This window comes from Uloborus diversus, chromosome 7 (genome assembly GCF_026930045.1).
Source record: "Uloborus diversus isolate 005 chromosome 7, Udiv.v.3.1, whole genome shotgun sequence".
Lineage (NCBI taxonomy): Eukaryota > Metazoa > Arthropoda > Arachnida > Araneae > Uloboridae > Uloborus > Uloborus diversus.
The window spans coordinates 74,763,321-74,835,409 of NC_072737.1; the positions used below are offsets into that span (position 1 = coordinate 74,763,321).

At 33.4% G+C, this 72,089-nt stretch overlaps 1 protein-coding gene across 1 annotated transcript; it reads left to right on the top strand.

Annotated features, from left to right (window-relative positions):
- The first annotated feature begins 37,889 nt into the window (after positions 1 to 37,889).
- LOC129226743 (protein FAM166B-like) lies at positions 37,890 to 38,636 on the top strand. The gene has a single exon (XM_054861373.1). The coding sequence runs from the start codon at positions 37,890 to 37,892 to the stop codon at positions 38,634 to 38,636; it is 747 nt and encodes a 248-aa protein (XP_054717348.1).
- Positions 38,637 to 72,089: the final 33,453 nt, after the last annotated feature.

Consider the following 72,089-nt stretch of genomic DNA (forward strand, 5'->3'; position numbering starts at 1 on the left):
TGTGTTTATCAATCTATGTATGTATGTCCGTTTCTATGTGGCGTTCTAGGGGCTAAACGCCTTGGCCAATTTTGGTAATTCTTACGTCAATCGATTTGTCTTAACCTTGGGAGTGTCACTAAACACATGACAGTAATCAAAATTCACCATATCAACAACCAGTTGCCATATTTTGTCAGTTTGGGATCGGCGCACGTTGGGCGTTGCACACTGTGTCGCACGCTACTTGCGTGCGACAAATGTAGGTAGTTTTCGCTGCCTGAAAATTTTTTTTTTACTAAGTCTACTAAATTGGGGTCTCATTGGCCGAGTGGTCTAAGCGATTGCTTCTCCCACTTGAGGTGGTGGGTCAAGACACCCTCGCTCCGGATTGTACTTTCCCCTCTTTCTGATGTGAATTCTTTCATGTGTTCTTTTTTTGTATTCTGTACTGTATTAGAAAATATATGATGCGTAACGAAGGCAAGACACTCAGATTGTAGTCCTCTTCAAAATAAACCCGTGCAATAAGCACCAAAAGAAAGAAAGTCTACTAATTCGATTTTCATCTCTAATATGTTGCATTTGTTTTTGCCTTGATTCAAGGGACTAAGTTTCGCGACGTATACTTTCTCGATAGGCTTTTTTAGTTTTGCGAGAAAGATTTGACTGACGGGAAGGGGGGGGGGGGTGACGTTTCCGATTTCGCGTCATCATAAGTTATACATTCTGTTTATATAGCTGTGCTGTGGTTGACTTAAGTTCGCGCATTTTTGCCGAAGGTCAAGCACATGAAGCTTTAAACGGAGTTAGGTCCCTAAAGGGACTAATTATCAGTAGTTTAGACCACCGCAAGTTACTTAATAGATCTCACGATACAAACGAACTCTCTCAATGAAATGACAAGATTGCGAAATGTACCGTATCATAATCGTAATAACTAAGTCAATGAAAATTAACTAAAAAGTGTCAAATAAAAATTTATTAAATAAAAACAAAAAACCCGACTGCGTAAAAACCAAAAGAAATAAAAAGAAAAATGTATACGCCCAGTAGTTTAGAATGTTATTAAGTACTACTGAATAACTACACCGTTGAAATAGTTTTATAACCGTACACAGATAAGACCAATCATAAGTTCAAAAGCAGAATAGAAGGATCAACAGTCGGGACACATTCAAATTTTACGTGTTTCTTTGAATCAGAAAGGAATGGACCTCGACTGTTGATCCTTCTATTCTGCTTTTGAACTTATGATTTGTCTTATCTATGTACGGTTATAAAACTATTTCAACGGTGTAGTTATTCAGTAGTACTTAATAACCTTCTAAACTACTGGGTTTATAGAATTTTGCTTTTAGTTTAGGTTTTTACGCAGTCGGGGTTTTTTGTTTTTATTTAATAAATTTTTATTTGTTCTGTGTTTTGTGTCTCTTCCCTTTTTTGTGGTGATGACGTTAGAACGTTTGACGAAGTAGGTTTCCTTCTTCTGCCTTCCATTTTTATGCAAACACTCTCAGAAATGGACTTTCAAAATCGACGAAATTTTCTTCGTTTCTGACGAAGTCGCTTCCAGGGATATGCTCCGAGCGAACATTTCGTCAAACTGAGGAAACTGCTTTCGTCTCTGGTTTGAAGATGCGAATTTCGTCAAATGTAACGAAATATTTCTTCATTCTAGTTTCGTCAAATCGACGATCATTTTCGTAGTTTTGAGAGCATTAATTTCGTCAAATTAATTTCGTCATATTTGAGCATGTTAATTTCGTAATTTTTTGAGTTTATTTATTTCTTTTATTTTTATTTTTTCTTTTTTGAGCTGATTAGTTTTCCTTCTTTTTTTTTTGAGAATACAGACGAACCTCGTTAATTCGAACACGCTTAAAAAGAATTACTTTTAAAGCGGAGTTTTTTGTAATCCCTGTCCCGTTGTTGTTTTTTGGATAAAACGAATTCTGTTAAGAATAATCGATTTTAATGATCCATTAAAGTTCGTTTTAACGAGGTTCGACTATATTTCATAAGATTTAGTCAAATCTTAACTTCAGAATCTTACCACCATAATTTCCCACTTTGATGCGCATAGTTACACTCACAGGCCCGTCATTTACGGAGGGGGGGGGTGTCATTCATGGGAGATGATCTCCCCTCCCCCCCCCTTGATTTTTGAACATTTATGTCTTTACGTACGAAAGGCCGTGGTTTTAGTTGGTTTTCTATAAAATTTTTGAAGATAATACACCTTTTTCCACAATTGGAAAAAAAATCGAAATGACTGGCCTGCACCCCCCTCCCTCAAGTATTTGTTGAAGAAAGAGGCACATAAAAGATGTTTAAAAAAATTTTATTAATGCAAAATTACAAGCAGACAATTTCTTTAAAATGTAAAATTAATTATTGCAAATTCAAGTTAAAGAACAATGTGAAATGACATCTGGGAATCAGGGCTTTACGATGCACCGATACATCGTAAAATACCGACGTACAGTACACCCTTCATCATTACACCGGTTTAAAATAAAAACCTCTAAACCGATAGATCGGTGTGCTCCACAAGTTTGCTTACATCCAAGCATTTTTTTTTTATCCAAGCAAAAAAAAAAAAAAAAAAAAGAAGAAGAACGGAAACCCGCATGTTAGTCCGGCCCCATAAACTCCCCATGGTATCTAACTAAACCCCCATATGGGGAGTTTTCCTGCAAAAAATCTATTTTTTGCCAGATCTTTTCCAAATTTGGCACAGAGGTTCATTCTTGATGCTCAGGAATACTCATTGAGCAGTTTTTGTCCCGCTATGGAGGGGGGGGGGGAACAACCCTCATGGGGGTTCTCCTTATAAAAGCCAAGTCTTTGTCGGATTTTTTCCAAATTTGGCACAGAGGTCCTTTGATGCTCGGGAATGCACACACAATGGTTTTAGTCCCTCCGGGGGGTGGGGGGGGGGGCAACGCCCATGGAAGTTCTCCTTACAAAAATCAAGTTTCTGTTGGTTTTCTTCTAAATTTGGCACAGAGGTCGTTTGATGCTCGGGAATTCTAAGGGTGGTTATTGTCCCTCGATTGTGGGGGGGGGGGGGGGAGAGGGAACCCCATGGGGGTGCTTCTTATAAAAACCACGTTTTTGTCGAATCTTTTCCAAATTTTGCACAGAGGTCTTTTAATGCTCGGGAATTCAAGCAGGATAATTTTTGTTCTTCTATAGGGGGGGGGCAACCCCCCATTGGGGTTATTCTTATAAAAACCAAGTTTCTGTCGGATTTCTTCTAAATTTGGCACAGAGGTCGTTTGATGCTTGGGAATTCAAAGGGTAGTTATTGTTCCTCTATTGTGGGGGGGGGGGGAGAGAATCCCATGGGGGTGCTTCTTATAAAAACCACGTTTTTGTCGAATCTTTTCAAATTTTATACAGACGTCTTTTAATGCTCGGGAATTCAAGCAGGATAATTTTTGTTCTTCTATGGGAGAGGGGGGCAACCCTCCATTAGGGTTATTCTTATAAAAATCAAGTTTCTGTCGGATTTCTTCTAAATTTGGCACAGAGGTCGTTTGATGCTTGGAAATTCAAAGGGTAGTTATCGTTCCTCTATTGTGGGGGGGGGGGGAGAGGGAACCCCATGGGGTGCTTCTTATAAAAACCACGTTTTTGTCGAATCTTTTCCAAATTTTGCACAGAGGTCTTTTAATGCTCGGGAATTCAAGCAGGATAATTTTTGTTCTTCTATGGGGGGGGGGTCCCCCATTGGGGTTATTCTTATAAAAACCAAGTTTCTGTCGGATTTCTTCTAAATTTGGCAGAGAGGTCGTTTGATGCTTGGGAATTCAAAGGGTAGTTATCGTTCCTCTATTGTGGGGGGGGGGAGAGGGAACCCCATGGGGGTGCTTCTTATAAAAACCACGTTTTTGTCGAATCTTTTCAAATTTTACACAGACTTCTTTTAATGCTCGGGAATTCAAGCAGGATAATTTTCGTTCTTCTATGGGAGAGGGGGGCAACCCCCCATTAGGGTTATTCTTATAAAAACCAAGTTTCTGTCGGATTTCTTCTAAATTTGGCACAGAGGTCGTTTGATGCTTGGGAAATCAAAGGGTAGTTATCGTTCCTCTATTGTGGGGGGGGGGAGAGGGAACCCCATGGGGTGCTTCTTATAAAAACCACGTTTTTGTCGAATCTTTTCCAAATTTTACACAGACGTCTTTTAATGCTCGGGAATTCAAGCAGGATAATTTTCGTTCTTCTATGGGAGGGGGGGGGGCAACCCCCATTGGGGTTATTCTTATAAAAACCAAGTTTTTTGTGGGATCTTTTCCAAATTTTACACAGAGGTCTTTTGTTGCTCGGGAATTCAAGAAGGGTAATTTTCCTTCTTCTATGGGGGGGGAGGGGACAACCCCCATTGGGGTTCTCCTTATAAAAAGTTTTTGTGGGATATTTTCTGAATTTAGCACAGAACTTCTTTGATGCTCAGGAGTTCTCATTGGGTAGTTTTCGTCCAGCTATTGGGGTCTTTTTTTTTTTTTTTTTCAAAAACCAGTTTTTATAAGATCTTTTCTCAATTTGGCACAGAATTCCTTTGATGCTCGAGAATTCCCCCGTTTTAGTCCTGCTATGCATGGGAAATGCCCCGCGTGGGTTTTTGTCGGATCTATTCCAAGTTTGGTACATTTGTCCTTTGATGTTTGTGAATTCCCATAGGATAGTTTTCGTGCCAAATTTGGGAAAATTCTGACAAAAGCTTGGATTTTTGCAAGGAAAACTCCCCTAATCGGGGGTTTGCCGCCTATAGCGGGAAGAATAATTCAATCTGCTTCAACTACTCGCAATGTAAGTTTGGCGTTGCATCACGATGTAAAAATTCCTACATCGTCCAGCCCTACTGGGAATATAGAAATGCTACTTCCTCAGGAGACATTGGGTTCTAGAAGAATAAGACATAGGTTACTTTTATGCAGAGTTACATCAATATTTGCTCATGAGAAAATTGCTGGGGATTTACTTCTTTATTGCATCGCATAAAAAAATTCCAAAGAAAAAAAAAAGATTTTTATCAAACTAATACCATAAATTTTAAAGAAATAGTGCAATAAAATAGACAGCTTTAAGTTTGTATATCTTTGTTCGAAAATTAGACATAGAAAATGAAAATTAGATAATCTTGAGAAAAAGCTTACCTTTTTCTTTTTTCAATCGATTATTTGTCTTATTAATTTTGCTTCTATGTAGAATGCTTGTTTGGCAAAATTTATGTTTAATGCAGGAGGTGTATTATTGCATGCAGTACATACTTCATACTTTGAAGTACTTTGGTACATACTTCATACTTACCTCTCTGGAACTTCAAGGGAAATTAGGTACTTTATTTAACATAATTGATTAGAACCTTACTGATTTACTAAGATAGCTCCATAAGCATTAATGCAACCATGGCCAACGCTAAGACAGAATTGCAAGTAAGAGATTCAAATGTATGTAATGAAAATAGTGACTAGCGTATCGAGCGAAGTTTGCTAGTTTTTATCATATACTTTTTATTTTCCTTTCAGTTTTTCATTTGAAATTTTACATAGACATTTTACTTTGTCTACAGCAAAAACCATTACTTTAACTTAAATTTGGACTTACTAGTAGTTCCTCTATGAAATGCTTCTGAAGGGAATTCCCTTTTTTTTTGCTGATAATCCCTTGAGGCAGCAAATATGGCAATAAAATTAATGCTGCATTTATTTCAGCTGTAAAAACTATGTATAATGGAAAAATTCATAATTATCACAAATCAGGTAAAGCAAATTAACATAGAATTTAGCGTACTAAATGTGAAAATAAACAACAAAAAACGCTTTATAATTGTTATTATTTTCAAACATGCTGCTAACTTACCTTATTTTTTAAATCAAGGTTATCTTCAATAACTTATTTTAAATTTGGGAAAATTTGAAAAAAAAATTGAAAATATTTAGCTGCAAAGCACAAAGATCTAGTTCTTTATGGAAATTAATATTTTCTTTGTAACTCAAAATGCATTGTATTAAATTAATACTTACTTTACTTCATGTTTTATTTTGCAAGTAAAACCATTCAAAAGAAAAAAGAAAGAAACAGACTCAACAAATAATGAAGTATTGATACAACATAAACAGAAGACAGCTGCGGAAGGAAATGACATTACATAAACAACATGGGGTGCGACTTTAATAAGTCCGGTCAACGAGCCTAACAAAAAAAGGGGGGGGGGGGTATCATTTCCGAACCATAAGCTGAGAGCCAGTTTGCATTTATTTTTAATTGCATTAAGCACTTTTTTTCCTCGATTTTTATGGGCTTGTTTAAAAGGTTGCTAAGCAATTATTAAAAAATATTTTTTATGAACACTTTTGTGAGATAAAGTTCTTAATACTTTTTGATTATTAATTTCTTCAAAATCATATTTTATTTTTCTATTAAAATATTTCATGTGGTTTTGTTAAGAATTAACTATAGAATATTTATTGTTTACCCATTCGAAAATATTAATCTTACCTAATGGGTAGAGCAATATTTCATTGAAAATGATAAGTGTTACGTACAGTTTTGGGAGAGAGCTACTGTATAAATTATTATTGCATTGAATAAAATATTACATGTAGAGTAGAAGAAAAAAATACCAATACTTAGAGAGGGGGTGGGGGGCGGTATATTTGTTTTAGAAAATAAAAATGCAGAGTAAAAAAATTTTGAATTATTAAACAAAAACACTTCGTTCACCAGAATTATATTAGTAAAATTCATGAAGAAGAATGAAAACACATAACCATGTAACATATTCAACGTTGAAATTAAAATTTTCAAAGTTCTATGCTATTTATCAAGGCGCTGTATTTATTATCTGCGTTGCTGTAGCTACGGTGGAATTTTTTATGTAAGTTTAAATTCGTAAAAATGCTTTGGTCATCTTTGTCAATTTTCTAACGAAATAAAGGAAGTACGTTTTTGGGAACAAATGTCAACAAACAAACATTTTCATTTGCAAATAAAAAATAACGCTAGTTAAGCCTAACGTGGAGGTGATTCAAAGTTAGTTTATACAGAATTCCAAACCAAATCGAACAGATCGTTTTCAATTTTAATGTGTTTTAAATACAACAATAAACACAACACTAAACAAAAATATAACAATACATAAAAGAAGGCACATTGCACATACAAATTTTAATAAATACTAACCTTTTTTTATAAATCCTTTAGAATAACTGCCGTAAAATAATTTAACGAGCAAGTATAAGACTGAAACGAAAACTCCCAGAATGCACTGCAATATGACGAAATCGGGACGAAATTATTTCGTGAAAAATTTGAGATTTCTGGTTTCGTCAAATATCACGTGATTCAGTGACGAAAGGATCGTAGAAAATAACGAAATAGTGCTCGAGGATTGCTGAATCGTCAAAATTGAGCGTTTCATTTTTGACAGTGAAGGTAATATGTGTGACCTTAACAAAATCATCAATAGAACCGACGATCGTAACTTGACTATTATTAATCAGATTCCTCGGAACTTGTGCTAATTTTATCCGTACATTGTTCTTGTGCATCTTGAACAGCTGACACCAAACATGTAGCATGTTTACTTCGATATTCTCATCTGGACAACAAACTTCTGACTCGGTTGCTGCAAAGTCGCTGTCATTGAACACAATTATACTAACTTCCTGTTCTAGAGAATCCATTCACAAAATATTGGCCACGCTTGCAGCTTGTTCGTAAGAGTCACCTAACAGTTCTCCTATTTTATATTGGGTAATGGACTTCATTGGATGTTCTCGAATCCACGTATCACAGGTTTGATTGAAATATGTGGACATAGGCTTGAAAAAGGCTACGTCAAAGGGCTGTAAACGATGCTCATTGTGTGCTGGAAGAGGAAGCATTCGCTAATCACGTTTATAGCATAGCCCCATATCATCATTCCTACAAACAGCTGAGGCCCTTTCCATTATTTTTCCCGCCTATGAACCACATTTCCATTTTTAGACATCTTCTAAAACCAAGAATGATAGAAATTAGCGTAGCTTGTAATTAATAAAGAAATTAGCTTAAAAAAGGTTAACGAGCACGAATTTTAGTCATTTTTTTAAACAATAAGGAATTTTATGTAATAAAACTGGAATTGAAGCTTTTGGCTAAGAAAAAAATAAGGAAAAAATATTTTATGAAGTTGAAGCTTCTAAGCAACTTATTAAATAAAAGCCAGTGTGAATGCTTTAATAAGCCTTATAATTTATATTTTAAGTAATTCTAAATGCGCCTTTAAATGCCACCACTAAATTATTTTCTATTGAAAAAAAAATTAAAGTTTGTTTAAATTTCATAATCTTAAACAGAACTACCGGTCCCTGTAATTAATAAAATAACCAGTCAACAAGTTACGTGAACAAGCACAAATTTCAGTCAAATTGAAAAACTATATTAAAAAAAAATGAAATTGAATCTTATTGGATAAACACCTAGTCTTATGGGTGGCGGTTTCTAGAAAGTGTGCTTTAGTGCCAAAATATGCTCAAAGTAATTCTAACTACGTTATTAAGTTACACTAATCACTTATTTTATAACGCGATTACTAAAAAGGCTTGCTTAATTGCATATTCCCAAATTGGACCACTGGTCCGATAAAGGAAATTTTTTTCTGTCCAAAAAAGGAAAACACGCCATTTTTTATTCTTTTATTTATTCCTTGTCAACAAGTTTCCCAGTCTTGCATGCAAATACATTCCTGTAATACCTTCATGTAAACCATTCCTGTAATATATTTTCTCAATTCATAAGTTTTAGTATTATTCTACTAGATACAAGTTCTCAAAATAAGATCGAACACGTTTTCAACACAAATCACGTCGTAACTCAAGCTATGCAGACACAGCCAAAAGTGAAGAAACTTCATCCTCAAAGGTTTCAGACACAAGTTTTTGTATTTCCACCAGCAGAGTGTAGCACAGAACTCTATGCTAGATTTTAAGCCCCCGGTCCAATTTAAGCAGTGATCCAATATAAGCGGTCTTCCCCCTATGTGTGTTACCGGGATTTGTGGCTGCTGTAGCGCAAAAACTACTGCATTTTAATGCAGTATTCGAATGAAATTGGAGCTTATATATATATATATATATATATATATATATATATATATATAAAACTCCATAAAAGTTGGTACCCTTTAGTTTTTACCACCAATTCCTCCAAGGAAGGAGTAGGCGGGGGAGGGGGATGCGTACCTGCTATATCTGAGGAAGTAACGTGATTTTCAAAAAAAAAAAAAGGCCCATATGTTAGTTAACCTTAGTAAGTATAAGGGTCATTCTCCAGAAAACGTAACTTTTGAACGCAAATATTTTTCAATTTCGAAACTTTTTTTTTTTTCATTTTTACATGAAAGTGTTACCTACTAGAAGTTACCGTAATCCAGCTACCGCCCAGCTAAGTTCCAATTATTTTACTCGTAAATAAAAAAAGAAAAAAAGAAAAAAAAGGACTTGTTCATGGAAATAAAAAGAAAGTAATAAGCTTTTAATATTTAAAAATCGAATCCAATTTAATATCAAGGTAGTAATTTTGTTAATTGTGCAAACACTCATCTGTTTTAATTATTAGTAGGAATATAGTATTTAGCTCTCTTAATTAAAGTACAATTTAATTAGTAGTTTCAAATGTATAGTAAAAAATAGTATTTAGTAAATTTGGGGATATACTGGCAATTTATAATTTTGGTAGAATGCCTTTTCTTGATGTATTTCCCCTCCATCATTTATTTTCACCTGAGAAGTAATGACATTGATAAGGTCTGTCACGGAGGTGAGGAATTTTCCATTAATATAGGCCTTATAGATACATTTTTCAGGGAAATGTTTTTTCTTCGTTACTACAATCTGCACATGTTAAGCAAATGAGAGCATGTTCACCTCTTTTTTTACATTAATTTACATCCCTGAAATTCAAGTTCACGGAGATGAGAAGTCAGAATAAACACACTAAGTTTTAAAACCAAATCTATCTTCTTGTTCTTCGACAAAAATCTAACAACTTCAACTATGGCTGAAAATAAACAAGGGGGTTTCCTTGTATCATGGATAATAAAATTTGATGTCATTACTACCACGTGTTAATGAGGAATGGCGATTTGTGTTTAGGTAACGGGAGTGAGAATTTATTGTGTGACATGACTCCTTGCCCTACTAAAACGAACTAAAACACAATATTAAAAATGTAAATATACTTAAACAATTAGTATTTGAGGCACTTGTGAAAGGAATAATAGATAAGTATATACTTTTAATTAAAAAAAATATCAAACAACATAAACAGTCACACAAGGTGTATGACATGCCACGGAGGTGAGAATTCAAATGTTAAGAACCAAAAATATACTAAAATTAAAATTATTATTAAAAAATTGTTGGCAGGTTTAAATAGATATATTTTTGATGAAAATTAAAAATAATTGTTAAAATATTAACGTTTTTACAGTAAAAGGTATGTGACAGAAAAGTTACACTTTTTGAAGAATGACCCATAAGTATTGATCCAATTTCGCTGACAAAGCTCTAAATGTTTTTGAGAAACGAAACTTTTTTTTCGTTACTTTCTACGCAAAAACGGACTGCATTTTATTTTTCCTTCATTTGTATATTACTTCTCAAATTATTCAAATAGGAAAACGGGCATGATAACAAAAATTCACATTGCTTCAATGAGGAATTATTGTCTACGCATAATTCAATAAGGCATCTTTTTGGTGTGTGATAATCGCCAGCTTTCTAGTACCAATAATGATATCAAGGCTATATGTGTGTTCAAAACCAGAAAAAACAACGAAAACGTTGGAAAAAGTACATTTAAGACGTAAGAAAATTCTTCCTTTGTTCCTAATGGCACTTTGAAGTGATCAGGAAATTACAGAGCACGATAACGAAAGGTGATATAAATAGATCCAGTAGGAAAAAAAACAGTGAAATTAGATTAGGTTTGTCTTATAGCGCAGGAAATGGAACGGTATAAAGGTTTGAGTGGAAGCACAATTGGATTAAATGTGCTCTTCTCATTAAGTTGCTTTGTTTTACTCCTTTTAAAGTTACACTAAATGGAAAAAAATGTCGGTGCTTTTGTCTGTGCAAGAATTAGACGGTGTAGCTAAAATAATCTTGTTACTCGGGAACATTTGAACCTAAATAAAATGAGGTAGGCAGTTATGAAGTACAACGTACACATACGTATATTTCAAAAATCTTTGAAAATGTTAAACACCATGTTTTGTTGGTTGATAACCAATTTAGTAAACTGGCTGAATTCGTTCAAGTATTAGTTGCTGAAAAAAATTAGCAGAATCCGGTTTTCTAGGAAACTTCTTTTGATGCTGCAAGTTGTTATAGTGAGCTACAAACTCTGAAGCATTGAATTATACTCATAGAATTTGATACAGTCAAACGTTTGACATATTCTCAAAACAGCATTTCCCCAGGAAAGTACAAATAGCAATCAAAACTAGTCATTTCATTACCTTTTAAGCCAGATAGTAACTAATAATATTTCAGTTTAAGATCTGGGGGAATCTTATCTTTTAATTTGAAACAACATTCAAATTGGCGTATTTTCAAATAATGAGCAAAGTGTGATGTCTTGTCCGTTTTGAATCTTCCCCATAACTTTAGTTTGGTGTTCAGTTGGATGGGAAGCTTAAAAATTTAGAGCATAAATTTAAAAATAGTATTAGTACCAAGGGCTTAACAAGCACATTGGTTGCAAAAAAAGTATTAGTTCCCGTTGCTTTTACCATTTTTTTTAAATTTCCCCCCTTTTTTCTAAATATAAGTGGTGAAGTGGGGTTTATGAATTCACAACACTACCTTTCTTGTTCACTCCACATCTTTTTTCCCGAGAACCAGCTCTAATATGCAACACATGCAATGACAATCAGTCAGCGTTTCACATTCTTTGCAATTGTTCAATTTTCAAACACTCATTTGAAAATTTTTTTATGAGTTTTATCCATGTTTCAAGGCGGGGGGGGGGACACTTCTCATCCCTAATTGTTCTCCTTCCTTCAAGAGATTCGCTTTTGTCGTTAATTTAGTTTTTATCCTTATGTTATTGTTTGTGTCTGGTTTTAGTTTTGTTATTATATGTTATTTTTGCTGTTCGAAATTCTTTTATATTTGTTTTTTTCGGTTTCATTTTCAAAATTTAAAACTTCATTATGGTTTCTTTCGGAAATCTTTTTCTAAATTCCAGATGTTTTGTGTCCAAGTTCAAGCAATTTTCCATTTTTGGCTTATTTTTTTTTCACTTTTTTAAATCTTCAAAACTATTGTTTAGCACCGTATAGGCTATTAAGGCTCTTGCACCATTAAAAGTAATCCAAACAACTAACCACTCAATTGAGCAAATAAATATAGACAAATGGCATACAGTTTTATTTGATATGTCTACAGGGTGTTCCGTTTTAACCTGCAAGACCTCTATTTCTGCAACCGTTAGTCCTAGATGATTACTTCTAATTGCAAAAAAATGTTCAAAATCAGATGCAGGATTAAGATATTGGAAGTTTGAAGCAAAAATAAAAATGATTAAAAAAATGCAAAATTTAACTTTTTAAACGGACCCTACATCCCCTATATTTTATTCAGGGAAATAATCTCCATTGAAAAATAAATCCAACAAAATGAGTTTGACACTAATACTAAAAAACGACTATATAATACTAAGTACGACCAATATTTACCAATATATGAAAGGCAGCGTTTTGTGACTTACACCACTTTACACTCGCCCTCAATAACACCTTTTGGGGGGGAATATAGCAGCTAACAATTGTTTAAAATTATATGTGTGCATAGAGTGTGGTTTTTAAAATGGATTCAGGTTTTGAAAGTTGTCTTTGCGTATCATGGCATAACATTTGCGTTTGGTTTTGAATAGCAATGAAAAATATAAATGCTTAGTTTTATTACTTCGACAACCTCTCATTCCTCTGAAAAGGGCGATAAGTTTCAATGTCATCTTCTATAATGTTCCTTAGAACTTTGAACTCGAATATGTTCTTAAGTTTTAGTCGCACAAGAGTCAAGTTTTTTGTGTTAGTAATATCTTTCAGTGGAGATTATTTCTCTAAATATAAATTAGAGGACGCAGGGTCCGTATAAAATGTTAAATTTTGTATTTTTTGACTCATTTTTGTTTTTGCTTCTAACTTCTAATATCCTAACTCTGCATCCGATATTAAACATTTTCGCATCTGGGACTAACGGTTGTCAAAATAGAGGTCTTTGCCAGTTAAAATGGAACACCCTGTATCCCTGCATAAAACAACTGAATTAGTACAGTAACTGACATATAAGTAATACGGAAACCGATGAAAAAATCATGGTCCTTTCCCATCAAGAAGCAAAACACTTGTGTCAACTAGCAATCATGTCTTCATCATAGTGATGAAGGGTAAGGCGTGTCAGTCATTCAACTTCAGCCATTGGAGTTGCATAAGCTTACAAAACCCTAATAATGACTGAAAATGTCCATATTTTTGGAATGCAATCCGCTGGTTACTCGGTAACGGAATCAGCTAATTGAATGGGTGGTGGAGAAAAAAAAAGTTGCATGATGAAAACAAGGACTTTCCACTAAAGCCAAAAAACAAATCTGCTTAGTGAAATGCATTAAAAAAGCCACGGAGAGCAACATACAACATAACATCCATTTCATTTGATTACCTACTAATGTTCCTAATGTACCTACGTTTTTCCATTTAATTACCTACTAATTCCTATTGCAAGGAAGCCCCGAGGCAGGTTTGCAGCACACAACATTCTTCCATAAAGTTTGAACACTTTATTTACAAGGCCAATGCCAACTAGTACATTCTCCGAGCGTGTAAATGAACTAAAAACACAGATGTTTCATTGTCTGAACTATATTCATCATTTTTACTCTGAAAAAAAAATGTTGAAAACCAACTAACAACGTTTTTCTCGTCACCCATTCAATTATTTGAGGCGTTAAAATAATATTGAGTCAAGGCACACAACATCATACACAAAATGTACTAATATGCTGCGAACGAAAACAAAGAAAGATGAAAGAGCAATGACCTAAAATCTAAGGGTGGTCAAGTTCCTTATAAATAAAGCTTTCTCTTATTTTATAGATATTCGTGTTATTTTGTCACCCAAATATTTAAATACACATAAAGCCATACATTAAAAAACTTTTGAATGAAAAATTAGTTCTTTTGGGGTGCAAACTACCCTACCTCGCCAGTTATGGGTAAAATGAGACGCATCCCGAAGTATATCCGCAGTTCTTCGTTGTTAATCAGCAGAGCGAGTTTTTATCTACCTCATTAGCGCAAATAAAAAATGATTTGTAAAATAACTAATACAATACCATACAATAAAAACACTCAAATACATCACGTAAACCACATCTAATTAATCTTAGTTTCAAAAACAACAATTTTTTTTGGCTTATCTTATTTTAATTTAGCATTATTATTATTTTTTCGTACTTCAGTTTTCTGCTAAAAAAATATCTTAAAACGATAAATAATTTGCGAAATAAAAACCACTAGTTAAAAGAATACTTATGCTGAATAAATAGACATATATCATAATTTTGCTGAAAACAATCTGCAATAATATTTTCGTTTTTATCAATTCTGATAATGGAAAATGTGACATTATTTTCTGGGGTTAATTTGCTTGATAACATCACATTAGCTTTTCGCGTTGGAATTGGCTGATTTTTTTCTTCTAAAAAAAAATCTTTCATTAGTTCAGAGGTCTCATTAATTTTCCTCTTACGAATGAAACTTCAATTTTTTTTTGCATAATTGATTCTCTTGTTTACAAAAGTAGCTTCTATATTTCAATTTTTACTCTCAAAAGTTAAAAAGTCGCGGTGATGAAAGGTATAATTAGACAGCAGTAAATTTAAACTATATTTTGAAATTCCAACCACATGCAGAATAATTTAAAAAGAGATGTCGCAAGTTGCAAGTATTCATTACTTTAAAATTCTTTATTAAAATGAAAGTATATGGGACATTTTGGAAATAGGAGCTGATTACCATTTTTTACGGAAACAAAATTTACTAATTACTATTGCCCCACGAAACTATTTAAAACGCAGAGTTTCTTTTCAAAAGACTTTTTTGTTGCTGGTAAAACTATGTACATTTCTAAATTTAGCTATTTTATTAAAAACAAGTATACGGCAAAAAAAAGTTTAATTTTTTTTTTAAAGAAAAAAGAAAACATTGAATTTGTTTCTATCACATAAAGGTTTTTGTAATAAAGAATTTCAGACACGTGCTTCTAAAAGTAAAAAATATACATACATTTCAGTTTACTTTTTCAGAATTTTTTAATTAACTGTTACCATATAAAAGGAACAACAATGGTCAGGGGTGTAGAATCGCCTGATTTACTCACAAGTGAGAGTGGGATTACATGTTGACGTGGCGAGTGCATTTTAAATTATTCATGTTGAAATATCAGGTTAATTTATATGCAATTCACAACGGCAAATAAATCGCAACCGCTACCTTTGGCAGCATAAAACAAAAATGACAGAATTCAGCCCATGATCTTACATTATTTCTCAATGGTGTTTTTTGTAACAACGATATAACTTTTTCAATGCTTTATCAAACTTCATAAGCAATACAGTGGACTCTATCTGAATACTCTCTAATTTGAACATCCCAACACTCTGAACACATTTGAACGGTCCCGCCGAAACTCAATAAACTTATTATAGGCTCTTCTCTCTGTACTCTGAACGACCTATTATATGAACATCCCAGTATTATGAACGCCCCAGTATTATGAACGCTATTTTTAACCCCCGTTCAATTATTACCTCTTTCCTGTACCTTTGAACAAGTTTTGAATCGGTACTCGGGAATTTCTATGAATCAAATTGGAAAGCTTGAAATACATTCACAATTTTATCACCGTGATCAAAGGGCATTAAGGGGAAGAATACAAATTCTTTTCCTGCATATTATTGCATTACAAAAATCATTCATCTGAGCAATATGAGCGTAATTTTTCTAGCACTGAACTATATTTCAAAAACATGACCTTTGTATCAAATAGTATTAAAGACCTTTAAAGTTCGATTACCTTCAAGCAATATTTGTTTGAGAATGACTGAGAAAATTTTTTTATTAAAAAATTGGATGACAGCACGTACTTTGCTTGGAATGCACAATGCAAAAACAGATTAAAAACTATTTTTTTTCCAGGTATTGTATCGGAAGCTATAGCATAATATTTTATTATTGAGTGTTACGGAAAACTTTTTAAATTAATAGATAAATTCAAGAGATTAGGTCCTACTGAGAAGAATTAGCCAAAGCACTAGCCACAAATCTAAAATTAAGCACCTCTATCTCAGTAACTGGTATAGTTCACTAGGCAAAGTACTGAACATAGTCCTTTGACGCAATAGAATATCTATACATAAATATATCCATACCCCTGTTATCGTTAAAGTATAAAATCCGTTATTTTATAGAATACCTAGTTATTTCATGGAATAACTGATCGTGCCCGTTAAAGTGTAACATTCTCTTGTATTTCAGGGTTTAACTAGTTATTTCATAGAATAACGATCTGCAGCCCATTAAAGTGTAAAATAATCTACGTCATACATCTTGCACGACAGATACATTTACCTTCCACTCATACTGCATTTATGAACTATTCCAGGCCATAAGTGTCAATCCAGTGTGTTAACAAAAAATGTTTCTGTTTTAGAAATAATGTTCTTTGTAATTCCAAGTGTCATTTCAGTTATCCTTGTTGTAACAAATGATTTTATGGTACGTTTCCATAAAAACCATTTATACGCTGCATAAATTAGATCAATTGCTTCTTTTTCATTTTAATTGTCTATCATTAGCTTATTTATATAATACTTAGTTATTTCATTTTAAATAAATTGTTTATTTTACACTTTAACTGTCTCTCATTAGGTAATTTATAGAATACCTAGTTATTTCATAGAATAATTAGTTAAAGTGCCAAATTGATAACTTATTACACACTTTAACGGACACGATCAATTATTTCATGGAATAACTAGGTATTCTATGAAATAACTGCATTATATACTTTAATGGTAACACCCCCATAATCTGAACACTTTTATTTGCTCCCATGAGTGTTCAGATTAGACACTCCACTGTGCATAATTTTATAGAATATTTTCACCGCTTTCGGAGAATAGTATAGGGAAACTGCACATATTAGTAGTTTTATTTGTAGAATCCCGAACCAATCACAGTGTTCTCTCCATGCTATATTCAATCCAATGCACTTATTCAATGACCAAAGTTAATGCAGCAACAAGGATGGGTATTCTCAATGCAAATTATATCGGATACAGCAATACTCAAATCACGTCGACATCAATGTTGTTGTGAGATTCCGGGCTGCTGTGCCGTGGTCTGAGTGTTGTTTCCCCAAACGTTTTGACCGCATCTGCGGCGGCCATTTTCAGTGTTTACGTGGTCAAAGCTTCCGAGGAAGCGACTTCTTAGCAACTGATGCAGATTTCAAAGTGTTGTCATTATTTATGTGGGAAGAGCTAGCTCTCCCTTCGTTTTGGGCCAGGAATGGCTGATGGACGTTCGTCCTTGTTTCTGGTTGGCTGAAACTTCAGCCCTCTTCATTCTGGTTGGGGATTGGCTTCTGGACGTCCGCGGCTGTTTTTGGGTGGCTAAAAGTATCTCTCGGGACAATCCGTCTAAGTGCAGCATGCCAGAGTTTGTTTATCTGAATTCCTTCTTCCCGTTTGTTGAAATTGTGGGGAGGTTTGAAAATTTCGGTCGCTTCTCTGTTTAAGCTGGCGCAATAGTGGGAAGTCCTTGAAAGTATTTTGGTTTATTTGAATTGATATGTGACTTTGCAATACTATACAAATGGTGTGCGGAATTCAAGAAGAGTACTAATTCAAGTAACAAAAAACTGTTTTCCTAAAAAATACACCTTTTTCTATTTGACTCTAAAATTTAACTTTTAGAAGTTTAAAGTCAATTCCGTTGGACTGACTCGTTCCAATTCCGAAATTCCATGGGACTGAATTCGGCACGGGATTAGAAACCTTAGTTCGAATTACCATGGCTCGATAAATACCGTTTTGATGACTTACTTTCTTCAGCAGAATTCTAATCCAAATTTCCATGAATGTATAATCCCAACTGATTACAGGGTTCTAAGTTACAGTTCTGCTGTTGTTAAAATCAGGAAAAGAAGCATTAGTTTCAGCATGTTAAACCGCAATATAATTTTTTAAGATACTTTAACAAAATAGAGGCGTCGATATCAATTTATTTTGTTGCTTTATTGCGCACTGCTTTAGTGTATAGCAACCCGAGATAGATACATATTACCTCATTCACGTGAAGGTCATTAAATTGATCATAGGGCAGAAAATGTAGTTTTTGATGGACTAATTTTCCATACCTGAAAATCGGTTTTAGTGTCTATGAATGTATAATTTTTATCCATTGGTGGCATGATTCTAAGCCACAGTTGTGCTTCATTGAAATCAGGAAGGAAAAACGTTTATTTACAATCGGAAATCCCAGAATTATGTATAATATTTCTCAAAGGTCCTTTTCTTTGCGGTGGGGAGGGGGGAGGAGACTATAGCTTTCTTACAACTTCATCCAACTTCAAAAGTGAAAGATCATTTGAAAGATTTTTTCACCTTTATCAGTAAAAACTTTTCTGCTATTATATTCAAAATGAAAAATCGGGATTTTGAGTTCCTTCTGTCGAGTGCGAATTGTCCATACGGATCAGCTAATATATATTAATAAGAGAAAATATTTATGAAGAATTCACAAAAGAGGAAAGAAAAATCAACATTGTGGTTTATGATTAAAAACTGATGAGAACAACAGCTTAACTTATTTTAAGAAACCAGTACTAATTATTGTAAATATTTGTTGTTTTCTGCATAAATTATTTTTAATGGTAATTTTTTTTAATGTTTCTGTTGTCAATTTAACAAGAATCGTTGTGGGTAAATTATAAAAATATTAGTATTTTTTTTTAAATAACTTTTTTTCCCTCAATTTATAACTCTTTTATCAAATATTGTTTCGTGTTTTTTTTTTTTTTTGCTAACGACGTAATAAATGAGACACATATTTTTTAACAATTTAAAAAAAATCGTCGCCCTGTTAATGGGCCATCATACTATTAAACGTCCATGTTGGTAATTATCATTAAATTGATACATTTAAAATCCTCAATAAATGAAAAGGGTTTTAAACAAGTTATTAAGTTAAAATACTCAATAATTGCAATTTGCATCAAAGCTTTCATACACACATATTTCAGTACTGCTTTTAATCATTAAACCTACCCAACAAAAATCAAGCAAATTGTCAATTAATTTTAATGAGATACGAAAGTAAAAATGCATACTAGTTTTCCCCATTTAAATTTGCTTGTAAACGTTAGCGCACAAGACATTAAATGATGACGTTGAGGTTTTTGTAATTAATATTATAATTAGGACTATATTTTAGAAATTCTGTAAACACTTCAAAATGTTAAGAAACTATTCCAAATGAACTACTATTAAACTTCATAAGATGCCGGTATTTTACGAATCGTTGATTCTGTTTTACTTTTTTATGCACTTTAAAAAGTTCGCAAATTTTGGCCTAAATTTAAGAGTCATTCATTCCCGAATGAATTTTGTGTAGTCTTTTCTCTTCGTTTATGGAACTTATGTACGTACCTCTAAACACATTAACAGTCAGTGTGAATTTTGAATGAAACTCGCGCCACGGCATGATAATTTGATAATAACGTTTTGCTAATGTTTGACATGCAGGGAAAGGCTTTATTGCGACAAGGCTGAACTGGATCCGGTCACTTAAATGTTTTACTGGTAGAATCGTCATTTTAGGAGAGTTAAGAAACGAAAAAGTGGTTGGCAATGTGCGCTACCTACTGGAGTTTAGGGTTAATCCAATAGAGTTTGATGATATTTTGATAGTTGAAATTTTAATCCAAACAGGTAAGTGCATCGTTAAAATGTAGAAGAGTAGTAGCGATTTTCACCCGTCATACCTTGACGGGTGACTTTCTAGTTCCTGTGTAAATAATCACGATTTTTCTCGTGACGTCTGTATGCGTGGGCGAACGTATGCCTGTACGTGCAGTTAGGTATGTCGTACGCACATTTGTGTGCACACAACGGTGGAATGAAAGTTTTGATGCAGGTATAGTGTTCAACAATGACCGCAGTTTCTAATTGAAGGCTCACCTACATTTAAGTCTGAAATTAGTTTCAAACAATTGAACAAATGAAATTCATCTTTAAGTTACAGTGGAAAATTTTAACATTCTTTTTTAATGCAAGAGCATAAACACGTCTTCTCTTGATGCGATGTAAATAGTGCAAAAAAAGTATGACTTTTTTTTCTGTGCATAAGGAATTTATGCGAAAATGTTGCTTAAAATTAAATTATACTAACGAAATTAATTAACGCTGAATGGCGTGACTTTGCGGCAGCATGGAGTTATACGTTGCCACATCATATCTAACAATACCAATACAAAGATTGTAAATTTACTTACGCAAAAGAAAAAGCAGAGTGCAGAACATTTCATACTTTGCATCTGTTATACACACACATATTCCGACCTCTTATAACTATGTCTCAAATTAAGTAATACAATATAACCTCAGCTGTCAAAAAGTCACCACATCGGATGGTTATTTAATTACAGAATATTGCACTGTCACCAGGTATAAGATCGCGTATCATATTTCAAATGAATTCGAGCACTGGAAGTGAGTGAAAATTTAGATAAAAGTTTCAGTTACATGCATATATAGAGTGTTAGATTCTCTTTTAAAATTACTATAAAAGCTATGCGCTACATAAGCTTGAGCACTCATAAGCGATGAAAAAATAATTTCATTTTGCTATCAAACAGCACCAGCTTTAGGCAGAATAAATGCATTATTAAATATAAAAAAAGAACATCGACAACTCTTAAGTCTCGTACTATTTTTCAGACATTGGTTGCTTTTAAATAGTAGTATCATGTTCCTGCAAAGAAAAAGACACTACTCGAAGAACCAGCAGTGGAGAAAAACCAAGGTTTTATGTAATAATAGTTTTAACCGATTTAGTCTCAAATACATTTCAATGAGAGCAAAAAAATTATATTGCAATAAGTACCGGTCAGTATTTGTTGTATAAATCAATAATGCATATACCTTAGGTTAAAAAAATACATCTTCTGAAATATGAAATTTTAATGATGCGTCACTATTGATTATGTCGATTTCACACCCCTATTCACTAGTCATATAAGCTAACTATAGTTAGTGCGTTTTCCCCACATTTTGAGTTGTGTCACTTTCTTTTCCGGGCTTCGATATGCGTTTAATGCTGACGAAACATTCAAAATGGGGCTGTTTCCATCAGTAAAAAGCACTACTTTTAGTCAATGAAGTTGAAATAAGCAAAATGAATGAAGAATGAGCAAAAAAAAAAAAAAAAGATAAATTAAATTGAACTATGGCATTTTTAATTCAAATTATGTTTTTCGCAATCACAAGTGTGTGTGTATGTAGGCGTGTGTGTTTGTGTCTGTATGCATCCATGAGTGTGTGTATGTGTGTGTGTATTTGTGTATGTGTGTGTGTGTATTTGTGTATGTATGTGTGTGTATCGTGGATTTGGAGGTAACTTGGACGCGGTTTTCACTAGAGGAACAGCATCGTGAGGCCGGTCGACGGTGGTGCAGCAGAGGGAGGCGGTGGGAAAATAAAATCATAGGAACATCAGAACGGTCAAATGAGAACAATAAGCAGTCGTGATTGCTCAAAAAACTTAGAGCGAGAAAAATCTTGAATTTTCAAAACGTTTAATTTTAATTATTCTTTTAAAATGTCTGATTTTTAAAACAAGGCATGGTCTTTATGACGTCACAAATGATGAGCTTTGGCGTATACTCCACTGGCGAAAAATGCTTACGCTTGCTGTCTATTGCCTTTCCACGATATGATTATTCTGAAGCGAATTAAATATTGTGCTCTACGCTTGCTATCAACTATGTCGTTGCTAGTCCATATGAGTAGAGCTGCGAATTAAATATTGCGCTCTGCGCTAATGGCATCAGTGAATGGTATATCATCACTTGTGATGTCTTGGCAGAAGCGTAAAAATTGAATTTGAATCTTCGCAGTAATTAAAACATTTTTTAAAAATATTTAACTTTGTGAAATTACTTAAAAAATGGTCAATTCCTATGTTTTTTAAGCATGCTCTTTCAAAAAAAAAAAAAAAAAATACTTTAGAAATTTTGGAAACCACCCCGTTATAGATTTTAAATAAATAGTTAGATCGTTTTCAACAAATTTAGAGTTGTATCACTTTCTTTGCCGGGTTGCGATATGTCTTAAATGCTTAACGAAAAATTAAAAATTCTTTATTATAAAATGTTTCAACCCTGCATAAAATATTACGGCTAAAAATGTGTTAATTTTAATTTGATATTTATGCCACGTTACAGCAGTTTTCACGTTGACTCTAACCACACAACTCCACCTAACCAAATTTTTGCGAACGAAACATTAATTCCCTCCTTCTATTTTTATTTTCAGCAATGCTCCATATTTATCTGATGCTCTCCGTGGACCGGAAGAGCGAGAAGTACTCATAGCTGGGAGCTCTTTGAAGGAGATGAAGTTAGCGATCCACGAAAACCTTGTTATGCATCTTGTTAAAAGAGTGGAGTAGCGATTCACGCTTGATGGGTTAGATGATCAGCACTAGAAGGTGAAGAAGCGAGTCAAGTCAAGAGCTGGATTAGCACTCAAATATCATTTCACGCAAAAAAAAAAATTATAATTAACGTGTTTGTTGGTTCAGAGTTAATCCTCTAATAACGTGACTTTGAGTTTTTCCTTTTATACTTGTTATTTTTTTATATAACTTGGAATTATTATTACAGTCAGTAAACGAAACAATGATCCTTGAATTCTCTGCGCAGTGTTAAAAATTCAGGAAACATTTATGGTAAATATTACTGTAAAATGGAGTTTTTACAGTACAGAAAAAATTTATATTAATTATACCGAAAAATTAAACGATTAAAGCACCAGTTTATGCACCATTTGACTTACAGTGTGAAGCAAATATAGTGCAGCTCTGGTTAGTTGAGCTGTGACCTTGACTATGTTTACCTGTTTTAGGGGAGTTTAGTGAAAAATAGACGGGTTATTGACTCGGATTTTAGTTGGAATATTTTTGAAAAAACTATTAAGAAAGTTTCTACACTCACAAGCGCCAATTTACCCTCCCTATTTACCGAAACAGAGGTAAATATTGTCAGAATCGGAACTCAATTTCTCAGAGCCTCACAATATCACCGTATTTCCCCTCAGTTGATAAGTTCCAACTCGTACGGTGGGCAACAAAGACGTAAGCCAATCTGAAAATCCCAGGATCGAACCTGCTGGCAGCATTTTGTGTGTTTTAAATCTCGTTTTTTATACCGTAAAATTTTACAGTAAAATAGAATTTAACGGTAAAAGTTACTGGCAACATGGATGCCAGTAACTTTTACCATAAAATTTCAAGATTTTTTAAAGTGTTTTAATAACTGTGAAATACATACTTAAACACTAGAATTACGGTATTCTTCAAATGCCTAGAAAGATGGCGGAGCTCTTCATCCTTTAAATAAATTACAATTTATGTTAAGGATGAGAGATTTGAAGGATATATGTGTATAAGGAAATTACGTGTTTAAAAAAAATTAAAACATCCTTAAAATAACCAGCGCTGTTTTAGTTGCATTTCAGAAGCTAGCAGCTAATGCTCCCTTATATGTACGACAACATTATAATTGCTTCAAGTTCTTGCAACGGTATGTTCAAAGAGGCATTTTTTAGTTCTTTTACATGTATTTGCATTTTCTTTTTTCCTTAAAGGGATCAAAATGTCAGCTGTACGCATTTCTATGTATAACCCTTTTGCTTAGGTTTAGTGAAAGAAAATTTTCTTGAAAACATTATATTAGTACAGAGCATGCTGATTTAGGAAAAATAATTTAAGACGAGCTGATGTGTGCATCACATAACTTCCTTTTACTCCAATTTAAAGATAATAAAGACTCGGAGTGAGCAAAAAAAAAAAAAAAAAACCCACTTTAAATACTTTCATTCCAAGTCTGTTGCGAACCGAAGCAAAGAAAACGTTTTATACAGATAAATTTTCCCAATATTGGCAGTTTCTAATGTGATTTAATGGTTAACTCTCTAAATATGGCCAAATTGAAACCACATTTAAAAAAAACCCGCCAAATTCGTCACCAAGTTAGCGACAAAACTTGGCGACCAAAAGCTTGACGATATATTGCCAAGTGTTTGCCAAATTATAGCACCACTTGAGTTTACATTGAAATTAACAATGATCTTACCCCAAAAGGGTGTTAAAGACCCTCTTTGGAACATCCAAACCAAAGAGAAGGTGCACAACTAGACCCACTTGGAGTCTATGTGCCAAATTTCAACTTTCTAGGACATACCGTTCTTAAGTTATGCGAGATACATACACACATACGCACATATACGTACATACGGACGTCACGAGAAAACTCGTTGTAATTAATTCGGGGATGTTCAAAATGGATGGGAGGTGTCTATACGTTCTTAGGCATGTATCCACGTGTGGTCGAGTTGAAAAAAAATTCAATATTCATTCGGGGGCGAGCAAAATGGAAATTAAGGCCGATTTTTGAGTGAAAATTTTTTCGCGAATGCAATACTTCCTTTTTTGTAAAAGGAAGTAATAAAGCTGATTTATGTAGGATTAAGATTTTTATGAAAGTATAGAGGAGTAGTTAGCAAAAAAAGTTTTCTTGTATCAAACTGACGCTTTACGTAATTTTAGTGTTAAAAAAGTGTTTTTTCATCAAGTGGCTTAAAACTGAGGATAAATTTCTAAGATTTATTTTACATCAAATTAGGAACTAAATTTTACTTTAAAAACGGGGGTCAATGAATAGTTATGGGTACCCAACATGAAATGAGCAGGTTTATCTTGTATGGTCAATACCAAGTTTGTAATCTATATTCTAGAAAGATCATTAGTGGATTCTCAAGCTTTTGCCTGCAGCGTGTCTCTTTATAGTAATACTTCTCAATCACCAAGAGCAAATAAATGAAGACACCAATTTTTCAGAAAAATAAGAATGGCCAAACTAGTGCTAACTTGTGATATTAAAGGTTACTTGTATTTTTTTTTTTATATTTTCGATAGTGAACCCAAAGATTTCGCTGATACTTTTACAGCTTTCTTGCTTCGTTTTAACCACAGAATTGTGTTTGTATTTTCTTCGAAAAAAAACTTTTTTACACATATGCAAAAAAAAAAAAAAAATAGTAAAGAATATGAATGTGACCGTTCGACAGTTCTTTCCTTTTAGATTTTACATTTGTCAAACTCATATATTAACTCAAAACTAAAAATATTTTTTTTTTTCACTTAATATGATTCAGAATTGCGATCAGGTAGATTTGTTTGGAATCCAGATATTTTCAAGCAAAAACCTAAAATGACTAACTGCCATTTTTTTTTCTATTTGGAAAAGCAGAATCAAGAGCGAAAATTGAAAATCACTTTAAAATCTTGGCTTAAATTAGTAACAAGTTTATTTTTTGTTTATTTACTACTAAATAGAAGTTTGCAAGATAACAATTTTAAATCATTGCGATTTTTCAGATCGTTTGCCAGCAATTCAATTACGTGAAAGGTTCTTTTGGAGTAATCGTAAACGAAAACAATTAGATAAAAATAATAATAATAAAAAGAAAGAAAATTAATTTGAATTCTGAAATTTTGAATTCAAATTATGTTTTTCGCAATCACGAACTGAGACAGGACCCTACTCATTGGAGTTATTGTTTCTAGAAACGGCTCCTGTCCCCCCCAAGTCTGCCTCTCCTCCTGGGCGGTTACTTGTGCATAGTTGTGTGTGTGCATAGACCTGTGTGTATTCACGTAGGTGTGTGTGAGTGTATGTGTGTGAAGTCGTGTGTGTGTATGTGTGTGAACGTGCGTGTGTGTAGGACATGGACGCCTCCAACAAGGAGAAGCGGATAGCTCAAAACCGGAGCAGCCGCGCCGCGCCGCGCCGCCAGCAGAGGACGGTGGGCGGTGGTGCTGCAAAGGCTTCTGGTCCAAGTTGAAAAAGGCACGGACACCAAAAATGGTCAAATGAGAACAATAAGCAATCGTGATTGCTCAATAATTCTTCTTTCAAATGATTGAAGCAACATTGATTAAAAACGATGACAAAAATCAACCCCCTTAAAGCGATTAAGCCAAAATACGAGAAGAATCAGTGCCAGTTCTGCGAGGGTTCACTTTTTGTTTTACAAATGTCATCTAAATTCTTTGGTGAAAATTAAGCAAATTATTTTTGTTTGCATCATCGTCTTCCAAAATTGGAACTAAATAATACTTTACGGCTTTCTTTGACGCTAGTTCGCGAATACACAGTCACAAGCTTTTGAATTTTTTTCGGATGAATCACCAATTCCTTCTAGGTCTCCTCAATTATGTTGTATTTCTTGTATAGAAATAATTGGTTCTCATTTTGAAAACGTTGCTTTTAAGATAGGACCCACTTACCCCATAACAAGGGAATCCACTTACCCCTAGCAGGGAGAATTTATTTGACAAGTGGAACTCCTTCTCTAAAATGCTCATCATACTTTGTGTAACTAAGAAGAACTAGAACTAATTTTAGAACGAGTTTAAGGGGGTCCGGGACACATTTTGAAAATTTTTTTATTATGTACTTTAGAGTTTTGAAATTTTTTGCACTGATTCATCATTTATTTAATAAGCAAAATCATACCATAAATATGAAAAAAAATTATTTTTTTATTTAAATTTAATTAGTTTTTTCAAAAAAAGTGGAGTTGCTTTAAATTGCTATAACTCAAAATATTAATGGTCAATTTTCAATTTTTTTTTTCAAAAAAGTATGCACAAATATCTAAGCTTTAATTTTTATTCGGCGATTTTAAAAATATTGATTCAATAAAAAATAAAAAATATTTGAAGAAAAATTTCGAAAAATTCGAAGATACTTTTAAAAAAAAAAATCAATTTTCGCAGTAAACGTTTTTTTTAAATTCGCCGAATAAAAATTAAAGTAAACTGCTTGAAAAAGATATGCTCCAAGTTTCATTACTTTATCTCTATCGGTTCCTGACTTATAAGAGTTTGAATGCAAGAAATCGGAAAAAATTGCATCATGGAGAAAAACGCGTTTAAAGTTTTAAAGTTAAGTACACATTAGTTAGATGCATGCAACAAAAATAACTATATCTTTTGTTCTATTTAAGGTAGAAACAAGATTCAAACGTCTTCTTAAGCAGAAAAAAACGGAGCAATTTTTCAAATTTAAAAAAAAAAAAATTCAAAATTTGACGATTTTTGTGTCCCGGACACCCTTAAGAAACTGCAAGAATCCTATCGGACTGTTTTCGTCCTTATAAACATCTAGGACACTTGAAATCCGTCTGCAAAATATCATATGAGGCAGTGAGAAGCAAAGGGATGTAAGTGGCAAAATTAAAAAATTGGTGATGACCAGCACAAATGGTAGATGAACCTGTCCTCTGTCTTGGGTCAAGATATAGTACTAGTAGCCCTGCTAGGTTCTGCTGTACATGATGATGATAATGATGATTGATTGGAACTCCCCGACAGCTAAAACAGATGAACCGTGAAAATGGTAGGTGCGGGGGACTTCGGGGTGTCATGTCAAGGACATCATGATTTAGAAAAACTTTTCAATGAAAGCTTACATAAGACTTTATCTTTAAACGTGTTTTACATCCCTTTGCTTCTCATTGCCTCATCTGTGTGTGACACGAAAGATCATCTGTGTTTTGTGTGTAATTTTAAATTGTTTAAGTATCGCATTTTATTTCTGGGATAACTCTGAATGGTATTGATGCCACAGTATGGGAGATGTAGCTAGACTTTTGTTGCAACGTATGCACTTTTCTGTCGTGCTATCGGGCAATTTTTTTTTATTTTAACAAAACCTCAAATTAAGAAGTATTCGAAGTTGACTGCCTTTATAACATCATAAGAATGCATGTGTTTACATGAGTGAGATTGTCTTAAATTAAAATTCATTTTAATTTCATACATAATTTAAAATATTAGGATATATTTTTTGGGGGTAACTGTTTCAAATATGTAACAAAGCTGTAGTTACTGCTAGGGAAATGAGCATGTTTAGAAACGATTTAGTTAAATATATGGTGTGCATAAACGGTGGAAACTATTAAGCCACTCTCGTTTTTCTTTTGTGTTTTGGCAACAACTGCACTAGAAGCAATTTATGTATCAAAAAGTCATTTAATAGATGTTTAATGCAACCGATTTTCCCTTTTACAGATATATAGTGTTTACATTAGACATTTTTAACTGTAAAAGACAATCGTTTTCTTAAACCTCGTTATGAAATAGCATTAGCAATCTTCAAGTATGAAGAAATATGCATTTTATTCAACCGGTTGCTTCTGAAAAAACGATTTATGCAAAAAAAAAAAAAAAAAGTTTTCTCAACGTTTAAAAGACGTCAAAATTGGTATATTTAATTATTGAAAAATAAGAAACACATACATTTACTGATGCTAATTATGTCAGAGTTACAGCACGTACATGTATCATGCTCTTCAATTAAATAGATAACATTCCTGATTCTTGGAACTACGTATACCAAGCCAATAAGAAAACAGATTATCTTTAAATTACATTGCACTTATGGTATTGTTTACGTATTATTCATTAGCGAAAATACCTATTTAGTTTCCTTATCAAAAGAAAATAATATCTAATAGATGGAAAACTCGCACTTAAATAATTTTCCTCAATTACAAGAAACCGTAATCGCCAGAGAATGAGATTTGCGCAAATACGAAAAGCAATTATTGGTAAAAAGAGAGAGTTGCGAACCAGTAATAAATGAGAAGGGCTCTATCAGGCTGTTGGGGCTTTTAATTAGAATGAAGAGCTCAGAGGTAATTTTGTTTGCAAGTCTTCTCTTAGACATTTATTCGACTCTCAGGATTTGCTTATTGGGTATTTGCTATACCCATTCAATGAAAAACAAGTATAGTTGATTTAATTTGAATTCTGATATGTTTTACTACAACTTTTTTAAGTCAAGTAATTTTTTTTGGCATCGAAAATGGTTATTTTAAGAATTTAACGTATAAAACTATACACACAACGCATACATACACACACTAAATGTGCATGTGTTTATATTTATATATATACACACACATATATATATATATAGGTAAAAGGCAGTGTCTGCTGCAATGATCGCTAGAGGTATTTGGAGATTTTGCATTTTGGACTACACACTAAAAATAGTATGGAATGGTAGGAATTTGACGTTTATCTATTATTTTATGTTCTGCAGAAACAGGTGAGCAAAATCGTACAATAAAGCTAAAGATTAAAAACTTGCAGAAACTGCCCGCTACCTACGGCTTTATCTTAACACTTTTGAAAAATATTAGTGTTATTATTTAGCATTTTTGTTATTGAGCAATCACGATTGCTTATTGTTCTCACTTGACTGTTTTTATGTCCTATCATTTTATTTTCACACCATCACCGTCGACCGGGTCCTCACGATGCTGCTCCTATAGCGAAAGTCGTCTCCAGGTTGCATCCATGTCCTACACACACGCGCATACATACACAACAATTACACGCACACACATATACACACAAACACATACAATTACAGACACCTACACATGCATACAAACACATACACACATACAAACTATTCACACATTCATGCCTGCACACAGACACAAACACATATGCCTACACACACATACATACCACCCTCCACATACACACACATAAACACATCTACTCACACACGTATGCCTGCACATAGACACAAACACACATGCCTACACACACATACACATACCCCTACACACATATCCCCATACACACAAACACACAAGCCTACATACACACACTTGTGATTGCGAAAAACATAATTTGAATTCAAGATGTCAAAATTCAAATTAATTTTTAGTATTATTACTTGTCTTACTTTTGTTTACTTGTAAAAACATGTTTATTTGGATTCCCTTGAAAATAAGATATAAATAGAACTTTAATCTGCAATACTTCACTGTCGTTTCTGGAAAATCAAAAACATGTTTTTTGAATATTTCAAAAACTCATTTTTGTACCTGCTACTATATACCTGCCCACGGCAATTCACACTCAGGGTGTGTCACCCGAGAGGTAGGAAGGATAATATTTCCGGGGAAATACGAAGGAAAGTATCTGATGGAATAAAAGAACTCATTATTCGAAATGTTTAGGGAACTCGGTAAGAGAGGAAGTCTTGTTGAAATTTTAAAAGTATACAGAGCAGCTGTGGCGCCGGGTTTTGAAAATCAGTAGGGATGTTCAAACACCTGCTTCTTTTTTTTTTTTTTTTTTTGAGAAATACCTGACGAAAAATATCAACTTTTACTTTAGGTTTTTACCACAAAATGATTCTTCAATCTTCAAGTACAAAAAAAAAAAAAAAAAAAAAAATTAAAAATATTGAACTTATATTTTGTAGTAAGTTACCGCCCTAAGCCAGGGCTAAGGCAGAAATACTTAAAATACACCAACAGCTCAATTATTCCATCCGAAGACTGCAGTTTCGTGTTTGTTAGCACTCATCAGCCCGGAATAGGAATCACACATTCTTCGCCTCTTAAACAAATATAGAAATTTAAACATATACAAATTTGTACTTAACATTTTTTAAACAATAAAATAAATTGAAGGTTTTTGCACCTTAGGTACGAAGATTAATATTTTTGTAGGGTAAAAACTTTGAATATCTTTGAACCAGTATAAAGTACTTACAGAAATGAAGAAAAAAAAATACATTAAATTCGTTTCTAATGATTCGTTTCGTTATGATGCAAAAATGAATCATAATGAGTGAATGCACGTACGGATTTTTGGTGTGTTTTTTTTTTCGTGTTATTACGGGGTGCATGATGCACAAACGGGGTTGATGCAAGGTTTTTTACTTTTCATTCTCCCCCATCACATGAACGTGAATAATGTAAATCAACAATTTAAAAAAAAAAAAAAGACAAAAACTACAAAAACTGGTTTTTTTTTTAATCCATTCTCTCTTGCCATTATGAGTCGCTTAAAAATATCTTGATTACGTAACAGCAATGAATAACACCAATCAAGCTATTTAGAAACTTTCTCAAGCATTTCTTGGTAATTCCAGGATTGTTTTCTAAAGTCGGTATTTTGAATAAATATTAAATGAAGTAATCATGAAACGTTTTCAAATTTTTCAGAAAAAAATACATAAAATACAAATATAGCATGTAAATGAGTAAAAATACTGATTTAATGAATGAATAAGTGAAAGTAATTTTAAAGAAGGATGAGAATTTTTGGCTTTACTGTTATTACAGCGGAATACAACCAAGTAGCTTTCTGTCGCCGCAGATCTCTAAACTGGAGGTTATTGGATATAATTATTAAGGAAAACTATTTTTCCTTTTATTATAATTTCCTCTTTTCTTCTGCTTACTGGCGGTGAGAGTACTCGGCCCCCCCCCACAAGTATTTTGGATTGTGCTCGTGTCAGTCGTATGCACAGAAATTTTTGGGATCTTCACAAATGACTTATACGGCTCCCCCTTCATATTGTTCACCCCAAAGTCCCTACATATTTTTCACCCCTCACTTTAAAAATCTCGAGCCCCCTTCAGGCTCTGGCCTGGGCTAACAGGTGTCCTCCCCTGCACGCCCCTGGCTCAAGCACCGCAGCACCTCCGGAGTCAGCGCTCCCAGCAGACCAGTTATGAGAGGGAAAAATTTGTTGGATGTAATTGAAAACCATCTGTTTTTTATATGAATACAATTCGAAATGTTGCAATGTATGTTCAAAGTTAGCACTGCTGCAATATTTAAAAAAAAAAGTCTTAGTGTAGTAGAATGTATAATGCTGGGGAGATGTAAAGGGGAGTAAAGTAAAAATTTCTCTTTTTTGAATTTTTTTAATCGATTATACGTTAGCTTTGTTGTACAAGCTTGTTTATTTGGTTTCGGCTGAAAAAAAAGTGAAAAATTTCCAAAAGCTAGACCACGGAGAGATGGCGGAAGACTAGGAAGTGGAGGCCTCATTTGTATCATTTGTAATAGGTTATTTGTAATTTTTTGGTAATAGATAGGATCAGCGAGAACGTGCACCGTACTATTTGGCGCTTCCTGACTGATTATACCTACTAGAATGATACAAATGTTTCCGCTTCAAGGTCATCCGCTATTTCTCCGAGGTTAAGCTTTAACTCAAACATTTTTCTATTGTAAGTATTAAATTCAAAACTGTTAGTTATTCAAACTAGTTTTCTTTAAATATATCAAAAACTCATTTCTGCAGATACTACCATTTGCCTGTCCACGGTAAAGGAATTTGCTCCCGTCATACTATGACTGTGATTTTCTGGAATAGATAATACGAAGCATATCCATAAATACACAAATGGGATTAGAATGCGGAAATAAAGGTAAAGATTTTAAGGCCAATATCGACCAGTACACTTATCAAAAAGATTAGTTACAGTGCATAACGTTAGGTATTTTTATTTCTTATCAATCTTAAATGTTGGGAATTAGTAATCTGGAAATTTTGTATTAATAGCAAGTCTTGCTTTTTAAATTCACTGTTGATGTTTTCCTGAAAAGTAATTTTACACCCCCCTCTTTTTTTGAAAGTAAAATCTGCTTAAAATAAGCCTTGAATGAACGGAACTGACATGTAAAATGGCAACAAAAAATTTGTCCTCTTAATAAATATCAAACCAACGAGTTAGCTTATTATCGTCATAGTGGCAGTCTGAAAAATCAGAGCAACATCATCTTTGATCATGCGAGGATAATAAGCGATTCGTGATATCCCAGTAAAGAAAATAAGTAGGGGAGAGTGTTGTACCTTAGGACATTTTCATATTTTAATTTTTAACGTCAATCATTTGCATCAAATTTAAAAGCTGAAAGTCGCATTAAAATACCTCAACATATTTCTATGCAATATTTTTTTTTTAAATTCAAGCAGTTTGAAAATAAAATATTTCCAGCAATTTAAAGTAAAAGTTCCAAGCAGTCCCAAGGTACAACATCCTATTGTACCTTGGAACACATCCTGTTGTACTATGGAAAAGTCTTCAGGATTCAGGAAACAGTCATATACTTAAACCAATTTGTCACCAAAAAAAAAAAAATCCTGGTATTGAATTAAATCATAAATAATTAATTATGAATTATGAATAATGAATTATTAGCTAACATTAAATGTTTTGAAAAGACTACATAAGATTAGAACATTGTTTCATGCTCCTAAATACATCTAAATTATTAAGAACCATGCATATGTTGAACCTTGGAACGTGTACTGAGGTGCAATATGTTTGGCTGTCCCAAGGTACAACCACCACGTGGTTTAAGAAAAACCAAAATAATGGTCAATCTAGATGCACTATAATTATTTTCTCATACGCAAAATATTTTAAGTACTTCTATTTTATAACAAAATAAAATTCAGGTGATTAAATTTACTAATAAAAAGACAGAAAATGAAGTAAAAATAAAGAAAATATTTTCTTTGGAGTATTAATATTTTCTTTCTCCCCCAAAATCGTCAATTTTACTCATTTGATGTTGATTTTTACTATGGTAGCATTTAGTGGTGAAGGTTACTAATTAGAGATTACAAAAATATGGCTGCTAAAAATAGATTCTTAGAAATTAGCAGTGCCTCAAGGTACAAACTTCCCAAAATACAACACTTTTCCCTAAAAGAAAAAATGAATAAATATTATCGCCACAAATATTTACATAGCTAATAACCTATTAACACGTTCGTTATAAATTTAAATAAATATAGGTGTTATGCATTTTCAGAAGCATATTTAGATATTTTTGTTGTATTTTGTAACCTTTAAATCACGATAAAAGATTTCAACTATGTTTGAAACTGAGATACATGAGTTCTAATGTTCCATTAATGCGCTTAATTTAGATTTTCCAGAGATTTTACTTTAACGCAAGGAAAGTTTTCCAATAAGATTGTAACTGAGTTGTCAAACTAATGGGAAACACGACTCCAGAGACACATCAAAGTGTCCAAATAACGGCTATCCTTTTGTTTGCCGTGGGTAGTAGTCTCTGGAGAAGAACTAAAAGTTGTCATCGATTCTTCCATGTAGTTACTACAAATAGGGACTCCATAGACAATTAGTTAGGATTTTGAAATAAAAGTTCAGAATAATTTGGATTCATATTTATACACTACCTAATACCATTATCATAAACTATAAGAGAGATTTTCGTAGGATGTAAAAGTATAAACAATATTATACCTTGAGAATTAGTTTTTTTAGTGCTACATAAATGCATATTTGAACAAATTTGAACAATAATAGCAACAACTCAATCATTCGCTAAATAGAATTATTTACCAGATTTAGTTTGAAAGGCCAAGTTTTTATTCGTTCTATTTCATTATGTAGTTGGATCTCCCACAAAAAACCAATAGAGACGAACTGCTTTTAATTTCATATCTATGCACCACTCTAAAGATGAAAAAATCTTCGAGAAATAAAGTTTATTTAAAAAAAATTGCAATAAACAAGATGAAAATATTGCCCTAAATTTCTGAATTGCTCATCAAAGCTTAAAATACTACGGAATCCATGAACATTATGTTTCGTTTAAGTTTGTATCATATTGATAAAACGTATTAAAATATTACATGTTTGTCTAACATGTGTCTCCATGTATATGTAAAAAAAGTTTTTTACTTTTGGTACCAAATATGACGAAAACTTTTAGATTGTGATCGCCAAGAAGTTGTTGTGAAGTCCGGTTGTTCGGAAAGTCAATGACTGTTTTGTACTTCAGAGATACATCTTATGAAAATACAGGCCTTCCTCGAATGCTGATATAAATGCTAAGGTGTTTGTATTTATTTGTCCGAAGCTTTAAATCAATTCAGCATTTGTTTTACGCAGTTACGCAACTGTAGAAACGCTATATAGATACTGTCTGACCACGGATTGTATGGAAAGAAACATCCGTTTTACAGCCGGAAATGGACGAATCTATTATTTTTTTTACTGATGTCAGCTTTTGCAGAAGCAGAATCTCATTCAAATGAGCGGAATATTCAAATTTTTACTTTTCCCCCTTATTCAAATAGATTCTTCTTATCTGGACATTTGAAAATTCCATGCAATCCGTGGTTGAACAGTACTTTGCTTGATCTTGACTATCGCCAGCTAAAGCGCTGTATACCAAGCATTTAGGGCTCGAGTTAAAATAAAAACTGATTGATTTTCACGTTGCACATCCACGCACATGCGCCTACACAAACACACACGCGCATTCATACACACACACGCTCGTGGTTTTTTTTAAACCGAAACAATTGATTTGCACATATGTCTAAGTACCACCCATCTATTTGAGGCGAACATTTTTTACTCAATACCTATCGTTAGTACACTTTTGCATTCTTTCAAACTAATAATGCTATCCTCATAATAGCGAATGATCGATTTAGAGCCGCTTTATAAATAGGCCGGCGCATCAGCTTAAGTTAAGCCATTTTGGATCGCATTTTCATAGTCGCGGAGCTAGGTTTAGCACAGGAAAGTTTCGTGTTTTGCCAAATTTGCCGTAGATAATATTTTATTAAATGAACAATTAACGTCCAGCTAATAACTGCTCGCAGTGAAAAATCACCAAACGCGATAACTCACCAGAAAAGACAACCACTCAAATACGCGCTCCGATCTAAAATGGCTGATCTTAAGCTGATGCGTCGGCTCGTATATAGTAGAGTCACTTTATATATAGGCCGACGCATCAGCTTAAGTTAGCCATTTTGGATCGGATTTTTCATTGTTGCACTGCTAGGGTTATCACAGCAAAGTTTCGGATTTCGCCAAATTTGCAGAAAATAATATTTTATTTAACAAAAAATTCACGTGCCGCTAATAATTGCTTACTGTGAACAATCAAAAACGCGATAACTCGCCAGAAAAGGCAACCTCTCAATTACGCGCTCCGATTCAAAAAGGCTGATCTTAAGTTGATGCGTCGGCTCGTATATATAGGGGCCTTACGCAACTGAACTGCTTTGTCGTTATAATAAATTCTCGCGAAGAGACCATGGTATCATACAATGGGCATGTTATTCTGTCATAACATATCGCACCAATATATCCCATAGTTCCGGCTTCAATTTCATCTCCTTTTTACCATAGATGTAAATTTCTTTACTCTATGGACTCTCCTGAATCTCATCTGAACCGAGACATACGCCGTTTTCACATTTATGTTTTGCTGGGATTAGCATTATGGAGGACGCAATGCAGGCGAAGGTCTCTTCTCAAAGGGGAAAAGTTTAGGGATATTCCAATACTTGGTAGTTTGACGCAGCCGTCAAACTTTTGGCTACAAAATTTTAGTAACCCATTCATCTTCTTTTATAGACTGACCACATTTACTCCAAAACTGGCAAGCAACCAGTTTAGACGATTTCGTCTAGTCTGAATGAGAAGGAGAACAGAAAAAAAAAATATATATATATATATGTGTGTGCGTGATTCGCTTTACTTTTTCGTACTTTAGAGAGAAGTTTAGGGTTTTTCTAAATTGGCCAAAGATAATAAATTTTATTTAACAAAAAAACTCATGTGCTCGAGCTAATAATTGCTCACAGTGAAAACTCCCCAAACGTTGTAATTCGCCTAAAAAGACAGCCTCTCAAACACGCGCTCCGATCTAAAATGACTGATTTTATGCCGACTATATATTGGTTTTGATTTAAAGGCATTGCAAAAAAAAAAAAAAAAAATCATCGGAGGTCAGACTACTTATGTAGTTTTAAAGTATTCCTATTCCTATGCTACTAGATATTTCCTTTCTTTCTCCTTACGTCTGCAAAGGAAAAGTAATTCTCACGCAAGCATTGATGTTCGCCTTGGTGCTGAAGGAAAAAGATCACCTGGATTCCAATTACTGGAATCATTCCCAAATTATACATTGTTCATTTTATTTTGGTAAAAATTCTGGTTTACTGGTTTATCATAACGTAGGACACTTGGCGCCTTTTCAATATTTTTCTTCAAGCTAATGATAACAAAGTGCGTCTTCTTCTCGATCGCTGATAAAATAAACATTGCTGAAATTTAAAATTTAATGTTTAATTTTTAAACTAAGCATGATAAATTTACATAAAAAAAAGACTTTCTCCAAAGGGTCATTAATAATGAAAAATTATCCACCGAAGAAAAAAAAAACAAGTAGATGACCTGAGAAGACCCATTAAATGTAAAATCAAAAGTAAAATTTAAAGTGAAAACTCGCAGCAGCTTTTTCAGCAGTGAGGAAACGTTTTCGCCAATTTGCCATGTGCCACGTTATGAATTTCCCAAAATGTCCATCAAACAACACGGCCTCGATTATTCTGCACCTGTGTTTGCACTGTAATTCATATTTTGTATTTTCAGGCTTTCAACTTTTCAAATCACATTTTTGGAATTGGCAACGTAGGTGCTGTTGATAAAATTTGGTTTGAGAGGTTTAAAATTTTATTTTTATTTAAAAATAATATAGAAGTTTTAAAGTATAAAGTAATTATCGCTCAAGAATAATAACTTGTGTTAGAATACTACTACTGTTTAGATAGTTTCTAAAATTCAATATCGTATTAAAAAAGTGCCACTCAAAGGAATATCCAGTTATGAAACACGAATGCGATTGTCCTCCTCATCCTATATTTTGTGTTGCTGAAAATAAGCAAAGTCGAAATTCTTCTGTACCTAAACTCCCAGATATAAAGCCATCAGATCCTTATTTTTTACCCGGATACACTGGATGTACTCCAAAAACCGGTCCTCAGAGGCTGTTTGAGTACGGAAAAACCTATGGCCATTACACGCATAGGCAACTATCTGATCATCCTATTGGTGGTAGCCGGTTGTGTCAACTACCACAAGATCAATACATCAAGCCAGTAGAGACTGAATTAAATCCTCTTCATAATGACTGCTGCACAGATCCAGTAGTTGAGACAGTTGAAGTGCTTCCCGAAGTCCCGGAAGGAACATTCTGTAACCCGCACAGATCTATAGAGCCTCATTTCATTCCCGGATATACTGGATTTGTTCCTGGTTCTGGGATAAAAAGATCCAATGGGATTGGTGAAACATACGGTCGCATGTCTCATATACTTTTGTGCAAGAATGACATTGCAGGAAACCGGCTAAGACCTATATATGAACCACTTCCTAATGAAATTCTAAGAGAGGAGGATATGAAGTTTTTCTGCAATAGACATGAGCTAAATAGAATCGATATTAGACGCAGAGTTGGGAGCTTACCGGGGTATGCGGAGCACATTCCAAGAGCCTGGCTACGTCACGGAAAAAATTCAACAACCATTGCCAATAATTGTATAGCAGAATTCGAAAAAATGCTTAACGGTTAAATCACTGTGGGTTTGGACTGTAATAACTATTAATATTCTTGCTTACATTTTTACTTTTTATGGTTACTACAACTAATGCTGTAACTTTCATATCAATATAATAATGTTTACAGTACTTATTTTTACACTTTTCTAAAGAAGTAAGGTCTATTGAGGTGAAGTAAAACAGAATTTTATTATTCCAACTTTAGATCCTTCCCTTTTCTTTTGCAAGAATTGAGTCATAAAGTTTGTTTATTGGGCCCAAGACGACAGCTAATGCTGTAACTTTCATATCAATATATTAACATTTACAGTGCTTATTTTTGCACTTTTCTAAAGTAGAGTCTATTGGGGTGAAGTAAAATAGAATTTATTTCTTTATTGTTTTAACTTTAGATCCTTCCCTTTTCTTTTGCAAGAATTGAGTCATAAAGTTTGTGCATTGGTCCCAAGACGACACTGTCTGGGGGTAACTGAGTATGAAAAATTAGACTTTATGTTTATTAGCGAATAAGGTCATGTTTCCTCTTACTCAACCATGTATTCTTTTACCCCAGAGATTAGGAATTGATAGAAACGCCCCATTTATTTCAGCATGAATTAGATGTAAGCATATGATCGCAGTATATGCAATCAGTTTTAACTTGGTGCTCGTCCTTATGACTTTTGTTTTCGTCTCCTCGTTTTTTTTTTCGCTATAAATGCTTGTACGTTACTCAAAATTAATTCGCATATTATTCTTTTGGCTTTTTATTCAAAATTTAAAGCATTGTTTTGCCTTTATGTCGGCAATGCTTTTCAAATTTCTAGAAGTTTTATGTCCTTTACTCTCTGAACACTTTCACTCTTTTTATTATTATTATTATTTTTTACTCTCTGGTAATCGCATGGCGTAGAGAAGCCTACTAAGGCTCTGACGTCAAACCGCCCCCCCCATAAAATAGAACCAACCAACTAACAATCAGTTTTGAAGTTTAATAAGTGTGGCCTGTATGTCTCATGCGACCCGTTGAATCCAATCAGAAATCATTTAAAAGTCAAATCATCATTAAAAAAAAACAATTTTAAATCATGCTTTGAATTTATGTAAAATACACTCAAAAGTGTAAATTATGTTAAAACTTAATCTTCAAAAAGTAGGGAGAATAAAAAACTTAAGTTTTTCCATCTACCCGACACTGTAAAAAAATGGGTAATCTTACTCTGTAAAAGCGGTGCTTTTAGATTTGCTGCCTCCATAGCAATAGTAACAACTTAACCGATAAATCTGGAGTAACGCTCATACGTTACACCAGTTTAATCAATTCAGTTACTGCATTGCTATGGAGGAATATAGCCGCCGAAATAGGGTTACACAAATTGCAGAATGCTGCCACCGTATTTACGGAGTAAGGTTACACTTTTTAGTTCCTTTTACAAAAAAGGAATTATTGTATTCGCGAAAACATTTTAACTCAAAAATCGGTCTTAATTTAAATTTTGCTCATCCCCGAATGAATATTGAGTTTATTTTTCAACCCGATCACACGTGGATATATGCCTAGGAACGTACAGACACCTGAAATATCCATTTTGACGATCCCCGAGTTAATCACAACGAGTTTTCACGTGACGTCTGTGCATATGTGTGTATGTATGTCGCATAACTCCAGAACGGAATGTCCTAGAAAGTTGAAATTTGGTACTCAGACTCCTAGTAGGATCTAGTTGTGCACCTCCCTTTTTTGTTTTGAAATCATTGTTAATTTCGATGTAAGCTCAAGTGGTGTTATAATTTGGCGGACACTTGGCGATATATTGCCAGTCTTTTGGTTGCCAAGTTTTGTGGCCAACTTGGTGACAAATTTGGCGATTTTGTTTTCAATTTTTTTTTTCGTTAAGTCTTGTTTCAATTTGGCCACTGTTGGTGATATTTAGAGAGTAAACTATTGAATCACATTAAAAATGCCAATAATGAGTTAATGACATTAAATTGGAGTAAAAGGAAATCATGTGATGCACACATCAGCTCGTTTTTTACAGTGCAGGGTTATGGGATAGATGAAAGTACATAAGTTTCGCATCAGAAAGAGCAGGGAAGAGTGTTGTTGTGGCACAGTAAATAGTCACTATAAAGTTTCCGGGGCACCATTGCCTCGAGAGTTTGGCCTTTTTATTCCTTTTACATAGTAAAGGAAGTATCGAAGGAAGAAAAAAATTTCATTCAAAAGTCGGCCTTAATTTTTATTTTGCTCATCCCCGAATGAATGTTAAGTCTTCTTTTTCGACCCCGATTACACCTGCATAGGTACCTCAGAACATATGGATGCCCGAAATATCCATTTTGACGATCCCCGAGTTAATTACAACGAGTTTTTTTTTGACGTCCGTATGTTCGTTTGTATATGCGTATGTATCTCGCATAACTCAACGACGGTATGCCGTAGAAAGTTAAAATTTGGTACGTAGACTCCTAGTGGGGGCTTGTTGTGCATCTCCCCCTTTTGGCTGCACTCGAATGTTCCAAAAGGGGTCTTTTACACTTTTTTGGGGGAATTCATTGTCTATATCAATGCAAGATCAAGTGGTGCTATAATTTAGCGGACACTTGGCAATATATCGCCAATCTTATGTTCGCCAATTTTTGTTGTCAACTTGGCGACAAATTTGGAGTTTTTTTTAATAATCTGGTGTTTATTTGGCCACTTTTGGCCATATTTAGAGAATTAACCATTAAACCACATTAAATTTGACAATATTAGGAAAAAAAAATTCTGCGTAAAACTTTTTTTTTTGCTTCGGTTCGCAACAAACTAGGGGTAAAAATATCTAAAGTGATTCCTTGCTTACTCCAAGGCACTGCTATCATTGAGTTGGAGTAAAAGGAAGTTATGTGATGCACAAATCACCTCGTTTCATTAACATATAAGGCAACATAAGAAAGATTTACTGCACAGTGAGAGGAAATAGCACCCAGGACTTCGGTTTGAATCGAACCATCTACTTTCGGAGTTGGAAGCGAAGCTTCTGCTCAGAGCCACTGATAAGTTCGATGAGAACGTAAATTAAAAAAAAAAAAATAATAATTTGAATTTTGACATCTGGAATTCAAATTATGTTTTTCGCAATCACGAGTGTGTGTGTGTAGGCGTGTGTGTGTGCAGGTATGAATGTTTGGATAGTTGTGTGTATGAGTGTTTGTGATAGGGGGTAATGTGTATGTGCGTGTGTGTAGGCATATGTGTTTGTGTCTGTGTCCAGGCATAAGTGTGTGGGTAGTTGTGTGTAGGTGTGTGTGTATGTGTAGGTGTCTGAATGCGTGTGTGTATGTGTTTGTGTATGTGTGTAGATGTATGTGTGTGTATGTGTTTGTTTGTACGTGCGTATATGTATGCGTGTAAGTGTAGGATATTGACGGCAACCTGGAGATGGCTTTCGCTAGAGGAGCAGCATCGTGAGGAGCCGGTCGACGGTGATGCTGCAGAGGGTGCTGGCGGGAAAATAAAATGATAGGACGCCAAAACAGTCAAATAAAATAAATAAGCAACCGTGATTGCTCAAAAAAGAAAAAAAAGATTTGCATATGACAAGTAGAACGGTCTCTGAAGTCCCATTTGTCCGGGTGTTGACGTTGTATGTATTGAACACACCTTCTACACCAGTTGAAAGTGATTTGCGGTCCATTGTCTTGGTAGAGATTGAATCTCTGAGTAACTTAAATGTGTTTCAATGGGAATAGCATTCTGAAAAAGAACGGTGTGATATCGTTTGGCCTCCATGACCCGGTCCATTTTCACAAGGTCAGCGACTACACCGTTACCAAAACTTTCCAAAACGACGATCCAACCATTTTTTGTCTTGACATTTCATAGTACACAAACGAATAACATACGCTGACACATAGTCAGACGAACAAAGGGATGAGTCTTAGAACTACACGTTTCGGTTTTCGACTCCTTAGTGAAAAGTTCATTTTCCCACTGACCATATCTCCAATCTTTGTGTTTTAAGCCACAGTTCATCCTTTTCCTTTTATTCATATGCTACACAAGTAATTTTCTTGCTGTTATACAGTGTCTGAGCCAATGGTTTGGAGAAGACATTTGATTGTAGATATGAATCTCTTGCTTCCATCAATTAAGCGAAAATTTGCAGGATGATTTAAATTTATTCCATTTGTATATCCATACAAAATACCTATCGCTCTGTTTTGATGTTTTCGAAGATTTCCCAAGACATAGGCGTACGCAAACACTTTTTATACTAATGTTCCTCTTCAAATTGTTTCTGTTCAGTACCAATGAAAACTTTCTGGAAACAAGTTATTCCCGCAAGCAATGACCTTCTTGTCTTTGACAACAGTCTTAAAACGTTTTTCAATTGATAACTCTTTTAATGGAGTCATCCCGATCCAAATACGTCGCTCTTGTTCGAAATAGTTAGGGTAGGTGAGGGTAAAGCCCCGCGATTTTTAGTTTCTATACCACCATGGTAAATAAAGGGTATATTTTTCCATTTTTTCAAATTAGAATCATTGCATGGGTTGTTACCTATAATCCTTCCAAATTTTAGCTACGTCTGATTAGTAATAATTGAGAAAACTACAATTTAGCGAGAAAACAAAATTGCGGGGTTTTGCCCCACAAAATGGGGTAAAACCCCGCAATACTCAAGATGAATGTGAATAAAAAGGGTGACTGCTTGATAAACACACTTGAAAAACCTCCTTGAACCATTGGTTTATTGTTTATTCAGCAGTACCGAACTTAAATATCTCACACATTTAATCTTTTTTTTTTTTTTTTTTAACTTCGTCACGAAAATATTTTCTTCTCCACAAAGGAGGATTAATTACCCAGGAAAAAATGACAGCCGCGTTATAAAAAATAATTTAAATGCCTGAAGCTATAATTTAATTGAATATCTAGTACCCAGTGCCTTAAGTTTACAGTACACTAAGGTGAGTTTTCTAAAAATGTTATTGCGTCGTGGATGGAACCGTGTCTTGCTGAGGTTACGACAATTTATTTGTAACGTCTTCATTTCCAATGACTCTTCCTGTGTCTCAGTACATTTGCAGGCTTCTAGGTGTTTTATGTAAAAAAAAAACCCTCTACATAACCTCCTACTTCTTGTCATATTGAAGTTATCTTGGCCACATTGTGCAGGGATAAGCTTCGAGTTATTCTCTACAGTTTCACTCGAAATTATAGGGAAATTTGTTTCTTCTTTGACGTTCCAAGCTTTTGTTTCATTTTTCAGAGATGTCTTCAATCGATATTTTTGAACCTGACTTTAATGTCTATCATACAGAGCGAAGAGGTGCCTGCAATTAAGTTACGTGCTTCATTAAGCTCGACATTTATCATGGTTCTGATTTGTTTTTCTTCTGAAGGTACTAGAACAAAAAATGAAACGAACGTAAATGTTCAAAAAAAAAAAAGAAGAAATTATTACATTAATGAAAGCACGTTTGAATTGAAATGAATGTAAGATTTTACCTAACAAATCTTATCCAAATTAAAACTTCATGAGTAAATGGCCACCAACAATTATTTTTTAAAGATGAATAAGCTGTACAAAACACATGCTAAACAAAGATATTAATAATATTTTGAAAAAGAGACAATTTTAAGCCGAGTGGAGAGAATCCTTGACCTTTTGAAGGTGCGGGGTTTTACCCCAAAATAACTGCGGGGATTTTCCCCATTTTGTCACTTTCTGAAAAACGCGCCATGTTGCTTTTAAACAGCCATTAGAATAACTGTTTTCAAGCGAAGGTGAAGCTTTAATGTACCAGTATTAACGTGCAATTCATTGATTCTCCTTTTCAAATTCTACATTTTACAATGTTCAAATAATAAATTCTAAAAGTTAGTTTAAAGTAGTAAAAAACAGACTTATCCCTCTTTCTCGTCTCTGGAGTGCCTAGTTAGGACAAAATTTTATTGATCAATAGGTTTCCATAGGACAAACCCACCGCCTTGACGTAAATTTCTTACTCCAAGGTGATGAAGTTAAAATGTCGGTGCGGGTTTTTACCCCACGCGGGGCTTTACCCCTACCTATCCTACGTAATTCCTACCCAGAAAATTCTCTTGCGCAGTCCGGTTTTAAACAAGTTTATTGAAATTACAGTATGTAACAAAAAAGAGATTTTTTGCTCTGTAAAAATACTAAGAGAAAACTTGATTTTGCCCTTGATTTTCTGGAAGTCATCAAACTATTTGGGAAAACAAGTTAATGTTCATGAAGTTCATTTATTTCTGAAGAGAATGGTATATGGCGAGTGACAGAATATTAAGTTTTAAAATTCAAGTGTCATGTCGCTTTTCTCCTGGAATTCACCTTATACATTGTATCACTCTCGAGGAGGGCCACGATACAGTCGAGTGTTTATTAAAGGGCTACAATTCAAAAAAGGTTAAACTCTGCGCTAAACCATTGACCACCATAAGAACAGTGAGAGCAAATTGGACGATAGCACGAAAACAATGAAATTGAATTCCATAAGAACACCTGCCCTTTTGGAAAGAGATTAAAAGGAGTATCCCACGATGATCTGCAAATGACCCTCCAGAAGTCGACTAAACTTCCTTATTACAAATTATTTATTTAATATACATTTTTTTTGTTCTAAAATCTGACTTTGACTTGAAAATGAATAACTTGAACTTGTAGTTATTTGCAAATACATAAATTATTCAAGCGTAATTGATATTTCGGACTTTGTCATAATTTTTCCCCAGTAATTCCGCAAGGTTAAACTGTTTGATGTTAGAAAAGGACTTCTACAAATTTTAATTTCATTTCTTAATAAAGAAAATAACGTTTCAATGCAAGTATTAATATGAAATATATTGATCTTTCTTTAGCAACTGCTATTTTCAAAACAAATTTCTATTTTTTTTTTTCATTTTGAAAAAGGTAAGTTATCTTAACTACTTCGTTTTACCGTGCATTCCTGTACAAACATTCAAACATAAGCTTTTGTTTTAGCTCTAAAGAAAAATAAAGATATTAGTTGAAAAAGTACTTCAGAAAATAATATAATGCTTTCCACTTACAACTTCTCACAACTATTTCTTCTAGTATTTTAAAGTGGCTTCAAATTTATAAATTAGGTTTTTTTCAATAAGTTATCACCATTGAGAAGGAATAGATGGAGAGAGTGCAACCCTATTATCCCGATACGGCAACAGTACCATGTGACCTGGGGAGCAATTTCGAGTTGACCGTAACCGCTGAAGAAGTTCTCATTAGCTGAAGCCATGTATGATAACAACCTTTAACTACAGAAAGGAAAAATTAGATTTATAGTAATAGTGCAGTATTCTAGCATTGAAAACTGTGAGGAAAAAGCTACACCAGGAGGTCCAGTAACTTTTCCCTAGCGTGTACGAATGTTTTTTACTTCTAAATAAAGAAAAAAATGACATTTATATGCATTCAACGAGTACATATTCCACAGTTGCCTATAAGTTTTAAATTTTTGTACTTATTTTATCTAAAAAAGTTATAAAACATTGTATATCTTGAGTGCAAATAATATTTTAGTTCCATAAAAACACTTTTTACTTAACTAGTAATTATTTTAAAGGCTCTTAAGCATTTTGTGTACATTTGCTTTGTTGGCGAATATCTTCTCGCCAAGCTCCTGTGAACAGCAGATGCGCAAAAATCAAGATTTGCTACTTTTATGTTTTAATTTAAATACTAGTATGCCTGCGTATGAAATCATTTCAAAACATTGATTACAATACATATGAATCCATAAATTTTCAGTCAATAACAGAACACTTTAAACTATCTGTACATGCCCGTCATTTCAGGGAATAAACATCAAAATACATGAAAAATGCAATTACATTATATTTTAAAATCCGGAAAGAAGTGGGGGAGAGGGAGTTGACTGATAGGCCTGTATTTGTATCCGTTATTTATTCATTTATTTATTATTATGCGGTAAAGGAGTTGGAGCCAGAGTTGCTCTGATTTGTAGCCCCGACTTCACGATAAGCGCCGTCGCGTCGTCTGAAAAATATTTAATGCCAAAAGAGCGATTGCGTGCCAAAACGCGACAACTTCCCAGCCAAACAAGTCACCTGACCTGGGAAACATCGGGTCCCAAGCTTATTTCACTGAAACATTTGCCATGGCTCCCTCCATTAGTATTCCTTCTCAATGGTTATCACCCTATAGCCACGGTAAAGGCAGAAATACATGAAATAACCCGAAAGCTCAGTCAATCCAGCCGATGACTGCAGTTTCGTGCTTATATATATATATATATATATATATATATATATATATATATATATATATATATATATATATATATATATATATATATATATATATATATATATATATATATATATATATATATATATATATATATATATATATATATATACTGAAAATACCATGCCTTGCCTTCAATCTTCGAGCTGAACTGAACCATTGCTTTGGTCACTCGTCTGGTCTGTGCTAATTCTGTATTAGCTACCAGTTTGTTTGGCACTCTTGGCTTCCTTAAGAAGTTTTCCACCTCCAGCTCAGTCATTTCCTATGCCGGACTGATAGGTGCTAATAAGCACGAAACTGCAGTCCTCGGCTGGAATGACTGAGTTGGCGGTTTATTTCATGTATAAATTAAGTTGTTGAATCAGCCTCTGAAAAATACAATTTTGAACTTTTTTTATGTTAATGTAAGCAAATACTTCAAGAAAACAAAATATTATGTTTTAATGAAAATCAAATACCTTTTTTGTACTTATCTTGAGATATTTAATTTAAATTAATACTTTGCTTTAGATATGGTATCCATCCATCGTTTTTTTTACGTTTTCTCATTTTATACTTTGTAGAATCTTTTGCAATCGGTATAAAATTACAACTACCACTCAAAAGTTTCAGCTTAACTTTCAGTCTAAATTATTTTAAGCTTATTCTTCCTTTTGAAGCTGTAAATTTATGTCTTTCATGCGAAACAAGAAGCAAATAAACACTTCATTTGGATATTCTTTGCGGAATTATTCAAAAAATTCTGTCTTTGCTTCATTGTTGTTCCGAAATTTATGACTACCTTACGAAAATGTTGATCGGATTTTTTACAGAAAATGTAATTGAAACGATACTCAGTGGCTAGATTTCGAAAAGAAAAAAATATTTTTCAAGTTTTACCCGCAAAACTTAATAAAATGCGCATATGTTACGAGCCTTCAAATTAGTTTGTTGAAAGCTATCAAAGGGTAGAAAACACTTTGGAAAAAATACTTCTATACAGAGATATTTGCTAGGTTTTTAACCCCAGGGTATGAAAATACTCCTTGGTAATTTTTAGAAGAGTGAAATTCCTTGTGAAGGAGTGTCATATTATATATTTTGTAAAACCGATAATTCTTTTACGCTTTTACTAGCTGTTAGATATATATGACAGATGTATTTGCTACCTGGTTCTTCTATCAATTCAACTTGCTAATTTTCGACGTCTTTTAAATGGGGTTATTTTAACGACATTCATAACACAAATTCTTAAAGAGTAACTTAAACTGTTCTTGAATACTTTTCTCTAAATTATACCCATTTTTAAAACTTCTTTCCTCCTTTGTTTTAGTCGTCTTTATTTATTCGCTTAAGAGAAACTAAATCAAAACCAGCGAGAACTGCTGTAGTATTTTTTTCCATTGCTTTGCTTGAAACGTCGCGTAAATCCGCAGCTAACACTAGAAATAAACCTCTTGTATAGGACAGGTTTTATTTGATTCTAGCATTTTTTTTTTAAATCAGCGATTAAATGTCACGTAAAATGCGTTGTTCTCTCTTGTTTATATTTTAACTCAGGCATTACGTTACATTTCAGTTCTAATTTTAAACATTTTTTAAATTTAATTGTTCTTAAAAAATAATTTAGAAACCAAAGCAATTTTTCTACATTCTCAATTTTTTTGTGTTAAAAGGGAGGCAGCTAAATATTCAGCGAATTCTGTAAATGCTTTTGAGTTTTACTCACTGGCTAGCATTTACTCACTGGCTTGCGTAGGCTCACTAGCTAGCATTGACTCACTTGCTAGCATTTCTACTGCACGCTAGGAGTAGTTTCGCTTTTTTTTCTTTCTGAAAACACTTTTTTTTGAAAATGAAAAGTATATTTAAAAAAAATCTTTAAGGTCACAGATGCGTGGCTAAATATTTAAAAAAAAATAAATAAGGGCCTTTTTTAAGAGATTTAATAAATCTATACTGCCGTTCTTAGCGCAAAAATCGTTTCTACAAACGAGTTCAAAAAGAGAAACTGCCATTAAGTATTGCGCCTCCATGTGTTTGATTCGGATGCACCTTTTTAAAGATTTTTTAAAAAAAGATTTACCATTGACAAATGACTATAAAACGTTGTATTTAGGTGGAATATGTGATAAAGAACCTCCCGGTGACCGTAATTCAATTTCGATGAACAGTGCATATATGACTTTTGTGCTTAGCACGACAATATACAGGGTGTCTCAAAAGGTCGTTTACAAACTTAACATGCTGGTCTGTCATATCATGATGAACAAGATTTACATAGGAACATGTGTTCGCAAACGAAATCCTGGCGCACTCCATGCACACAAAGTCAGACACTAATGGATGCACAACATGTCACATATCTATTATACAAAGACGGTTTTATACAACATTTTAGTCTTTTAGGAAAGCTTAAAGCAGTTGCTAAAATTTGAGTCCTGCCAGCTCTCTTAATCACGTTGCAACGACAACGCAGCGATCAGAGAAATCTTGTCAGAATGGATCGTTATTACGACGGTCGGTACTTCGTTCGTTGCGACGGTGTCTGACAGTTAAAGGCAGCAAATTTCAACAACAGCTATAAGCCTTCCTTGAAAACTAAAATGTTGTGTAAAATCGTCTTTGTGTAATAAATATGCGACATGTTCTGCATCCGTTAGTGCCTGACTTGGTGTGCGTAGTGCGCCAGCATTGGGCTTGCGAACGTATGTTACTATGTAAATCTTGTTCATCATGATATGGCAGACCAGCATGTTAAGTTTGTAAACGACCTTTTGGGACACCCTGTACATAAAACTTTCCAATACAGCACTATCGTATCCATTACTCCAAAACAAGATTTTTTGGCATATATATATATAATATTCATCTACATTTGAAATACAGCGTAATGCCACTTATACCACTTTGCATATTTTTTGTGCGGAAATATAAGGACTAATAAGTTTTAGACTGGCGTCAAAAAGTTAAGGTGCAACATGCTTCTCGAAGTTTCTGTGCTGTTCACAGACGAGTCCAGATTTACATTGGAGAGTGATTCAGGGCGTCTACTGATCTGGAGGGAACAGCGCGCTAGATACCATCAATCCAGCCCTGCTGAAAGGCACAGTTATAGAGGTAGTGGAATCTTGGTTTGGGCAGGGATCTTGCTCGGTGGTCACACTGACCTGTATGTGTTCCATGGAGGAACTCGGACTGTTCTGAGACATCGGGATGAGAGCCTTGATCCATACATCCGCCCATATGCTGCTGCAATTGGTCATGACTTCATTCTGATGGAAAATAATTCACGACCTCACCGAGCTCGGATGGGCGATGAGTATCTCGATGATCACGGTTTGGAACGAATGTAATGCTCAGCTCGTTCTCTAGACCTTAATCCGATAGAACAGTTTTTGGACTATCTTGGCAGACAGGTTGCTGCTTTAAATCCTCCTCCAAGGTCGTTACATGAGCTGGAACAAGGCTTACTCTGTGTTTGATCTTCACTTAGAACTTAATAAACAGCATAGAAAATCACTGCGACAACTTAATAAACAGCATGGAAAATCAGTGCGCAATCAAGTTAGGGGGAGGGATACATTCCTTATTAGAATTAATTTTTGATTTGTTCCTATGACAGTTCACTACATAAAACTGTAATGTGCTGTTTTCTCAAAAAGTGGACTTTTTTTCATTTTTGCAATACACTTATACGAATTTCTATGACGAATGCAATATAAAAAAAACTTTTTAGTGCACATATCCTCCAAATTTTTTGTTTCTACTTTTATTTATTTATTTGGAAATTAGACGCAAAAAACGGTTGTACCTTAACTTTTTGATTTTAGTGAAAATGGGAGCATACATTGTGTTTTTTCGAGATTGTACCAGCTTTTGTAATACGTTTTTACGCATCACAGCAAATATAAATATTTTGCTTTTTATTCGACAACCTGTCATTCTTCTGAATGGGCGCTAGGTTCCAATCTCATATCTCCTCTTTTGTTAGTCATCTTTTGTCCACTCTCTTAAAACTTTGAACTTACTTGAATATCTGATTGAGTTTTGGTCGCAAATGTTTAAATTTTTTGTAGTGGAATTATTTTTCAGTGGAGATCATTTCCCAAAACATATGTTATTCCACACCTAGGGTGCGTATAAAAAGTTAAATTCCCTGTATTTTCATTTGTTTTCTTTTTCGCTCGAAGTTTTCAATGTCGGAACTCTGCACCTGATTTTGAACGTTTTTTCATTTAGAAGTACGCATCTAGAGCTAACGGTTGTGATGGTAAAGATCTTGTAGGTTAAACGGAGACGTGCTGTGTATGTTTTGTGTAACAATATTTTTACTGTAAAGATTCAGTCTTTCAGAAGCTTAATACTTTGTCGGCTTAGATCCCCCCCCCCCTTTTTTTTGCTGTGGAGATTGACTGCAATGCCCGTACAGTCCCAATGATCTTTTAAACCATTTCAGCTGTAGGTATTGTAAGTGAAGAGGTGGCTTAGGGCAGTAAGCTGTCTTTTATCACTTTTTGGTGTGTGTTTTAAGTTTTTTGGGTTATTTAACTTTTTTCAAAAATATTTTTTTTGAAAGATCGTGGTCAAAAACATGGGGTAACTAATTATTTTTCTTAATTTTAACTTATTTTCCATCGAAAATTTTTTTAAAAAAGACGTTCAGTTTTTGTTTTCGATGTGAAAAATCACCAAAAGGCGATATCTTTCCAAAAGAAAAAAAAAAAAAAGACAACCACGTGACCAAAAATTGCAGCCATGATTTGCGACGTCACACGATTAAACAACTCGTTTTAGAAATTTGACATTTCAAAAAATATATTTAAGAATTAAATGTTGGGAAAATAATAGTATTTTCTGGCTCTATGTATTATTTTTGTTATAATTTTGCTCGTTCTATCAATTTAAGTGACCAAAATAGCAATTTTGACTAAAGAAACCTTCCCCATTTCATAACACACATTTTAGAGACAGTAGTATTTTAAACTATGCAAATTTCGCAAAATTATTAGCTAATTAACATTCATTTTGAATTCTAAACGGGAATATATTATTTTTCTTATTTCAAATTTTCTGACATTCAAAAATATGTGAAACAAATTAAAACTATTTTAGGACCAAAAAAGTTCTCAAAAAAATCTCTTAACCCCACCTAAACATTCTGCAAACTATTTCACTTTAATCATTTTCAAATTGCTGAGATTTAAATTTATTCTTTTCACATCGGTTCTCCAATTTTTACATAAATCTAACCTGAATCCAAACTACACGAGAGGAAAAAAAACTTAAATTTGTAACGAAACGTGGCTTCGTCTTTTTTAAATTTTCATTTAATGAATTTGAGTCAAACCGAGACTCCTGAGCAACGCCGCACCATCAATCATTCCGGCACGTCAAAATACTGAGCTTCTCTTAAGCTCCCCATTTTCATTCGAATCTTTCCTCACGCAATCTGCGAATTTGAGTTAAGTTTTCTTCCCACATAATGTTATTTGCTCTCGGTTTTTTAGATGAAAGAGAGTTTATTTTCTTTCATTTTCGGATTATATTTCATAACACATCATTAAAAAGCGTTTTGCTCTCATTACATGTTTTCTTGCTTCATTTGCAGATTAATGTTAAGTTTTTCAATACCTGCGGAGATTTTCTTTAACTGAGTTATCTTGTTGCAAAGATAGTTGTCTTGTTGCAAATATATAGCAGGTAGAATGCACTGAAGCATACTTTTGTAGTCAATCTTTTAGTTGCAGCTGTTATGAGATGATTCACAAGAACTTGATTTTAAAAATTGAAATGATGTTTTAAAAGCATTCACAGTGAAATCCCGTTATAACAAACTTCAAGGGACATCCAGTTTTGTTCGTAGTAACGGGGGTTTATTTCCTTTCATTTTCGGATTAAATTTCATAACATCATTAAAAAATGTTTTGCTCTCATTACATGGTTTCTTTGCTTTATTTGCAGATTAATGTTCAATTTTTCAATACCTGCAGAGATACTTTCGCTAACTGAGTTATCTTGTTGTAAAGATAGTTATCTTGTTGAAAATATATAGCAGGTAGAATGCACTGAAGCATACTTTTGTAGTCAATCTTTCGGGGGCAGTTATGTTATGATATGATTCACAAGAACTTTATTAAAAAAAATAAATAAAAGTGCTACCAAGTTTCAATTAACATTTATCGGCAAATGAAGCAAGAAAACATGTAAAGTTTTTCAATATATGAAGAGATTCTTTTGCTAACTGAGCTATCATGTTGCAAATATACAGCAGGTAGACTGTACTAAAGCACACTTTTAAACTCAATCTTTCGGGAGAAGTTATGTTATGAGGGGATTTACAGGAACTTTATTAAAAATATAATAATAAAAGTGCTACCAAATTTGAAAAGCATTTAAAGTGAAATCCCGTTACAACGACATTCAAGAGACAGCAAATTTTGTTCGTTGTAACGGAAATTTCCTTGTAAGGAAATTGAGGTAACGTAATACAAATTAAACCGGGACTGAAAATTAATTTCTTTGAAACTGATATTTCACTCTATTGATATTCATTGAAACAAAATTTCATTGCATTTTTTTCTAAGCAATATTATAAAAGTTTATTTTAATATTTTTCTCAAAACACTTTAAAGGGTAACTGCACGTTTGATTTGACTTACATACACTTTTATTTTCTTTGTTTTGTTTTTTGATTTATAATATACAAGCATCCACATAATTTTAGTTATCCGTGGAGGATCAAAATAGCTATATTTAAGGAATGATTTTTTTTTCAAGAAAAAAAAAATCTACCGTGTTGGAGCACAGAATATTTGCACATATTGCCTACTAACTTTCATCAAAATTAAAAATGGTGCGGCATGAAAATTTCTGAAAATTGGTTTATTTTACATGGGTGACCCACAAATGTTGATAAATAATTTCTTTAGAAATTATTAAATACAATGTTGTGGAACACTTTTGAACCCTTTCTTAAGGATTTTCAAAATCTTCTAAAAGGTAACTTCAGAAAAAGTGCTTTAAAATTTGCAGAAATGCATTTATTTATTTATTAACTATTTATTTATTTTTTGAAAAGGTTATTTGCCAATGAAACGGTGCCTTTAACTCATGTAAAAGTGTAGGTATTAATACAAGATAAATGTTTAAAACAAAGTCTGTAAGTTCAACTGTGTGTGAATAATTTAAAATTTTAATGATTTCTAAAGTATGTGGATGAGATGTTGATAAAAAAAAACTTTTATTTGTCTGAAATAAATATTTAATGCATGCAATGGTGTTTACTTAATTTTGTTTTCCAAATATTTTTGTTAAAGAAATGTTTTTACATTTTTTAATTTATGTACCCCAAAACGTTACTTTTTAAGTTCGAGCAGCTAAATAATTCTGTGAAAATTCGTATTTTTTTGCGAAAGTTAAAATTAAAGGAATCTCGCACATTTATAACATTTTTTTCTCTCCGTCTTTTTTTTCTTTTTTGTAATAATTAGAAACAACATTCTATTTTACTTCTAAATATGTTATTTAGTATTTTTTTTCTTTTTTGCTCAATAGTTTTGAGAGAAATAAACATATTAGAGGTATTTTTTAATTTAAATGCTCTTCTCGTCTCTCTCATGAAATGCTATAAAAAATTATGATACATGTTTGTAATAAATCTTATGAAACAACACAAAAAACTAGAATCTTAACTTGGTTACTTTTAATTGTACTTACCAAAAATCTTTTCTCACGCAACCTTTATGAGTGACACTACTGTAATCAAATTGGGCTTTAAAATTATGCATATTTTGCTAGATATGTTTTGTACAGTCGAACCCAAATAATAGAATCGCTATTTTGCCACGAAAAAATATTCTAACAAGCGGGATATTTTATTAACCGGGATCAAAATAACTCATTAAATTGGTTTATTACAATGAAAATTTATTATAATGAGCGGGATATTCCTTTAACCGATATTCTACTAAACGGGTTCAACTGTATTTGCTTCAAATTGTGTTGAGACCTTATACAGAATTAAAGATTGTGCTACAAAATCATGAGTTCACCTGATACAAAATTGATCGTTCTGGTACAAAACTGACATTTTTGGCGATACAAAATTGGCTTTTTTACTGATGCAAAGCTGATTAGAAAACTGTTTATTTATTTTTTTTTTCAAATTCAATTTTCCATCTCTTATATACCTAACCATATTCTTCAGCTGCATCCAATAATTTGAATGTCAAGAGATGTAATTCCCAGCCATGTCAGATAATTTATTAGGATTTACGTTGCATTTATTTAATATTAATATCTCTTAACAGGTAATAATGGTTAGATCAATCTAATTGATTAAAAAAAATATTCACAACTCTCTACAATACATTTTTGTGTACTTTCACAAACTTAGTCAGTTTACATAACATAAAAAGCGAAGTTGTTGAAAATTTAGCGTAAAACGAGCTGATGTGTGCACCACATGACTTCCTTTTACTCCAATTTAATGTCATTTTCTCACAATTGGCTGTTATAATGTGATTCAATAGTTTACTCTCTAAATATCACCAACAGTGGTCAAATTGAAACCAGATTTAAAAAAAAAATCGACAAATTTGTCACCAAGTTGGCGACAAAACTTAGCGACCAAAATACTGGCGATATATCGCCAAGTGTCCGCCAAATTATAACACCACTTGAGTTTACATCGAAATTAACAATGATCCCCCCCCCCAAAGGGACAAAAGACCCCTTTAGAAACAACCGAATGCAACCAAAAGGAGAAATGCACAACTAAACTCCACTAGGAGTCTACGTACCAAATTTCAACTTTCTAGGACATTCCGTTCTTGAGTTATGCGACATACATACGCATATACGCATGTAAGCACATACATACGTACACACAGAGGTCACTAGAAAACTCGTCGTTTTTTTCTCGGGAATCGTCGAAATGGTTATTTCGCGTGTCTATACGTTCCAAATAACGTAACTAAAAAATGAATATTTTAACTCCTTTATTGATATAACCTATTTCATGTTAAAAAAAACGTCAATTAAAAAAAATAACGAGTTGATGTGTGCCTCACATGACTTCCTTTTACTCCAATTTAATGTCATTTTCCTATTATTAGCAATTTTAATGTGATTCAATAAATTACTCTCTAAATATAATTAACAGTGGCCAAATTGAAACCAAATAAAAAAAAAATGCCAAATTTGTCGCCAAGTTGACGAAAAAAATCGGCGACCAAAATACTGGCGATACATCGCCAAGTGTCCGCCAAATTGTAACACCACTTGACAACCAAAAGGGGAGGTGCACAACTAGACCCCACTAGGAGTCTACATACCAAATTTCAACTTCCTAGGACATACCGTTCTTGAGTTATGCGACATACATACGCACATACAAACGTCACGAGAAAATTCGTTGTAATTAACTCAGAAATCGTCAAAATGGATATTTCGCGTGTCTATACGTTCTTGGGCACTCATCCACGTGTGGTCGAGTATGAAAAAAAAAAAAAACCTCAACATTCATTCGGGGGTGAGCAAAATATAAATTAAAGTCTATTTTTGAGTGAAATTTTTTTCGCGAATACAATACTTCCTTTTTTGTAAAAAGAAGTAAAAAAGAAAGGAGATATATAACATTTCATGCGTTGTACAGGATGGTTATAAAATAACGTGAGGTGTTCAGAGCCCTCTAGCAAGTGAAGTATTTTACGAAACGTTGCCAAATTTCATGTGCGTGCATAGTAGATCATGGGATTTGGATTTCTACTATGAAAAATTTTACCAAAAATCAAATCCAGGGGAATATTAGAGCTGCAAAAGTGTATTACTTGAGAATACTGAAGAATTAAATGCTAAAAAAATGCAGCACACATCAAGTTTTTTCTTCAAGTGTTTGTTGTTTACAAATGAGGTTCAATAAAACCAACACGGTGTTTCAATTAGTAACGAGAAGAATAATATCAAAAGTCGTCACGAAGAAAGTTCGGCACGGCACCCAGGATTTTTTTCTTGGATAACATTCATATAGGATGGTGCACCACCCCAAGTTAGACTTTAGGTCTTAGTGTGAGTGTATAGCGGCAACATTTCTTTGATAGTTTTATTAGTCAAACATTTCCTACAGTATGGCCACCGTGGTCGCCCAAACTTTCATCATGTGACATTTCGCCATGGGGAGTAATCACGATGTGTGTACCTTCTCGATATCACAACTTTGAAAATTCGGAATTACTTTACAGGTAGCAGATTTTAATATCCCTTCCCCCCCCAGATGTGTAGAAAATATTGTGCATTGTATGCAGAACCTGGAAAATTTTGATATTTATCATATTGAACCTCATTTGTACATAAATTCATACTTTATGAATAAAACTAGCTGCGTCGCCCGGCTTTGCACGGTCCAACTCGAAAATAAAAGTTATGTCAAGTGACGCGAGTTCAAAACTCAGGCTTGAAAAAAAAAAAAAAAAAAAAAGTCAGTGAAATTTCGCGGCAGATTGCGGAAAACCCCCCAAAAGTAAACATTTTAAATCCCCTGATTACAGGAAAAGCCTCAAAACAAAAACAAGAATCTTACCTGTTCATATTCGAGAAAAAAAATGGCAACAGATCTTTCATATCAATGATTTTCTTCACGCTATACCATAGACTAATATTATTAGTCTATAATGGTCTACTAATAATATTAGTCTATGGCATACGCTAATATTATTAGTCTATGCCATAGACTAATAATAAGAGTAGACCGAGCTATGGCAACCCTTTTGCTGCTCATAAACCAAACCATGTGACTGGTGGATGTCCTAGCAACAGCAGGCGTTGATCGTAGCAGACGATCAACGCCCGCGAGAAATAAAATAAATAGAATTGATGGAACACGGAAGAATGATCTTTTATGGAGTCCGATTTGTAAATTTGTTGTTCTAAGTTGTAAATATTTTGTTAATATTGTGAATTTTTCGTTTAGATAGTACTGTGCATTTTCTTTATTCAATTTCAATAACTCTCTAAGCAATTAAAGATGCAAGCGCTCAAAAAGAATCGGCAAAAGGTAAGATTTTTACCTACAATTTCAATTTAAGATACCGATTAATACATTTTTACGTTAACACAAAACGTTTATGCCATTACGTTTACCCCACCGCTGACGTAGCAGTTCCGAATGAAATAAAAGTTACTGAAAACTGTGATAAAAAACTAATTACCAATGTCAAAATAATGTAGAACTAAAAGAAAAGCAGTTCAATCTCTGCACCTGGGGGGGGGGGGGAACATTATAATGAAAACACATTATTTCTTAAAATACATGTCGAGTGCCAAACTATAGATAATATTGCCATCTACCAACCATGCTGCCAAAGTTTTCGCCAAGCCTCCCACCAGTCACATGATGTATCCATGAACCAATTTTTTCATCAGCAAGTCTGGGTCTACTCTTATTATTAGTCTATGGTCTATGCGCTATACATTTTAATAAAAGCGTTGTTGCGGAAAGTCTTCGAAAAAGAGGGATTTTATGTCGAAATCCAAGCCTCACAATTAATAGTTTTAAATTCATATCTCCGCTTATTATTATCGGAGGATTATGTTAGATAGCCAAATATGAAGACGGGAAGATTACGAATTCATCGATACCTGGTTTAATGGTCAGTTCACTGTCGTTCGGGAAAAGAAGCTTGGACATACATAGATACGCTCAGTTTTTAATTAAATAAGAGATAAACGCATATTTTGTCAGATGACATATAATCCTTCAATATTCACAGTAATACACATTTTTAACGCCAAAAGTTCGCCTGGTGGTGATTTTTCGTACTATATTTTATTTCAGAAATCAAAATTCCATGGTCTACTGTGTGCGCCCATGAAATTTGGCAATATTTCGTCCAATACTTCACTTGCTAGAGAGCTCTGAACACCTCACGTTATTTTATAACCATCTTGTATATTAAAAAGAAAAAAAAATGTTATAAATAATTTTAATGTTATAAATCTTATTTTCAGTATTAACATAAAATAATAATTTTCGTTGCTTATTATGTTTTTTAAATCAATTTCAGGAAATGCATAATTACTAATTAAGCAGCTGCAAATTTAGTATAGTAATCAGTTTGTTTTGTGCAAACGTATTTTATGCAATCTCACTACGCTAATAAATTATTTATAAGCTTTAAAGAGCTAATAGATCAAAATTTCTGACGTATCAAAATATAGCTGTTTGCTAAAAAGTTTGTTTACGAAGAAATGTTGAAACAATACGATTAATCCTTAGAAAATAGCGGAAAGAATTAACAACGCAAGTCGAAAAATTAAATTGATTGCATTTAAACATATGATACATTTTTAGAAGAATTAGTTTGTTTTATTGGAATTGATCCAAGCACTTAAGTAATTTTCCAAATTAAAGTTATGCTCGAATTTCCTTTATTGCTCGAATTTCTTGTTTTGATGCATTTATTAACGAAAATTAGGATATCAGTTGAAGAAGGAGAATAATGTCGGATGTTTTTGCTAATATCAAAAACAAGTAAAAATATATTGGGGTATTTCATGGCTATATAAAATGACAATTTTATACTGTTTTTTAAATTTTTTTAACAGATTTTAAAAAAAAATCCAATACTAATTTCAAACAATAAGAGTACTTAACAACTTTGAGAATTTGATCACATTGTGAAAGACGAGAAATGTTATCATGTAGTCTTCAATTTTAAAAACAGCTACAGTTTAAAAAAATAGCCAAGGGCCTCAGTTGTTGTTTTTTTTTTTTTTTTTTTTTTGCAAAAAGTTTGTCGAGGCTCTTGAAGGTTGGATGATAAGTACGTGTAAAGGTCCCAAGAAAGGAGGGGATCTTGGAAAAATCTCTACATACGCTTCCCTTACTTGGGGGGGGGGGGTGTCAAATCCATTCTTACGTAATACTTTCCAAGTGGTTATTTTATGTTAGAAATCGCGCGGTCAAATGGCTTGGCAGTGATCATAATCATTGCGTCTGGAAGATCAAGAACGTGTTAGGATGAGCTGTTTTTTATGTGTTTTACAAAGAATGAATAGTGTAAAATATAACGAATGAATAGCACTATGTGTGGCATGAATTATTTTTAATTAGTATCGCATCAAATACAAAAAAAAAAAAAAAAATGTCGAAAAAACATTCAGTCTAAATTCCAGCTTTTTAGTAAATATTTCTTTACACAAAACTGAGTGAATTTAATAACGATTCCAGTGATGTAAAATTATTATTTTATTATTCTGAAAAACGAAATGGAATCTTACGTAAGAATAGCAGGAGTGATTTTGAAAACTCTTACGTACATTTATATGGGGGGAGTTGAGATGTCAAAATTGCCAAAATCATCCTTACGTAATGAATGGCCCCAAATGATTAAAAAAGCCAGTAAATAGCATTAAAGTTCAATTCAAATCAAAAATAATCTGCCAAATCCATTTTACTTCCCAATCTCGTCATGCAACTACGTTACCGTTAGTATTTGAATAATATTTATTACTCATAGCAATACTTGCCATATTATACACTAGTGGTACCCGCACGGCTTTGCCCGTAGTTGAAAAATTAAAAGGTCATTCGGTTCGTCTGTATATTTACAAACAATGGATGACAAATTTCTCACCAATTGGCTATGTTTATGACCATTCCACGTCATGATAATTTCGTAATTTACTCGTCCATCTTATAATTTTGTTTCGGAAAATGTTCTTAAAATTGAAATATAAAATGAACAAAATCGAATTTTCAAAAAATCGCTTCGAGGTGCACACCCTATGCTACAAAATAACTTTATGCCAAATTTCATGAAAATTGGCGGAACGGTCTAGGCGTTATGCGCGTCACAGAGATCTAGAAATCCTACAGAAAACCAGGCAGATAGACTTTGAGCTTTGTTATTAGTAAAACTACATCTATAGTTTGGAATGGGGTCTGGCGAACGAAGTGAGCAAGGGTGGAGCCCTCTGGTGTTTTTTTTATTAAAATGTGCATCATTTTTTTTTAAAAGTTAGCACATAATTATGGCAAGTTGTATATGAAGGCAAATTACAGATTGGCGAACTTTCAACCTAAATGGTGAATAATGAAAATAAAATGATTGGTTGAGTTGCAACTTTTCAGCAAATAATATGTTTTAATTTCTGCTTCGCTCATCTCTATGTGTTTCCATATCATTCGAAGAGGAATATATTTGTTTAAATTACCACCTTCGAAGGTTTTTTTTTTTTTTTTTTGTATTAAACTTATGATGTACAAAGAAATTTAAATAAAGATACACGTTTTTAAGGGTTACAATGCTATTTATAGTAAAGTTTATTGTTTAAGCAAGTTTTATCGCTGAATAAATTTACCGAACTCCATCATCGTCAATTTAACCGTCTTTGTCATTGCCTCAACGAAGTATTTAGAATCGATTGAAACATTTCAGACAAACAATACCAAAAGACGAAAATAATTAATGAAATGAAAAATTTTGTTAGATCATGATTTTAAAAGGTGTAATAAAATATTTTCTCTAAGTTTCATGTAGATTTAACCCCCCCCCCCCATACAGTGTCAGAATATCTTACAGATTGTCTGGAAAATTTGTGATTGGGAACTTTTAATAGCTATCAAAATGCCTGTATATTAAGCTTTGAAAGGAAAAACATGGGGCGCATGTACTTCATAACTGTAAGTGACAATGATAACCAAGCAATGATAAAACATAACTTTTTTTTTTACTATTTGCAGTACATTAATGTAAAATTGTTAGTAAAATTATAAATGTTTTAGTCGAATAAGGAAGTCATGCGGTGCATACATAAATTTTCTCCAATTTTGCTTCAAATGTTACTATTTACAGTAAATTTGTACAAATTTGATAGTAATTTCCAAGAGAAACTCGCTTCAAATATTACCATTTGCATTACATTTGTACAAATTTGATAGTAATTTTCAAGAGACAGAACACTCTACGAAACAAAACAAAAATGAAAGGCTTTAAAATGCAATAGTTAATAGGAATGTTTTTTTTTAATCCTAACAGCAATAATTACTACGCAATCTTGGTATCAAAACAATTTTTAAAAGGGTTTATATTTTAGAACTAAATTTCATTTCCCCCCCCCAAGCGGAATAAATTATTTGAATCTTAATTAAACGAATCAAAATGTTTTCATAGGTTCGCTGAAAACGGAGTGACAGGCAGGCTTTCGAAATGAATAATACGCCTGAAATTAATAAATCCGAATTCTCAATTTAATATTAACATCGTATTACATTTATATCTTTCAATGCCCATGCTTGTCATATTAAATTTTCCCGAGATGACAAGCTCGCCCTAACAGGGAAATGACATTTTCATTACGGCAAAGATAATTCTGGAAATTAGAAACAGATAAATTAAGGAGATTTGTTACAATATTATTCTCATTATTCAAAATCAAAGCAATGGCATGTAGACGCATTGATAGTCAGCTTGTTAATTCCTAAAGATACTCATTTTGTTATAACTGTTAATTATGACAAACTTGACAAATTTAATACCTGCTTTTAGCCCTCTAAAGAAGGTAAACAAGCTCGGTTTGTTTTTTATGCGTAGAGTTGACTCGAGATGTTCAAAAAACTAAAAAACTACAGTGCTGGCGAAATTATTAGACTAAAGAGTTTTTTTGTTTTGTTTTTTGTACACTATTTGTACTAAAATACTATTTATTTTACTGTTAAAGTACAGTGTATACTTTACACTGACTATTACGTTATTTTAGCATAACTTAATGCTTACATGTGGCAGCACTGTCTGCTTTGTTTATGTTCTTTGTTTATCTACCTACCAGGAACATAACCTCAATCAGCTTAAACAGCTCACTAGCTCTTTCTATTAGTGTGTTCTGTTATATTTAAAGTTAGTTTTAGGTAATGAGTGAGTATGTGTATGTGAGTATATATAATAGTGAGTATAAACAATTTTTTACCTCCTTTCTTAAAAAGTTAAGAAATGATGTAAACCTTGTGAAAAGTATGCCAAAAAGACTTAAAATGCTCACCAAGAACAAGGGAATGCATACTAAATATTAGATAATTATTTCTCTGTTCGTTAATGTGTCTGTAGTTATGTAATCAAGAAAGAATTGCTTTTAAAACAGTATTAGTCTAATAATTTGTCCAGCACTGTATATCTGCACTAATTACACAGATGTAAAATTTTCATTTATATTTTCTTCATATGATTCTTATTTTGATTTTTTCACTTATTTTTCTAATTTCTAAAGATAATCATTTTGTTATAGCCTTTTATTATGAAAAATCTGAAAGATGTACTACCTGTTTTTAGCCCTTTAAAGTAGGTAAACAAACTTTGTTTTTTCGGCGTGAAAAGTTGATTCGGGCTATACGAAAGACTAAAAACTACATCTCCAGTGATATTACACAGATGCAAGATTTTCATTTATATATTTTCATCATAAGATTATACTTTATTTTTTCACTTTTTATGTTTACTGCTTTGTTTCACTTTTTTTTCGTGATCGACAGCAATTATTCAAATACCCGATTCTCTAAACGGTAATTTTTGTAAAAACAGCTGCAAGGTGAATTTTTGTCAATTTTTTTCCCGATGGCAGTGAAAAGCACTGCGTTACTTTTTCAGAATTTTGAATTATTAAGGAAATAACCACAAAAAAAAAAAAAAAAAAAAATCATGGCACCGTGATTTACCTCTCTAAATTAAGGTTTTATTTTCTAATTTTAATGTAACAGTTCAACTGAGGTTCAAAATCATGCAACGGGCAATTTATTCTTGGAAACTGGGATCAAAATTAACCTAAGAAAAAAAAAGTTTTTCAAACTCACGATCTTCGCCTATTAATTACGACACTGTAACCGAGCTGCACGATTGCACTTATAGCGTACTATACATTGAAGCAGTGCTTAATTAAAAAAACAGAATAAACAGATTTTTTCGAAACAACGCCAAGATGTCAGTGTTTTATTTATTTCTCGCCGAGAGAGGACAAAACATCTTTTAAAATGGTGCATTTCATACGTAATTTCATAAATTATTTTAAAAGTTATGGCGTTGACTCACAAAACTCTTTTAGGAAATAAGATGTAGGATTACTTTTCATTGTTTTAAGCAACAAATACGGCATTTCCGCTCCTTAAAAAGGTTAAGGATTAACAATTAAAAACCCTAGCACAAAAAACTTCACAACAATATTTTTCTTATTCATATTGCGGCACTCAGAATCAAGTATTTTCTTTGGATATTTCTACTTGAAATTTCCCTCAAAAAAATCCTGACCCATACTCCCCGCCAAACTTTGTTCCCATTTTTCACTTGCGATTCATGGAAAAGTTTCAAGCTGCTCTATCACCGGAATGGTGCGTGATTTTGTTCAAAGTTTATGTTTTTTAGGGTAATTACTTTTTCTTTGGAACAATGGGCGGTATTTTTTAGAATGTGTTTATTTTTTCTTGCCACAGTGTTTTGAAAAACATTTTAAAATCAATAACTGACTTTTTGAGAAACGCCAATTTTAAAAACTTAACCAGTATTACTGAATGCTACATTTTCTAAGCACTACATTGGCTTAAAAAGAGAGCTTCGACTTCTGATTTTTAAGAGGCATTTGAAAAGAAAAATGATGGTTATTCAAAAACTCTTTACATGCACCTTTGAACGACACAAGTCAAACACCCTATGTTAAACAGTTCCCCCGAAAGTTTTCTGACTTGAATCTAAAAATACATTTATCACAAAAACGAAAAAGCACTTTTTGGCGTTATGCCTGCAGTTTAAAAGGTTGCTCTATGAGTGATTATCAGATGAATTAGTTGTTTTCCCAAAAAGCTCAGCATTTCACTCCGTAAGGGCAACTTTGGAGCTATCTTACTGTCATTCAGCGTAATTGATGACTATTCAAAGCGAAAAGTAGTAGCTCTGTGTCGAAACGTAAAGCTTTTCAGTTGGACAAAATGAAGAGAAAGCTTTTATTTCTTCAAAAAAAAAAAAGTACAATGACAATCTGTTTCAGTTGTAGTAACTTCTTTGAGAAATTGCTGAAATTCCAGATGGTTTTACGAGGGCTGTACTTACGTCATAGTTAGAAAAATAACGGATTCATTTTTAACACTTTAAACCTGACAACGCACGTTTTTTTCATATCAAACATTGAATTGCAGTTCGCCCGAAGGGAACGGCATAATCTTTCTTCCGAATAAAACAAAAACGAGTTATTTTCTCGCGTTAAATTTGGTTAAATAAGGAAATGAAGTTGAGTCCAATTAATACAAAGCTCCATTCAGTACAAGGTACAGGTTGTCCTGATATAGTCTGACAGTTCTCAAAAATTTATAACAGGAAAAAAATAAATGATGAAAAACAAATTCTTGCAGAAAATTCATGTGATGGGCCGTAAAATTTTCCGCATGAGTTCCAAATTTTAGTTCAATTTTTTTTCAACAGATGGCGCTTCAGAGAGTAAGCTAGTATATCAAAAAGGAAGAATTGAAATTCCCCGATTGCGACAAGTGATTGTAGCCTACCGTAGATATTTTGAAAACAGTGTTTTGTAATTTTGTTAATTAATTTTTTTTTCGAAAAAGTATGATGCAGTTTTCTATCTTTCTTTGATTGAAAGGCTTACTATATTCAGCGCCATCTGTTGGAAATTTTTTGAACTATTGCAATCCTGGGAAGAAAAAAATTACAGCCCGCCATACGAACTTTCTGCAGGATTTTTTTTTTTTTTTAATCATTCACCGTTTTCCTGTTATAAGTTTTTCAAAACAGTCAGTCTATTTCAGGACACCCTGTAGGTTAAATATTGTACGTTTCACTTCTTACAAGATAATGTATAGAAAAAAATTCAAATTAGTGTTTAAGAAGTCTAACTAGGTGATTTGAAAAGAAAACGTGCAGGCATTTAAAAGTGTGTACCTGCGATATAATCCCCGATAGTTACTTTAAGAACAGAAAAATAATTGGCGAAATTCGTCATAAAAAACAAATGTTAACAAACTTCCTCATAATGAACAACCTTTCTTTATGTACCTTCTCATTCTTTTCAAATGTTTTATTTACTTATTTTTTTTATTTTTAGAATCTGTCTAGCTCTTAGTTGTATCTTTAAAATGATATTTTTCTTCGATTTTCTTGAGTAATCCGAATAATCCGAGTTTTCAGTAATATGAGATCAATAATTCGATCATTTTGAACTACTGGGGCTAGACCGTTTGCCTTACATAGAAGTCCATTTAATTTATAAAATACACCTGAAACAAGCAAAGCATTATGCTTTTTCCAAAAAATGCAGCAAATTTTAATCAGAACAACGAATTGAAAAAAAAAAAAAAAAAACCTTTGGACTAGAGGATATAGTCCGAAAGGAATACATAATCCCCCTCGTCATGATCATTTCATTGGTCTGTAACCATTTCCTAAAGTTTTCTTAGTACCTCCAAAAACACATATGCAGATTTTCCATCATATCTTAACCAGCGAAACTGGTGTAAATTGAAATGTTTCGCATTATACATTCCATATAATACATAATAAATTTTGCGACATAATATTTGATAATGCATAAATTTAAGGAAGCACAAGTTTTTGAATTAATACGGTACAACCTTATTAGCAAAAAAACACGTTCAATGAAACTGAATGTTAAGTTCCCATTATGTTCTTAAAATAAGGAAAAAAATGAATATTCACCTAAAGAACTTAAGCAAAAACTTCCGTTAAAGCACTCTTTGTACTTTAAAGTATAATCAAAAACATTTGTATGCAGATATTTCTTCAAAATATGGGCAAAATGTGAATAAACAAGGCAGAAGTTTTCAGCATTTCTTTCCCTTTTCCCAGGGAAAAAGAAAAAAAAAACATTTATTAAGAATGCCGCAGCTTGAAATCAGGGCTTTTATCTTCAAATATTACTTTTCCGGCTTAAACTTGATATTTGTAATCATAGAGCTTTCATTTATTATCAAATATTTTACACAAAGTTGAAACATACTCGTAAAACGATCTTCTTTTGCTTAAATAAATGGTAGTTTTGCCATGGTTTATTAAATTGTTATGAGATATATCTTTTTTTTAAATTTATTTCAAAGAAATTTGTATGGTTACTCATTTTTGTATGCCCCTTAAACATTTTTTCAATAGTTTAAATACAATTGCTTTTAGTATTCAAAATAGTGCTTTTTAAAGATAATTTAGAAGAGTTTTGGAACTGGTTATTGTTAAATAGTTTGACAATACTTGTTAGCTACAAACGATTCATTTCTTTTCGAAACGCTATGTATTCAAAAGTATATTGCATACAACGATTTAAAAAAGACATCAAAATAATCTCAAACTAGACAAGTTTTGAAATTTCGTTTTCGGCAGTTTAAGTGTAAGGTTTTTTAATGGCGACAAAGCACAAAAAAAGGTTTGTGTGTGTTACAGAATGCACAAAGTTCATGTATTATAGCTGTGTTTTGCAGATATACTAAAGACCTGTTCGAGTAGCATCAACTCATCGGCCGATCATCGGCCGTTCATCGAAATCCGATCAAACTTTGATCGACCGATGATCGGACGATGATCGGATTCCGATGAGTTTTCATCGGAAATTGCTCCAATATGTCTCATCGGCAATAGTAGAATCCGATCATCGGAATTCGATGAATTTTGCTCCCTATACCGATGAGATTTGGAGCAATATACGAGCAGTGCTGTTCCGAGGCGATGAATTTAGGATGAAAATACGATGAGAAGTAGTAACAACTGCGATATAGGGCCAAGCAGGAGGGGAAAAAATAACAGTGGAAAGGGGGGTCCGTCATCTTTTATGATCACGTGACCTTTCCGCCATCTTGAAAACTTTCCAGGAGGGTATTTTCGGATGACGTCATTTGGGAGAATTATTGAGCAATCACGATTGCTTATTGCTTTCATTTGACTGTTTTTGATATCCTATAATTTTTCCCACCGCCACCCTCCACAGCATCACCGTCGACCGGGTCCTCACGATACTGCACCTCTAGCGAAAACCGTCTCCAGGTTTCGTCAATATCCTACACTTACACGCATACATACACGCACCTACACACATATACATATATACACCTACACACATACACAAACACATATACATATATACACCTACACACATACACAAACACATACACACACAAACGCATACACACACAAACACATGCACACACAAACACGTACACATACCCCCACACACACATACACACAACTACCCACACACTTATGCCTGCACACAGACACTAACACACATGCCTACACACACACATACCCTCCACACACAAACACACACGCTTACATATACACACACACTCGTGATTGCGAAAAACATAATTTGAAATCAAGATGACAAAATTCAAATTAATTTTTTTTAAATATATTTTTATTTTTTAATGACTTGTTTATTTAATTTCTAATTAAACAACTTTTGATGAACGTGACTAATGAGCTCAATCTAAGTCGCTTTAGCCGGAAATCGAACCCTAACCTCTGGAATACGAGATTCATATGCTAACCACTAGACAAGTAATGCTCTTTCCAAGGAGGAAAATAATGTATTAAATGGAAAATCATTTGTAGCGCCATCTATCGGTCGGCAAGGCCATGACAGATTTCTGAACGGAAAGTGAGAAGATTATTCAGTGAATATACTTGTGGCGCCAGTCGGAAGCGGTAATTTTGGGAGTCAAATTGAACGGAGTGGAATTGTTTTGGAGATAGAGAGAAATCATTCAAGAGTCGGAGTCTCATTTTGTTCGCAATTCCAGTGAGGTAATCGGGGTTGGAATCGTGGAGTTAAAGTTGAATTGATTTTGCAGTGAATCGGAGTAAACCCTTCTAAAATCCAGGAGTCGGATTCGGAGTCAAAGTCTCAGTCATTTTTCCTCCGATTCTCAACCCTGAATGTTGATCCGTTACGTTTGATCAATAGTCGGATATTCGAATAATAAAACTTATCCTATTTTTTGGGAGATTTCCAAAAATTTTAGATTGGAAAATTTTTTATCGGAAAATTTAAACGACCTACTTTTTTTTCTGATGAAATGTAACTCGGCAAATTTTCATCAGAAAATTTGACCGTTACGATCTTTTTTTCCGATGAAATGTAGCTCGGCAAATTTTCCTCGGAAAATTTGATCGTTACGATCTCTTTTTCCGATGAAATGTAGCTCGGCAAATTTTCATCGGAAAATTTGATCGTTACGATCTCTTTTTCCGATGAAATGCAGCTCGGCAAATTTTCATCGGAAAATTTGATCGTAAGGATATAGTTTTCCGATAAAAAACAGCTCATCGAAAACCGTTCTCGGATTCTGATCGCAACGATATCAGCGTGCATCACGCGATGAGTTTAGGAGGAGTCGATGATCGGCCGAGAAAAATCCGATGAGTTGATGCTACCTGGGATGCGCTCTAATTTCCATAGAATGTGTCGGAATTTCACTGGGTTTTATTCCCAATTTCTGATAAATATTTAGCATCTTTGATAAAAAGTTCCTGAATTGCTCCAAATTGTACGAATACAGACTTCTCACTGTTGGAAAAATTATTGGAAAAATTAGTTTAGCTATCAGTTTAAAGATTAACAGAACGTATTTATTAAGTTAATTTATTAACTTAAGAGCGATCACAGCTTTTACAGACTGAGCTTCCAATTAGAGCGATTCAAGTATCTGGATTCCGCAACTTCGCAAAACTTGCAAGCAAGTGAGATGCTTGCTATTGCAATTCAGTTTTAGCGTTGGCCTTAGTTGTAATGATGATTTTGGCGTTTTCTTTACAAACCATGAACTCGCCAAGTTAATACTTAAAACCTGCTTAAGTTTTCTCTGAAGGATCCAGACACATGACTAGCTTTTACCGGAAATATTTGTGTAGAATTATTTCCAGTATTGTAGTAGCATTGTGTTAATTTATTTGTAGTAGATATTTGTGGTAAACATTCAAAGGAAGGTTACTGACTTTTAGCAGAAAACATTCTTTCTTTTAAACAAGATATGTTACAGGCAGAAATAAGGCTAATCAGCTGTCCATTTTTTTCCCAAGGAACGTTTCTGAATCGTTTTTACAGTATTGCTGAAAATGTTGGAAAAACTCAAAGATCGCATCAGGGATGAGCATTGAGCATTATCGGGTCGATGCAACGAAATTGATGGGATGAGTTACTCCACTGCCAGAGCATGTGACCAACGAACATTTTCATAGTATTCAAAGAAACTTGTATAGTTTATGATTATTATCATGAATTCCTCATTATTGTAATAATACTTTTGAATGAATTATATTTTGGGTGATAAGGTAACAGTTTCATGTTCGCCGCAGTAGCTATACCGATTTCGTCTCATATTTTTTAATACGAACAGAAAAAATCATAATGTGATGTTTACTGATTACTTTTTGCTGCCTTCGTTGACAATCTATACTTGAAGTTCGAAAAAGTTTATTCTAAATTATGAAATTTCAAAAATGATGTGTCACTATTAATTATATCGTTTTTATGCCATCACAAACTAGTTATGTAAGCCAACGACGTGGGAGTTTTGTCGCATCAAAGAGCATTTAATTTAGATTTCAAATCAATAGCTAATATGTTTTGTTTTAACTTCTTGTTATTTTTATTTCCCTGCCAAGGTGAGATAGGGTCGCAAACACGGTGCTGGCAAGTTAACTCCATGAAGACATCCAACAGAAACTAGCGGATACAAATTTACAAAGTTTTAACCAAAGAATAATGTTACACAACATTCTAGTTTTTAGAAAAGGTTTAAAGCTCATTTTCTAAAAGTTGCGTGTGTAGTTCTAATACACGCTTTGCAGCGACAACGCAGTGAACGACGAACCTTGTCAGAATGACTCATCCCTGCGACGGTCGGTTTGCGCAATGACAATTGACAAAGTGAGAAGCAAAAAGGAATGTTAGTGGCAAAATTAAAATCTTGGAGATTACCAGTACAAATGGTAAGTGAACCTCTCCTCTGTCTTGGGGCATGAGACAGTACTAGTAGCCCTGGTAGGTTCTGTTATACATCATGATTTAGAAAATCTTTTTAATGAAAGTCAACCAAGGATCATTTAATACGTTTTACTCAAAACTTGAAAATATCCACTAACATCCCTTTGCTTCTCACTGCCTTAATTGTTAAGGCGAACCGTGTAATACAGCTTCAGACAACAATGTTCTAACAATTTATTTAAACATTTCTTGAAAACTAAAATCTTGTGTAAGACCGTTTTTGCGTCATAATGATATGCTTCTAACGTACCACTATTTGTCTTTGTTTGCATAAAAAGTGTCATCATTGCGTTTGCGATCATACGTTCCATATGATTCTTGTTGTTTAAACGATTTCTTTCACAAATAAAGTTTTGCTATTTTGTTCAGACTCGCCAATACATAGGGAAAAGTAGAGAGACTTGACCCATATTTTTATTTTTTATTTTCCATTTTTTTTATAGAATAGTTAGAACGAAATAAAAAAGTATACACAAATAGTTTGCCATTTTACGCATTATTATGTCTAAAAATAATAGCATACTTCTAAGTAGAAATGATACAAAAAAATTATATTCATCACATCTGTAAATGGGTCAAGTTTTCCTATAGCTAGGGAGACTTGACTCAACACCTAGGGAGACAGGACCCCCTTCATAAATGTAAGAAGACTCATAGATATTGAAATCAAAAACGCAAGTTTGATGGTGTTGTTTGCTTTAATAAGTGATACTTGAAGTGAATGAACACATGTTCACTCTTAGGTGAAGTGTTACAGATTTTTTTCAAAATTAATATTATTGCACATCAGCAGAAAAGCAGAAGTTTAACTCAAAACTGTATCAAATAAGACCTAAACAATATTTCAGTTATTTTATTAAGAAATAAATCATCGGGCTTAACGATCATTAGTATTTTAATTATCTGTCAATTTGAAACAATTTATCAGACCAAAATATTTTAGTTATTCTTTAAGTAAAATTCCCCTTCATATTCACAACATTGTTGTTGTTGTTTAAATAAAAGCAAATAATTAAGGTCTAAATCACAATATTTTAGCTATTCATGAACAAATACTCATTGAAACACATCAAGTTATTTTTTGGGTCAAGTCTTCCTAGTTAGCTTGGGTAAAAGCTCCCTAAGTAGCTTTATCTTGTTTACCTTAAATTTTTAGCAACT

What these genes read in the sequence shown, in the direction of transcription:
- LOC129226743 (XM_054861373.1), top strand. Translation starts at nt 37,890, where the DNA reads ATGAAACACGAATGCGATTGTCCTCCTCATCCTATATTTTGTGTTGCT.